This window comes from Melitaea cinxia, chromosome 10 (genome assembly GCF_905220565.1).
Source record: "Melitaea cinxia chromosome 10, ilMelCinx1.1, whole genome shotgun sequence".
Taxonomy (NCBI): domain Eukaryota; kingdom Metazoa; phylum Arthropoda; class Insecta; order Lepidoptera; family Nymphalidae; genus Melitaea; species Melitaea cinxia.
Window position 1 is genome coordinate 2,574,168 of NC_059403.1, and position 72,089 is coordinate 2,646,256.

General features: G+C 33.2%; 3 protein-coding genes and 2 long non-coding RNA genes across 5 annotated transcripts; 3 read left to right on the forward strand and 2 right to left on the reverse strand.

Moving 5' to 3' along the window:
- The first annotated feature begins 11,772 nt into the window (after positions 1 to 11,772).
- Positions 11,773 to 13,907, forward strand: LOC123657406. Its single transcript, XR_006743710.1, has 2 exons — positions 11,773 to 11,888; positions 13,604 to 13,907. It is a non-coding gene; the product is annotated as an uncharacterized LOC123657406 (long non-coding RNA).
- Positions 13,908 to 15,081: 1,174 nt separating this feature from the next.
- LOC123657164 (zinc finger protein 28-like) lies at positions 15,082 to 39,176 on the forward strand. The gene is made up of 22 exons (XM_045592741.1): positions 15,082 to 15,499; positions 15,576 to 15,809; positions 15,948 to 16,095; positions 17,270 to 17,391; positions 18,350 to 18,424; positions 20,229 to 20,381; positions 22,751 to 22,954; positions 23,703 to 23,861; positions 24,993 to 25,126; positions 26,036 to 26,133; positions 26,294 to 26,432; positions 27,613 to 27,764; positions 29,900 to 30,067; positions 30,734 to 30,961; positions 31,873 to 32,053; positions 32,490 to 32,657; positions 34,726 to 34,893; positions 35,694 to 35,861; positions 36,015 to 36,178; positions 36,596 to 36,743; positions 37,002 to 37,086; positions 37,296 to 39,176. Exons 1-22 carry the CDS (start codon positions 15,440 to 15,442, stop codon positions 37,419 to 37,421), a joined length of 3,282 nt encoding a protein of 1,093 aa, XP_045448697.1. The 5' UTR covers positions 15,082 to 15,439; the 3' UTR covers positions 37,422 to 39,176.
- LOC123657381 lies at positions 33,167 to 33,833 on the reverse strand. The gene is made up of 3 exons (XR_006743702.1): positions 33,619 to 33,833; positions 33,363 to 33,547; positions 33,167 to 33,284 (listed from the first exon to the last, which is right to left on the reverse strand). It is a non-coding gene; the product is annotated as an uncharacterized LOC123657381 (long non-coding RNA).
- Positions 39,168 to 41,431, reverse strand: LOC123657380 (charged multivesicular body protein 6-A). The gene is made up of 2 exons (XM_045592935.1): positions 40,938 to 41,431; positions 39,168 to 39,808 (listed from the first exon to the last, which is right to left on the reverse strand). The coding sequence occupies exons 1-2, from the start codon at positions 41,238 to 41,240 to the stop codon at positions 39,491 to 39,493; spliced, it is 621 nt and encodes a 206-aa protein (XP_045448891.1). The 5' UTR covers positions 41,241 to 41,431; the 3' UTR covers positions 39,168 to 39,490.
- An 8,084-nt stretch (positions 41,432 to 49,515) lies between these two features.
- LOC123656826 (luc7-like protein 3) lies at positions 49,516 to 57,651 on the forward strand. Its single transcript, XM_045592446.1, has 9 exons — positions 49,516 to 49,941; positions 50,116 to 50,311; positions 50,639 to 50,736; positions 50,946 to 51,097; positions 52,357 to 52,494; positions 54,796 to 55,032; positions 55,437 to 55,597; positions 56,054 to 56,136; positions 57,176 to 57,651. Exons 1-8 carry the CDS (start codon positions 49,837 to 49,839, stop codon positions 56,098 to 56,100), a joined length of 1,134 nt encoding a protein of 377 aa, XP_045448402.1. The 5' UTR covers positions 49,516 to 49,836; the 3' UTR covers positions 56,101 to 56,136; positions 57,176 to 57,651.
- The last annotated feature ends 14,438 nt before the right edge of the window (positions 57,652 to 72,089 follow it).

Consider the following 72,089-nt stretch of genomic DNA (forward strand, 5'->3'; position numbering starts at 1 on the left):
CTTCCGAAGACTTCGCCTTGTCGAGTAGAGAAACATTATCAACCATAATCACAACTGAATATCATTCTTATTTCTTATGTCGTAAAGTTGAATTTACAGGGTTATTGACCAATTTCAAACGAGTGACACATGTTTTATTTAACAATGTTCTCGGCCTTTTGGCTAAGATAAAAAGTGTATATCTAATTTAAAAAATCTAATATGGAAAATAAAACGGCGTAAGTAAATGAATTTAATTATATATGTAAAACAATATGCTCGGGTTGTGCTTTATATCTTGTCGCACATTAGATAATTGTAATTCTATCACGCATTGTTTGTTTTTTTTTTTTTTAATTTTTAAAATTTAGATAATTGTAATTCTATCACGCATTGTTTGTTTGTTTTTTTTTTTTTTTAATTTTTAAAATTTTTTGAATTTTTGAATTTTTTTTTGATTATTGATTTTACTTTTATTCTATTTAATTTTATTTTTAGTTATTGATTTTTTTAATATAATTTTGTTTTGTTTTTTATTCTGAATATTGTCTTGTCTTGTTGTACTAACCCAATATGGACTTATACTTTGGTCTGAAATAAAGTATTATTATTATTATTATTATTAAAATTAAAATAGGCACCCGGTTTTATTTATTTTTTATTTATCGTCTTTCTCGTCGATAATATTGAAGACGAGAAGTTTCTCTTCCTAAAACGACAAAATTCGACAAAATTACGATGTCATGTTAGCTTCCGTAGAGATAAATATCACAGATCACTAAAATTTAATGATTATCTCTTCTTGACGTAACGAGAAGAGTATCGCGTGCACGCATGTTAGCTACTGTAGACATAGAGAGATAATACGAGAAAAGGGGTAGACAAAATTTTGTCGTGGCGCGCATGCTAGGCCTGCTGAATTCCTATTCTACTCTTATTATAATAAAGATCAAAATACATTAATTTTTATTAAATTTATTTAAACAATTATTATTATTATTATTAATTTGAAACAAATTATATTAAATATCATCAAACATCTCAGCTAAATTGCATGAGTGGTGTACATGCCTACTAATTGATCGAACTCAAGGTGGACCTAAAAACAATTTTCAACGCAACGGTAAACATTTTTGGGTATATCACATCTTCCTGTTGTACTCCCCGTTGCGATTGTATTTTTAACCGACTTTCAAAAAAAAATGGCGGTTCTCATTTCGATAATATTTTTTTTCTGTATCTTACTTCAGAACTTTTGATTGGATGAATCGATTTCGATAAAAAAAAAATTAATAAAAAGGTGGTGCGTGTCATTTGGTGCCATTTAAATTTATTTAACATCTAACAACTACTTTTTGAGTTGTATCTAATAATGCGTTTTTACTTGACTATTTTTTCGTCGATCTACGTTGTATTATACTTTTTACTGGGTGTACCGATTTTAATGATATTTAATTTAATCAAAAGGTGATATTTATCATGTGGTCACGTTTAAATTTCATTGAGATCAGATTAAAACTTTTTGAGTAATCTATGATAACGCGTATTTACTTGACTATTTTTTCGTCTACCTACGTTTTATTACTTGTCGATGTAATTGAAGTCGTTTTTTTTTACTCCAGACTAATCAAGAATATATAATATGTAATATCCATATACAAATTGTATTTATACAAAAAAAAAATCGTTTTGTATGATTGTCCTTGTGGGTCTCCCCGCTGTGATCGGAGAGCGCGTTAAGCTGTCGATTCCGGTTGTAAATAATATACATACACCTGTTAGCGAACGTTACTCATAGTTGAGATGAGAGTATTTGTATAGGCCAACCCGCAGTTGTGATGTACTTAGCTCCAATCCTTCTCCTGCACGGAGAACCATGCCTATGACCAGCAGTGGGGTGTTACAGGCTAAATCGTTGTATACTAATTATAAGACTGTACATAAAAATACCACGACTAGCGTATTCGTACGAACTCTTTTATGCACATATCTTTTAGGAGATTTCTATAAAGCCCAATGTTTCTTTTATAAATACTTACTTATACGCTATAATCGTTATGAATAACACGTTATTAAATTTCGTTCCAACTCTTAAACTCATTACACTCTGTCATCCGACACTAAGTAGATATTAAGTACGGGGCCTAATTACACCATTGAGTCCACAATTTTCCATGTGGAAAGTGGACCGTTATACCCATGTATTTTATTGAACATTTTTAAACATTATTGTGTTTTCATCAACTGAATAATATTTGAAATATTGCAATAAAAGATTAATTCTTACGTTATTCAAAAAAAAATAAAAAAATAAAGACATTTCATTGTCCGTAAAAATAATAATTATTATTTTCATTGTAACACATTTGCGTTGTCGAAATAATACTATTTTACGAAATATATATTATGAAGAGTGAACCGGTGTATTTATATTATTTTATTAATGATTAAAAATATAAAAAATAACGATTTCTTAAAAATAAAATAAACACCTGATTATAGAATTTATTATTACAAATTTCAGTTGATTTTTTTTTTCAGTTTAGATTTTTGTCATTCAATTAAAATTTTCGCTGGATTAAAACAATTGAAGGCAATTGAAATCAATATTTATAGCACAGAGCATAGTAATACTTACAGAAAATTTATAGACTTTAATCGCGGTTCACCTGATTTTAGACTTGATACCGACAGCTTTCTTAGCAGAGTACCTAATAACGAGTCGGTCATCATCGAGGTAGCGAAGCATTCTAATGGTGAAAGTCATCAAAATCTATAAATTACTGGAAAAAAACCAACAATTTCATTTAAATTATTTTGATTACTAGAACTTCACGCACATAAGAACAATTATATAAATATTAATTATTTTGTTGGGTGTACTGTAATTTTACAATTATTAACAAATTTTATTTTACTCAGAAATTCTTGCTATTATCTATATATTCTTGCTAAAGAAATTTATATCGGCTGTGTGCAACATAAATTAGAAAAAAAAAACCTTAACATTGTTACTCATTAACGTGAATCAAGAGCCCGATTCTTTATTTCTTAAGCTGAGAAATATATATTTTTATTTTTTACTATTTTTCGTAATATTTAATCCTATATTTCAAAACTTATTTCGAATAGAGAATTGTTTTATTAATATTTACAATGGTCCTTATGGTGTCTGTATTGATATGATCCGTTTAAAGAAATTAAGTAATGTTTTACTACGTACGTACGGCACACGGACACGGACAGCTGGATATACTCGTCTCCTGTTCAAAATCTGAAGATAAGATTTGTTTTTAATCTACACAATACACACACTGTCGTCTGTTCCTAAAGTAAGCAACTTAATGCTTGTGTTATAGGTAACAGCCGACTGGTACAGCTACATTTTTTCCATAAACATACTTATAAATAATACATATATAAATATATAAATAAATATTTATATTACACCCAGACTTGGGGTGGGAATCGAACCCACAACCCTCGGAGCAGAAAGCAGGGTCACTACAAACTGCGCCAACGGGCTAGCTAAGATGGCGAGTAAGAGCTCTGCCGGCCTAGCATACATACAACGAGATATCTCTTGACGAGAGAGAGAGTTAATGTCTACATCGCGTATTTTCTCGATTACCCTAACATGCGCACTACGAGAGACAAAATTCTCTTCCGAAGACTTCGCCTTGTCGAGTAGAGAAACATTATCAACCATAATCACAACTGAATATCATTCTTATTTCTTATGTCGTAAAGTTGAATTTACAAGGTTATTGACCAATTTCAAACGAGTGTCACATGTTTTATTTAACAATGTTCTCGGCCTTTTGGCTAAGATAAAAAGTGTATATCTAATTTAAAAAATCTAATATGGAAAATAAAACGGCGTAAGTAAATGAATTTTATATGTGTAATGAATGAATTAATTATATATGTAAAACAATATGCTCGTGTTGTGCTTTATATCTTGTCGCACATTAGATAATTGTGATTCTATCACGCATTGTTTTTTATTTATTTTTTTTTAATTTTTAAAATTTTTTGAATTTTTGAATTTTTTTTTTTTTGATTATTGATTTTACTTTTATTCTATTTAATTTTATTTTTAGTTATTGATTTTTTTAATATAATTTTGTTTTGTTTTTTATTCTGAATGTTGTCTTGTCTTCTCCCGCTCTTCGTATACCGAAATTATATAATTATAATAGGGAAACGCCATGGTATACAAAAAATAGGCACTCGGTTTTATTTATTTTTTATTTATCGTCTTTCTCGTCGATAATATTGAAGACGAGAAGTTTCTCTTCCTAAAACGACAAAATTCGACAAAATTACGATGTCATGTTAGCTTCCGTAGAGATAAATATCACAGATCACTAAAATTTAATGATTATCTCTTCTTGACGTAACGAGAAGAGTATCGCGTGCACGCATGTTAGCTACTGTAGACATAGAGAGATAATACGAGAAAAGGGGTAGACAAAATTTTGTCGTGGCGCGCATGCTAGGCCGGCTGGGGTCTATGTTGTAGGTGTCTATAGGCTACGGTAACGGCTTACCACCGAGTGGACCATAGGGTTGATTGCCGCCCCAGTCGTATAAAAAAAAAAAACAGTAACTTAGTAAGTTTTTTCGAAGCCGCAGACAGGAGCCACAGATGAGTACGAAAAAAAATATATTCATAGAACTATTTCAAATAACGAATGTCATACTTGATTGGTACCAACAGTTGATAGTTAGTTTATACTGCCAACTTTATCGAATTTTGGATAAGCAAATAGTCAATTGAGTAGTTCTAAGTTTAGTTTGAGACTACACCGTGAACAATGATGTACCTCAAGTCTGTTACAACGGTTATAGATACTAGTTAGAATTTCAATCAAGCCGCACTTCCGCTTACTTAGCGAAGTGATATAATATACATATAGACGGAATACGACTGTTCAAGTTCAGACGTTTCTTGAAAACGAATATTTTATATTACTTTTTTAGTTTATATATTTATTTTCAGAATATTGTCACTATAAAATATAAGCAGCGATCTACTTCTGAGCTTCGGCTTCTTCAAAGAAAGAAATAGGTTGGAGCTTAATCCAACACTCACTAAATTGCAGGTCGATGTGTACAAAATTGTATCTCAAAATTTATTTATATCATGCAGGTTTTTTTAAGATATTTTCCTTTACCAGATAATTTGGGTCTCGAAATGTCAACTATACCTGTGGATTCAGACTCATGACCGTCGGATCACGTGTTCCTTCCACGATTCCACACGAACATTTCGATTTGGAGGCTATATATCATTGACCGTTTGCGAATGATAATATTTTACTTCATTTTTTTAATGATATACGAAAGAAAAAATGTCGTGATATTATGTTGAAATTTTGTCATTTTAAACAGAAACGTTTCTAGAAAACCATAGTAGGTAATTTCAAATGTTACAAAACAACAAAATTAGCACAATCAAACCGTATTGAACAATAATGAAATGCTCGGTAACGCAACAATTTATAAACAGTGCATGTTAACAACAACAAATCAAACAAGTTATGTGGACAAGTTTTCTGAAAAAAAAAAACATATAACTTGACTTTGCTTTCAGAGGACATAAAAATTATAGGAACGCAAAGTATCTAGTTTAAAATATATTTGTAACAAGTTTTTGATTATGTAAAATAATTAATTGATTTTTTTTTTTCTAGTATTGGGCTGAATGCTAATTAGAACCCGTTTACCCATCACTAAACGCAACAGTTTCGTAACGAAATTAGAGCATCGATTGTATTATCACCTTTAGTATTTGACTTGAAAAATATTTAATTAAAAGTAGTTACTTGTCTAAAATTATAATAAGATTTAAAACTCAATAGAATGACATCGAATTATTTTCAAGACTTTTCCAATACTATTCTATAGTCAAATATTACATGGTATAAATGTAATATTTGACTACCAACAAATTAGACATTTTGAAAAAATATTTTGATTTTGGTGGTATTTAACTGTTAATCAAAAACTGTTCAATTTGTACTAAGAAAAAATCCCAATAGTTACATCGAAATATTACTATTTTAGCAGCAGTTTATGTTCGTGGCTAATCTCTATTTATTTAAATGTACAACTTATTAAAAACAACCAATCTCTCGCACCATACGCCTTCTGAATCCGTTGTCAGATCAGGTGGACATATTCTGTTGTAGGTACTCTGAATGAATTCACAAGAGTTGCTTTATTTATTGTTATGTTTAGTGGTTGTTTTGGTTATAATATTTTAGTATTATATGTACTATCGCATTAGGGAATAAGCCTGTAATGGTAGTATATTTATGGAAATAAATAAATAAATAAATAATTTTTTTTTTATGAACGCACATCTAATAATTACTAGCGTACAGTAAACAGTATTGCATACTTTTTAATTATTATATTTTTTTAAGGTTTTTAGCTTTAGTTTCATTGTTGTAGTATATATTTTTATATATAGATGTAAATGTACTACTAGGAATCCCTTATGTTAATATACTTTATGTAGTCTATGTTTAACATTATCTGTTACTTTATATAACAACATAAGTAGCTATGTAAAGCAAGTTTCATATATTAATGATAAAATTGCGTTATTTTTTAACATGAAAAATGAATATGATATAAATGTCAAATAAAATAGCATACAAATAGTGAAAAACTTCTACTGTTCTGTAACGTTATTGAATCGTAAGAGTAGATTTTGCTTTAACGGACCCTTGAAGAATTGGGAGCAGATACGTTTGCCTCTCATCGCAGGCGCTTATCATTTTGGAAAAGACAACTAAATAAAAATTATTTAATTTGTAATCGTATAAAGATATCCGATCTTAAACATTCATTCAAACAGCGCAGTTTAAAAATATACGGTCAATTAAAAAGAAAAAAAAAACAACTTAATCTAAACCAACGAATTCATTATCTAATTACACAACAACAATTGCCTTGCAATGTATGTGTGCATTAGTTATTTATGTTAGATTGCCTGAAATCCACATGGCGATTTACTATGTCGAGGCAACGTGATAAGGAAGTTCGAATTTTTAATTATGTATTCCGACGTAAGCATTATTTTATAAAATGCTTTTGATTACTTGGTCCTATCTATAAGAAATAATGTTATATAAAATATAAATTTGCTAAGCGTGTCATTTAAAATTTTAAATATTTTGTGTCCAGAAAGTTTTGATATGTTAAGAGGAAACATGCTGCAAGAGAAGCTATTTCTGCTACAAGAAAAGTTAATTTTCTGTGCAATTAGTAGGTAGTATTTGATATAAAATTGGTTTATATGCGTACAAAAAAAAAAAAAATTTTGTCTAACCTCTAACAAAAAAATTACAAGCGACTATTGATGTTATTTTTTGAAATGTTTGTTGTTAGTATAGATAATGAATTTGTTTACTTGCTATGAAATAATATATTTGATATAAAAATGATTTAATTGATAAACATAATTATATTGCTTGGCTGTGATAAGTTTTTTGATATGCTATTAAAAATTTATTACATAGTTAAATCACTGTAATCAAGTTAACTAAAATTATAACAATAACAAGGAATTTGTCAAAACAAGTAGATATAGAAAAAAAACTTTAGCTATTTCAATATTGTTAAAGAAGAAAGCAATTTTGATAAAAGCGAAGAAAACGGAACCGCTGTGCGATTCAAGATAGCAAATGGGTTACCATTGTGTCTACAAACACACAAAACTTGCATTTCAAATAGGTGTAATATTAAAATGTAAACACTTTACGTAATTGTATGTTAAAACTCCAAATAGGTACACGACATTATTTGTATTACATTTTTGAGTTCGATTACTTAACCGAAAATAGACTCTCTATTACTGAATCTTCACATTTAAGTATGTATCTTTCTCAATACATATAATAAAAATGTAAATGTACTATGTTTGTGCACGCTAATCTCAAAAACGGCTTATCCGATTTAGATGCGGTTTACACTAATATATTGTGGTAAGCTTTACTGTTTGTTTCATGACAAACGTTTCATAAATAAAAAAGTTATGCCAATTTAAAGAATCACGTTGAACATGTAAATATTCAAACTACGGTGTTTATAATCCAGTATAAACCAAAAGATATATCAAAAAAAATTCTGTCCAAAGTCACTATTCCACGCGGACGAAGTTGTGGGCACAACTAATACCAAATATGTTTTAAGAGAACCTTACGCTAAAAAAGTCAAATTTTCGTAAAGAGAAGGTACAAAATCAAGTCAAAGGTTTCATTGTTTCATAAGCAATAAAAATAAATTTAAAATAAAGTTTTCCGTAATAAGACGTGATAAATGTGTGAAACTTTGTGTTTATAACCACAAGAATTTCCTTCTCGTTGACGCGCGACACAAAGTTAAACAAAGTTATAACATACTAGAGAAATTGGCAATTCACTCGTGGATGCGAGGATTTCAGACGGACAAGTCCGTACAACAAAACATTTTTATCAGCAGAAACACCGATACCGACCTGCGATTTGATGACCGTTGACAAAGCGATGTTTCTCTAAACAAACGACACCAGCTGATTAAATTACGAGTATGTCGTCGCGTGATAACAATTGCAAATATAGTATCGAACCGGTATTTTATTGTCGAATCACTTTCACGAAATTTTTGAATAGTATAGAAGATTTTGAAAGTTTATAAAGTTCACGTAAATATTTACGCGGTGTATAGAAACAGAGGCGCGCGGCCCAGCCTGCCTCTTAGTTATTACTGAGTTGGGAGTTGGAACTTGGTCGAAGCGTAGTTTGCTTCAAATCCGTACAATCTACTACGTTCGCGTGGATATGGGTGTATATTTGGATTATATTGAATGTAGCTGGACAATTTTATTTATTACACCATTTTTATTTTATAATTTAGAATTTACTTTTTTTTATTAGTAGGTAAGGATAATAGATGTTTGTAAAAGTTAAAATTATATTCGTAGTTTACAATTTGTTTTGATCTTACGATTAGAAGTAGAGAAATACTTTTAAAATTAAAGATTTTAGAATGAAAAAAAAAATTATCATTTCGGCGTTTTACATCAGTTATTCCTAAAACTTGCAGCCCAATAATATTATGTTTTATGACTATAAAAATTAAAAACTGAATTAAAAAAATTATTATATTAAAAAATATTCTAGAAATCAACCACGCGGTTTAGTTCTAGAATATTTCAAGATTCCTCGTATATTCTAGAACTAAGCCGAGTCGTTTACATTTATTATTATTTACTTTAATTAAAGTTTAGTCACGTATCAATTGTTGTAAGCATTATTTATTTATAATCTATCAAAATAACGTACCTAGTACCTACCTACGTTAATAACGTATTGTAAGGAAAAAAATAAGTCTTTTGTCAAAATTGAATAAAGGACTAAAAGTAAAATATGTAATTGAAAAGTGAGAAAAGTTCAATTAAATATTCTTTTATTAAATCAATTACGATTTAGCCTTATGTATATTTTATTAATTACATAAAGTTCACAATTTAACGATTTGCAATGGATGGATTGTCTGAGGACTTCAAAATGTGTATAAGAGTGTCATAATTATAATTTCCTCGTTGTTCAAATTACAAAAAATTACAAGAATTTTCGTACACGAGCGTCAATTTGGTATGTAAGCAAATTACAACAATGATAACAAATGACAAAATTAATAAAATAATAAAAAACACAAACAATTTATTTCAAATTATTTATACGATTACTTACAGTAAATATTAAAAATAAATAAAAATATCTACTTTTTTAATGTATAATACTTGGAATATTATTGCACTTAAACCTACATAGGTCTACAGTTTAGGTAAGTTCTTCTATATTAATGGATATATTTATTATATAAATAAATTTGCTGTATGGTTTTTTGATTACTAATAGAAAATCTTCTTATTTTCTTGTTTAAATTATTATAGCAAGAGTATAAATGTATTGACGAGCATGCGTATCAAATTTACCGACATAAGTCGATTCAATCACATTAATTTTAATGTACCTCTTACAATTACACGTCGAAATGCTGAACATTTAGAAATCTACACATTTACGTCTCATAGCCTTACCGTTATAAAAAACATTATAAACATCATCAATTTTGAACGTCCATGGAATCTTCCTTAAAAATTATACTAATCAGAATCTGAACACTTAGCATTCCATTTTGAATTTGATTTTACCTACATGAACTGCCACCTGTTTTATCTTGTCTTAACATATCTCCACCTGTAATTGATTGGTTTTATAGATACTTTGTACGGCCGTCGGCAACGATTGCATATCCAGGATATAATTCTAGACAAACGATTAACATGGTATCCCGCAAGGTGGCGTGCTGTCTCCTCTTCTTTTTTCAATTTTTATATGTAAATTTAAGAAGTTTCCACACCTCTTTTCTATCACTTTTCACGAATTCTCTGCTAAAGAGGACATTTTTTTCAGTTGTAGATCAACACCAAAATATGTCATGATTTTATGTAGGTATAGCATATTCGCGTCAAGAACCATTAACGTAATCGTTGTAACTCGGGTTAGACTTTTGACCAATTTTCCGTTTCTCTTGAATATCTATTAATTATAAAATTTAATTCCTCAATTGTTCGTTAAAATATAATTGTCCGACTTCAATTTACATAATAGTCGAAAAAATTGTCAATGATATACGGTTTATTAGGGATACTAAAATTAACAAAAGAACCTATTTACTTTTGTGTGTTACTAAAATTAGCATTAATATTACAATTTCAGTTTTAACTTAATTTTTTTTAAATATTACTGTGTATAGAGTATCTATGTCTTTTAATATTTACATGGTTTGAAAATAAAAGTTAGAATAGGCTAGTTTTTTTTATTGTTATTTTAAAATAATAGTTACAAAGAACGGTACGCATTGAACGGTTTCACAAACAATCAAAAATGCAAAGCCGCTGTGGCTACAATCCCAAGTTGCCGTTTTAGTTTTGTTACCCGACTGCAGTTATTATTCAGCGTCGATATTTTTTGTACAAAATTTCGAAATTGATAGTGATATAGTAGTTAGGAAACGGACAATCCTCATATAAAATACGCATGATTGTTGTAAGACATTATATGTTTATAAAAAGTACTTTATGTCACTCACTCGACTATACCTAGCACAGTAGCTTTCCACTCGCGTAGATTTTACACGATTTTGGTGGTTCCGTTCTAAGCAGCGTATTAAGATGAAACATGTACCAGTTTTTAAGTAATACCTGTAGAAATACAACTGCGATAACTGCATCAAATTGTATTATGTAGTTTTTGAGTGACGTGCGGACAAACGTCAGACGCATAGAAAAAATCTAAAAATAACCAGTTACAGTTTTATTATAGGTCGGTATAAATACGATTAATATGTGGTTTTCTAACTGTCTATACTCATTCGTAAATTTGTCTCATTTATATTATAATAAATTCGCATACATAGCAGCGGAATCAAACCTAATGAAATTTAATGAGCTGGACACCAACTACTACTATAAAAATTCTAAATTATTTACATCCGACTATCCACGGATGTCAGATTATGTCCAAATCAATCTTTTCGAGAAAGGAGCTTTATTAACTGATATTTTTACATTCTTTTACCAAAATACTCTATTTCAATAGTTGAAGTGGCAGTGGGCTGGTCACATGTGTCGTAGATCGATGGCCGCTCCCCCTGAGAATTGCAGGCGGAGATCCTCGCCGAAATTTACCACTTCGTGGCGATGAGGAAATTCCGGGGGGAGCCTTCGACATTGGAGGAGGTCGCACGCATGCGGAGGCAGGCGCAGGACACCCTGTTGCAGCGGTGGACGGAGGACCTGGCCCCGCCGATCCCCGGGCAGTGGAGAGGACGCGCTCAGGCCGATGGTATTGTGTTTTTATTTTATTTTTGTTTTACCGTGTTTTTCTGTTGTGTATATGGTCACATCAGGTGATAAATGTGTTAATTTTGAACTCTCACCGTTATCCCAACAGTAATAGGCGCTATACTTTAAGTGCAAATGTTTTATGCTATAAGCAGCCGTCTGTACAAGCCGTAATATAATGGGTAAATAAATAAACAAAGCTACTAATCAAGGAAAAGAATCGATGCTTAGAGCCCGCTTAGAGCTGATAAAAAAATTCTTATTCATAACTTCAGCCTATCCTAGTCCACTGCTGGACATAGGCCTCCACGTATGTTGTCACATGTATGTTGCCTATAGTCACCACGCTGAGCAGGCGAGTTGGTGACCGCAAGGCTGGCTTTATCGCACCGAAGACGCTGCTGCCTGTCTTCGATCTGTGTATTTAAAAAGCCAGCTGTAGAATGGTTATCCCGCCATCGGTCGGCATCAATAGTTCCAAGGTGATAGTAGAATTTTGTTATTCCTTAGTCACCTCTTACGACACCCACGGGAAGAGAGGGGGTGGCTAAATTCTAGACTGCTGTAGCGACACACGACACAGGGTCGACAACGTGCTTGTATAATGCTAATGAGAATTAACATTTCTAAATAAAAGTCAATGAAAGTGTAAGCATAGTAGTACGTTTTTTTACCGTGATTTTCTGTTGATGTATAATATCACATCAGATGATAAATGTGTTAATCTTGAACTTTCATCCTTATCGCAATAGTAATAGGCGCTATACTTTCAGTGCAAATGTTTTAAGCTATGAGCAGCCGTCTGTACAAGCCGTAATATAATGGGTAAATAAATAAACAACTAATTAAGGAAAAAAATCGATGTCCCGTTAGGCCTCAGTGCGCGTATTTTATTTACATTTTGAACAATTACCGGTCATTATGTTTTATTCAGAGTTCTTTTAATATAAAATATATACTAGGCACAAGCAGTCATATCAATTATTACAATATTGCTCACTAAAATGCCTACTGACTCTCTCAATGAACATTGAGCTATCATATCAAGCTTATAGGTGTGCTCTTGTCATATTCTGATCAATAAAAAGCGCGTTCTCCTTTCGGTCAGATTTAAATAAAATCACTTATCGCAATATGACCAAGACAAAAGATGAAATATAAAAGTTATCATAATCTGATTAGTATTCAATACAGAAGTAATATTTTGCATGTAGTTATCCTGATATGACCAAATGAAAGAGAATCTTTTGGAGATTATACCTACAATAATAACTCGTATTGAGCAAAAATCGCTTCAGCCTGTAATATCCCACTACTGGGCATAGGCCTCTGTCCCCATGTAGGAGAAGGATCAGAGCTTAATCCTCCACGCCGCTCCAATGCGGGTTGGCGGATATATTCCCTACTATGAGTAACGATCGCTATCAGGTGTACTTGATAACAACCGGGACCGACGGCTTAACGTGCTCTCCGAGGCACGGTGGGGAGACCCACAAGGACTGCACAAACACCCAGACCACGGCAAACACCTGTATGGCCAATACAAATGTTTGTCATGTGCGGGGATCGAACCCGCAACCGGTTACTGTGAATTGTCACAAGACGATATTTTCGCATTATCAAGCATTCTAAAGCAATCGCTTATAAAGAAGACCAAAGATCAGAATAACGATCCTTTTCTGTTGTTGTTTCCTTCCTTGTTTCTTTTCTTTTAAGTATTCACCGCGAGTGGAAGTATGTGAAATGAAGAGGAAAGCCAGAGCCAGTCGCAATAATCAGCTAGTGATGGATATTCGTAAGGCGTACAATCAGCCTTTAATAATAAGTAAAGAAAAACTTAAGGATATTCTGTCTTTATTACAGTACATTGATCCGATATACCAAGATTTCTATAAGAATGTATTAGTGATTATAATTCCGATTCAGAATAGAAATTATTCTATTAATGAGTATATTATCTTATTTGTTAATGCTGATTCGAGCGCAATGTTAATTGCCAAATAAATATATTGCATTGTCATTTTGTTGTATTACTTTCAATTTAAATAAAGTATTTTTCTCTTTCCTACTTCTTTTGAACACAATGTGACAAGTGCTACAGTTTTTTTTATATATCTTTTTTATATACTTTTTTATATATTTTTTTTATATATCGAGTGCCTTATATTAAAACAGTGCCCTCAAGATTTCTCAATAATTCAATTGCTTGTCTGTAAAGTAATGAGTTTGTAGTTATGATATTCTGATCTATGGCCACAGATATATAAAATTCAACAAATTTTTTTTTCAAATTGTGTTGCTTTTAAACTATTCGAAGGAACTTCGTTCCTAGCTGGTGTCCCATGACACCACATAATTTTTTATTCTTTTTACTAGTTACTCTCAAGATAATTTGTATTTAAAAGCTATATTTTTATTGTGAAACAACCTTGACCTTTGTGATTAATATTAAAGACTAGCTGCCCGGACAGGCTTCGTTCTGTCCAAAGTTAATACTAAATATATATATATATATATATATATATATATATATTTAAGTATTAAAACCTTCCGTGGGCCTTAAGGGACATATAAAAAAATAAGCTAGCCGAATTGCTCGAGCCGTTCTCGAGTTATGCGCTTAGCAAGATTCATTTTTATTTATATATAAATAATAAACATTTCAAAAAGTGCAAATATCCAAATTTGTATATAAGTGCACAAACATACTAAAATGGCGACGGTTAGTGTTTCCAGTGTATAAAAAAAATACTAAATAAATACAAAAAAGCTTTATTATATGCAAAAAAAAATTATATCTTTTATCGTAGCAGTAAGTTTTTTACTTTTCAAAAATACTTTCGCTTTTAAAAAAGAAATAAACATGTCATAAGATTTCGTATGTTGCCTGTACTGCTATTGTTAGAACAGTACCTATAATATACTATAGTAATTAGTATAGTATTTTATCTACGTATAGAACCATCTGTTGAAATATTTTAAAACTACACTACTGAAACACAAATTAAATACTTTATAACTCAAATAATAAATTAAAAAATTTATAGTGTATGTATATGCAATTATAATTAACAATATAATTATTTTTATTTAAATATTAAGTTTATATGTTTTGTAAGTACGTTATTAAAAATGAAAGTCATGAAGTTGACTTGATTTAGTTCTCAAAATTTAATGTTGGCGAAGCTGTGTTTGACAAACTTTCATTCCTCCTCCATCGTGAATATGTGTAAAAATGATGATAATGTGAAGTAATTACGTCTAAAATCGTTATAAATAATAATTTACTAAGTGGATAATTGATTTGTTGACATTTTTAAAAAGTTTAAACTACTATAACTTTATTTGTGACTGAAAAATTACTGTTACAAGGCTTGTTGAGAAAATGTTATTGTGTGCTAAGTTCTATAATGGCGGCCCGTCGCGTCCCCCGCGCCTCCATTTCGATGACAGTCAAATTATGACAATGCCGATACGTGAAATTATAAAAACTGTTTTGATGTTATAAATTTTAAAAGTGATCGCTATTTCTAATTTAAAAAAGGACTGAAAATGAATCCCGATCATCACAATATAAATACGGGTGGTGGCCAACCCTCAGGCAATTCGGAGGTTCACATTTTTTTTGTTTTTAGTGACATCTTAGTGAATTAAACAAGGGTTAATGCTGTATATATGATAGTTACAGGCTCAGAATCAAAGAGTGCAATCATCACAGCAACAACAGCAGGGTCAAACCAATAATTTGACTCCGACAACATCTGCTACTGACTTAAGAGTTAACTCAGCGGCGGTAAACGTTGCTTTGTCAAGCGTGGCTAAATACTGGGTGTTTACAAATTTGTTTCCTGGACCTATACCTCAAGTTTCTGTGTATGGCTTACCAACAGGTGCCAGAATTGAAAATGGAAAACCTGTTCAGGTACTAATGTTGTGTCATAGATAACTGTGTAAATACATGATTTTGTTAAATTAAAAAAGAAAAAAAAAACTAAATACTAATATTTTAGTGTAAATTAGATACAATATTTGTTTTTTTATATTAATATACATATTTCAGGATCTTGGTCAGGCACATGCAAGCCTACTCAACGGAGATCCTAATATAATATTAGGACATACAGGACAACAACAAGTTACTGTTTCAGCAGCAGGGCAACAAATACCTGTGTCTCAAATAATTGCTAATCAAGCAACACAAGGACATGGTAAATAAATTGTATTCATCTATCTTCAAACAAAAAGTCACCTAAAGTTAATAAGTTATTAAGAATCAAACATTAATTATTTTCAAATATATGCATAAAATGAATTAAATTTATTTTATATATGATAACTATGTTACCTATGTTTTTATTGAATTAATAATTTGAATAAAATCATATTTAACTGAGGTAGGGCAAAGCAGGAATAATATTGCTCAAAATCTGGAGCAGCCTGACTGGGGATGTACCTCGACTACCCACTACCAGAGATCACAGCTAAATAATACTGCTTTCAAGCAGTGTTGTGTTCCGGTGGTGAGTAAGGTGACCAGAGCTGGATGATTAGGGGTAGGGTTTGCAACATGCTATCGCTTACCATCAGATGAGCCATATGCTAGTTTGCCGATTGTTGTATATAAGAAGAAATCCTTAGAATAATTAATCAAATTTTGTTAACAATAAGTTCATTAGCATATGACAATATCAGATACTAGCTGTGCCCTGCATATCACCTGCATTATTTTGAAAAAAAAAAAAACATACAAAAATATTACATAACTTAGCCTTTTTGGTAAATGGTTAACACAAAAAAAAAAATCATTTCAAACCAATAGTTCTTGAGATCTGTTCATTTAAACAAATTAACAAATTTTTCTTAACAAAAAAATCTAAAAAGTTTTTATCACTATATCAGCCTTGAGATTTTTTCTTTGCTATTTACTGTAGTACTTGGATACTTGGATGACAAATGATTTTGAAAAATTGACTCATCAACAACAGTAATATCTTAATATATAGTGTAAACATTCTTGCACCGTGTACAAGTAGGCAGTTAAATTTACAATGAAATGTTTTAATTCATCTTGTCTATTTTAAAACAAGCGCATGTAGTTCTTATTATAGTAGTACTATAATACTGTTTTTTAATAATATTTTAATTATGTTATGTCCTTATTTATGTTACTAATTATACCCAGTTATAGACATTCCATATTTAGTTTATATTTTTTTGCAGAATTTAATTAATTTTATTTTACGTATTCTAATTTTTAAAAAGTTGCTTACTTTAGGAATAGTGTGTTTGTATATTTTTAAGAAAATCGCTCTGTATAAATCCTCTAAATATTATTAATATTTATACAAATCCAAATATCCATGAATGCACATTGTGTTGCAGAGTCGCTGGTGGCGCACGCGGACGGCGGCGCGGCGACGCAGGTAGCCAATAATCGGGTCGAGTTTGTACAACATAACATTGATATGGTAAATCACGCCGTCACTCCTACTAGCGCGAATGCTGTATGACGTTGACGCTCACATTACCAATCTCTAAGTTAGTGCTGCATGTCTTAGTCTATAAGCTACGGTAATTGCTTACCATCAGATGAGCCATACGCTTGTTTGACAAACTAGGTGTATATGAAAAAAAATTTCACCGTATAGGAAGTATATCTTGTTGGCTATTTTGCATGTGTTCTACTGGAACATTTGCTGTTTAGTTAGGTAGTTCAATGTGCATGAATATAGAAATTTGTTGCACTAAAATTTCATTTCAATTTCTATCTATTTTTATCTTTAGATTAGTAACTTTAAAGTTAGATAAGACATTTGTTGAACACTACCAACTATAGGAATTCTTTAACAATGTTGATATTAGAATTTTATGTATCTTAATGAAAAATGTGATATATTCCTTTAGGATAATATAAAAAGTTATAGTAATAAAAAATCTATGTTACATGAAAAGAGATTAATATTTTTTATAACTCAATTTTAAATAAAGATCTTTGTGTTAGTTCATAATAATAAATATGGGCTATAATTTTTATAATAAAATACTATATAACTGTGTGTGGGACCAATGAATGATAGCACATGTAAATGTGATAGTGTAAAAATTCACTTCATACTGAACAGTGAAGAAATACTTGAGATAACTTGAAGAATAGCTGATACTTGTATGTCTATTTATAAACAGACTCACAATTCAGTACTAATCAATTGTAACTAATATATTTTCAACTGTAACAATAAGAAATTGTAATTTATATATTAATAAATGGAGAGCTGATTTTTTGTTCGGTTATACAGCGAAAACTACTGAACTGATCGAATAATACTGATACCATAAGATGCAGCGTGTTTCGGAGTAGGTTTTACTATATGATGTCAGTGATTAATTATTGTGTAAAAAAATTTGGACGGACAGAGGTTGCTAGTATCAGAGTATATTGTAATAAAGTTATTCTGTCATCAGGGTCATCACTCCCAACAACATATCATGCAGCAACAGTTGATGGCTGCTGCTCGTCCAGAACATTCTAATCAGCAGGTTTGTTTAACTAACTTAAGATATGGTATTTTTGTGCTTCATTTGTTTGACAATATGGCCTCACGACTGTTATAAACATATTTGTAAATATTTGTAATAAGCAGAGCATATATAATAGCTTAGATAAATATAACAACTATGTATAAAAGTCTAAATAACAATATCTATGCAGCCTATTGAATAACATATTTTGAATACTAATTGCTTAAGGACTAACATAATAATGAGCTTTATAATGTCTTATATATTTGCCTATAACATTATGCATTGATTGTACGATTGTGTGCAATTGTTTATTGAATACTCCATTGTAAACATATGTTTCTGAATTCACGCTGCTTCATACCATTATACATCAGGTCAGTGAGGTAAGTGAATGCTTTGTATATTTAAATTTATTATATTACATTGAATGCTTCGATGTGACAGTACGCCTATTTAAAAGAAATGCTCGTACTATTTCTATTATTAGACTTGTTGAGACAGATGTTCTTTTAATTGTCATATGTTAAATTTGTTGGTATATGTTACTTTATTTTGTTAACTTTAGAAATAATAAATACCTGATAGCGATCATTACTCATAGTAAGGAACATATCGGCCAACCCGCAGTAAGCAGCGTGTTGGACTAAGCTCCAATTCTTCTTCTACATGAAGAAGAGGCCTATGCCCAACAGTGAGATGTGACAGGCTACATGCGAATGCGTATATGTCAATATAGATCAAATGAGGTCAATTCACTAGGCAACTTAAAAACATCTTTTTAAATTCACTTGGTTTGTAAAATTGGAGACTATATTTTTTTTAATGGGATAGAACAAATTGTCTGTTAATTATATCGAAAAAAAAAGGAAAATACGATAAGTCAATAAAATAAACGAACTATATGTAATAGGATATGGATAGATATGATATGCTTTAGACCAAACGACTAAAGTAAAACTTTAGCTCTTACACTAATTTACGAAACTTACTCTACCTTCTATTTTCACTATCTTATATCTCCCTCTCAACTTCCGTTCACCCGATTACTTCCCAAGTCAAGAGTGCGTAAATAAGTTTTACTTCAAAAATTGTTAAATTGAAGAAAATTATTACACAATCACCTTACACATCATAGTGCCTAGTGCGAGTTTTATTCACAGAAACATGAGAGAAACGCGTTTATAGTGAAGATTATTTTGCATGGGAATTTAAACACTGCAGCCTAGACGATAAAGAATAGTATACGATACAATCGATACAGAGTCATCTAGCGGCTAACGCGAGAACTAGGTTGAAATGCCGAATTTTCCATACAAAATAAAGTTAAAATTTACGCCCGTTATTGCGAGACGGATTAAACAAACTCGCACTAGGCACTCTGGAGTACACTACAATGAAAACTTAGCATCTATTTTAACGTAAGAAAGTGCACGTGTCAGCTTCGACACGCGAATGGAGTTTACTTTTTAAAAACTGTTACTATGATATTTAAAAATTAAAATGTTCTATGAAATTGCTCAAATTATAATTAATTAAAACAATAAAATTCTAAAATTAAAACGTAAAATTTATATTATTATTTAAATAGTAATATAATATTTTTTTATTTATTATTGGATAGCTTACAGCTTATAATAAATCTAACTAATACAGTTTACAAAGCTAAAAAGTTAAACAACCAACTACCATATATTGAAACTAAACAAAACACAATAATGCTGTATATTTCTAAAAGGAATAATAAATATAGTTTCTTAAGTAGCTCAGTAGAATCGAACTCGATGCGATTGTGTAGTATAAAGTATAATTTTTGCACCAGATCCAGCTGACGGTCAGCGAGGACGGTATCGTGACGGTGGTGGAGCCGGGCGGCAAGCTGGTGGACAAGGACGAGCTGCACGACCCGCTGAAGCTGCCCGCCGACAACACGCTCACCGTGCACCAGCTGCAGCAGATTGTGGGACACCACCAGGTTATTCATCTATACATATAATAAAATGGTAGGAAAGTCAAAACTGTACATTGAATATTTTTTTTAAAGAATACTTGGGGTATGATCTACAATCGATACTGAAGCCAAAAATATAGTTTTTAGAATTTTTGTCTGTTTGCCTGTATGTATGTCCGGGATAAACTCAAAAAGTACTGCATAGATTTATTTCAAATTTTACACGAATATTATTAAGAAGTCGGGTCAACATATAGGCTACATATTATCACGCTATCACCTATGGGGAACGAGCAGTGAACCTTTATTTCTTCAACGCGTTCTATAACAACGTGTAATCTAACGTCGCATATTGAGATGTTGTTGTTATTACGTTAATAACCATGCTATAAGCTAGCTGCATACTATAAATAAAGATATTCTGTAGTATATTTAGTATCAGCATTGCACCCGTGCGAAGCCGGGGCGGGTCGCTAGTATTTACTAACTAAATAATTGAATAGTAAATATTGTAGAACATAGCTGAAAAAACTCAATGAAACACATTTCTTTTTACTATATTAAACAAGTTATTACACTAATCACTTATACGCCACTTAACGAGTAGCAACGTTAGCCGCACAATAATAAAATAATAACTGCCTCTTCACTTACAAATTATCATATTTAGAAGACAACAATCCCGCCAATAGATCATACAGATGGTGACTGACCAATCAGAACATTAGTATTACAATGTCACCATCTTTATGCTATTCCAGTACATCAACAACTGATAATAACGTAAGAACACTACAATCTTATAAAATTACAATCAAAACAATATAATTGAATTGAATAATAATGATAACATTATTTATTGGGTAACTACCCTACATAACAGATAATAAAGATGGTGACTGACTAATCGTAAATGAATATAAACCATTTGCAAGATGGTGTCGGTATCTTTGTACTGTTCCTTTTTACAAATTTATCAATTATTACAAATTAAAATGCTAATAATATCTACGTATAACGTCTGTTCCGAAGGTAAGCAACTTAATGCTTGTGTTATACGGTAACAGCTGACTGATGGTATATTATTTTTTTCTCGAAAACTACATAGAAATAATACACCCAGACTCAGGCAGTAATGAAACCCCCGGAGCAGAAAAATAGGGCTAATACAAACTGCACCAATGGACTAGTCTATAACGCAGCAGAGAAATAACTACAAATAAGAGTAAATGGAAATGAAAATATTTATTTCGCCAGAGAAGAGCCATGCTAGTAAAACAACTAACAATTACAAAATTGCTACACTAACATTAGATACATTACGAACTTAGGTAATACCCAGTGTTATGCAATAACTATAATCTTAACTAAATAACAATATTTATTGTTTTACTCTAATCGCTAGTGTCTCGTTAGACATCGCCTTTCTATTAATGTCATCGTCTGATTAAATATTACAACAAATTACTTAACCCAATGTCTTTAGTCTAATAGGAAAGAGGGTTGTATACGTTAATTATGGTATTTTTTTTTTTACTTTACATCGAACGATCGTTCGAATCGATTGTTCTTTTGATTATCATTATTTATTTATTTTTTTACTATACCGAACAGACCTAAATTTGTGATATAATTCTTAAAGCTTTAGCAAATATTTTTTAATAAACCAATAATAAATAATAGTAAAATGTTTAAGAAATACTAATGTTTTAACAGAAGACTATTTTTTCCGTGTTATTTATATACAATAAAAAAAAATATATATATCCTGTTATAAATTGCTATTTTAGAATCCTTTTTTTACTTTTTACTTGTCACTAGACGGGGTTCTCAGTCTGGTATTCTCTACAAGTCTTCATTTCATTAACGGGTTGTAGAAAAGCAGAAAAAACTTAGTCCACCATATTGGATTTGGAATGACGTCACTTCGACCTATTTTCGAGTTATTCTCAGCAATCCCTTTCATTTGATACCCATATTGTAGGTCCATCCCTTTCATTTGATACCCATATTGTAGGTGTGCACTAAAAATAGCTAGGCTGCCATCTTGGGTGTTTCGTCAAGTTGAATTTAGAATGACGTCATACAACTAATGAATTGCACGATTCCACCGTAACAAACATTGCATGTTTATTTTTTTTTTTTTTATATTTTATATTTATCAAGAAGTTGTTAGTTCTCGGGGTTCTCCCCACCGTGTCTCGGAGAGAGCACGTTAAGCCGTCGGTCTCGGTCGTTATCATGTATACCTGATAGCGTTCGTTACTCATAGTAAGAATATATCTCCTACATGGGGAAAGAGGCCTATGCCCAGCTGTGGGATATTACAGGCCGAAGCGTTATGAAACGAAAGCTTATAAAAAAGTGTATGAACCGCGACGTCGACGTGGCAGGTGATAGACAGCGTGGTCCGCATCGAGCAGGCGACGGGCGAGCCGGCCAACATCCTCGTGACGCAGAACGCGGACGGCACCACGTCCATCGAGACCAGCGCCGCCGAGCCGCTCGTCAAGGACGAGAAGGCCGGCGCCAAGCTCGAGGCGGCGCACTTCGCGCTGCCCGCCGACATCAAGGACATCAAGGGCATCGACTTGAAGGTCATTCTCATCTGTATTTCATTCAAAATTGTCGTCTCCTTCGATATTTACACTGGTTCATCGAAAGGTTTTGGTGAGATTTCTTGAAATTTTAGACGCGTCTATTACTCACGCGAGGTTCGAAAGGGTTTGGGAAAAAATCACGAAATATCAAAAGGAAGAAGGAGAAAGATATAACGATATATCAAGTGTATTTATTTTTCTTTCCTTAAGACTTCTAAAGCAAAAAAAACAACTAACGAACACCCTGCAACCTTGTTGTTTGTCTGTATATGTATATCACAATGCTTAATTTCCCAAAATTTAATCATATAAACTTCAATATACTTTGCACAAGAAAATACACGTAGTTTTTGAATAATTAGTCTAAAATCTCACCAGATATCACCAGTGGAGGGGGGGAATAGGCGACCCCTTGAAAATTTTTAGCTTTCTCAACTACTATTAAATTTTTCAATGATAAGGGACATCCCGTAAATATGAAAGTATGTGTATAGTTTTTATAAAAATGAAAAAAAAAATATATAGTACATAAAACGACATTCAAACATTTTTTACGGTAACGATTGAAACAGGCCATGCCTTTATATCGCTAGACTTTTTAATAACAAATTCGTAACAATTGTAAACTATATAGGTATATATTTATTATATGACTGTAGAACTAGAAATTACAGCAATTCGTATTGCGAACTCTTATACTGTTTCGAAAATTTACTACACATTTTTTTCTGTTTTTCTTATTTAGAGTGCAATGGGGATGGAGGGCGCGGTTGTCAAGATATCGACTGGAACAGAACACGATCTTCACGCTATGTATAAAGTCAATGTAGAAGACCTTTCGCAACTGCTTGCTTATCATGAAGTCTTTGGAAAACTCAATTCTGAGGGCCAGCCACAAGCAAAGGTAATTTTTCCTTACTGTTTAAATACGAATAGGAAGTGTCATCAAAAAATACTGAAAACGACAGATCAATGCTAAATTAATTTTCCTATACAAAATGTTCCTAGCTGTAAAACTTTTGATGTCTTTTGTCAAAAAAATTGTCACTTGTTTATCAAATATTTATATAGGTGTGTTCAGAGGGTCTTTTGTCCATATTTTTTTTATAAATATATGTAGGTGATATGAAGTTCACCGGATCATCTATTTAATAATAATTCGATAAATTAGGGACTGCGATAGGCTAAAATAGAAGTAGTGTTTAGTAGTGATAAATTAAATAGAACATTAATTTGACAAATTATTATTAATTGTATGATATAACTTCAATTACAATATCACGGTAATCATTCCTAAGAATTTAACTTCATTTGTGTGTCGGAGCCGACACACTATTTATGTTATAGTCAATTTAATTACTTTTCTACAAAGATGTAGTTTCTTGTATTAAAAGTGATAGTCACAACAACAATAATAATACACTTTTTTGTACACCAAAACAGAAACAATACATAGCAGATTGATAAAAAAAAAGTATCGTAAGGTACAAAGGGCGGCCTTATCGCTGAAGAGCGATCTCTTCCAGGCAACTTAGACGCAGAGGAGACAGTGTTGTGTCGGTGTAGGTGTGCGGATTGTAAATATATATATTCATTATTGCACTTAAAAAAAAAGAAAAAAGTAAAATCATATTTACAAAGAAAGTTGGCAAGGGCGAAATTATCTCAGAAGAGATCTCTATCAGTCTACTCATGGTGGTAAGAATTGCTGTTATCGCGGGGCACAGAAGTGCAAGAGTGATTAATAATAATGATTATAAATCTATAAACATACTTGAACATACTTGACTACATACACACTTATATGTACATGTACATACATACATAAAATAGATACATACATAAAATATATCATACATAAATAAATACATACATTGATAGTATATCTATTACGAGAGGTTCCTGATTAAAAGTATAAATTGATGTGCTTTCTTGGATCACTTTTGGTAAACGATTCCAAAGCGTTGCCAAGTATAGTAGAGGAATTGAATAAGAAGTTGGTGTTATGTGTGTACGATACGACGGCCGTCGGCAGGTGGTCGGCGAGGCGGAGGAGGCGGGCGCCGGGCCCAGCGCCGCGCTGGCGGACGCCGAGGCGTCGCCCGGCCACCACGCCTGCGACATCTGCGGGAAGATATTCCAGTTCCGCTACCAGCTCATCGTTCACAGGTACCCATACACTTGCTGACTCTACGCTCGCCTATTACTGCTTCACTTGCATTCATTTCGGTGATTTTTATATTTAGTTCATGGTAATTATGTACAATCGAGGAGTGTAATTTAACCCTAACCTATCTAACTTAAGAAGTACAATGTTTAACGACAGTTTCGTTTAACAAAAAAAAAAATAACCCTAATCTATCTAACTTAAAAAGTACAACATTTAACGACAGTTTCGTTTACAAAAAAAAAAAAAAAAAAAATAACCCTAACCTATCCATACACTCCTCGATTGTACATAATATCCTAGTTTATTTATGACGATGTGAGGATACTTTTTGAGCTATCACTAATGATTCGTATTTACTTGACTATTTTTTTGTCTACCTATGTTGTATTAATGTCGATGCAATTAAAGTCGGTTTTTGTCTTTTACGAGCAGACACAATTATACTACTACAATCTTTTGCACAACAAAATGATAACAAATTTATTTTCATTTAATAGTAAACATTTGCAATAATTTATATTCACAGTTACTATTATTATATATTGCTTACCTGTTTTACAAAAACTATGTTTCTTTGATTAACTTATTATTAGTTATAAAAATATAAAAAGTATATAGAATAAACTCGGACAACTTTGATCCATAACAACTACTAGTAGAAAAACAGAAAACAATGAATAACTTATCTATTTTAGTAGTCGGTTTACTTGGTTATTTTTTCGAGTTGTGATGACATTTAGAAAAGCTTTACAAAATATTAATTTTATGAACCAATATATTAAAAACCATCGTAACATTCTAGACTCAATTATTAAAATCAATATATAACTATAGTCTGTGTGTGTGTGTGTGTGTATGTGTGTGAAGAATAAGTAAGTGTATCAATAATATATGGTTTTATTGTCCAGGCGCTATCACGGTGAAAGTAAACCATTTACGTGTCAAGTGTGTGGTTCTGCATTCGCTAATCCTGTGGAACTATCAAAACACGGCAAATGTCACCTTGGTAAGCATAAATATTTTTGTTTAACTGAAAAAAAAAATAAACTGAACTGTTATTTATTGTCTATAGAATAAAAAGAGAATAGTTAAACAAGTAAAAATTTAATACAAGAAATGTACTTTAAAAACTTATTATTTATATGGATGTACTTATTTGTCAACAGCCGGCGACCCTGCCGAGCGCCAAGCGAAACGGTTAGCACATGACAAACCATACGCTTGCTCTACTTGCCATAAAACATTTTCTCGGAAGGAACATCTAGACAATCACGTCAGGAGCCACACTGGAGAAACGCCATACAAGTATTTACCATATTACTTCATTGTTGTTTTCTTTGCTTCATTTAAAGTATTAAAATTCGTGGAAAAAACTACGACAGTCTTATGATCGATAATTTTGTCAATAAGTGCAATGCAAAACTTTAGCCTGATTTCTATATCCGAATAACGATCCATTTCGCTAAACAATTCAATCATAAGCAAAATTATTGAATAAATGAAATCTTAACATGATTTTTATCTTGAAAAATGAATGCGGTGGGAAACAGACTTTCAGGTGAGACTTTGTGTAGATATAATATTTCAAATAGGATGCATTGCTGTAATTTACAGCCTGTAAACCCTTTCAGATATGTATGTCGTATCACCAGCAGTTTTTGGGAAAACCTGTATAATTTCAATTACCGTTATGTTAAAAAAAAATGACTGCGACATCAACAGTAAAGTGGTCCTGAATCTAGGTTAAATATTCGTATTTATATATGTATTATTTCCATGTATATTTATTAAAAAATATATATATTTAGCTATATCAGCCGGCTGCTAACTATAACACTAGCGTTAATTACCTTAGGAACAGAAAATGTTATAAGATAGTGAATGTTATAAGATAGTGATACGACTTTTTCGAATTTGAGGACACAGTCCTCCCGTGACTATAGTTGCTGTAAATTATCCGAAAACGTCGGGCATGTAAAAACCTAATGAACTGCGATAAAATCCGAAAAAGTCGTTTAATTATAATGAGTAAAATTCGCGTAAACATGAGAAAACAATATGCTATTAGATATGAATAGATAGATACATGATATAATTATGTATTTATGTATGTATATGTGTAGGTATGTATGTGGGTATGTACGCATGTATATGTGCATGTAACTGTGTATGTATTTAAGTATATATGTATTTTATATCACTAATTTTGAATGTATATATAGCAAAATAAGTATATGGCTTTTTTTTATTATTTTTTAACTTTTTGTTCAGTTTTTTTTTCACTTTATCACAAATGCGCTTATGAGTCCCGCGATAACATCTCTCACCACCATGGGCAGACTGGTAGAGATAACTTACAGAGATAAGTTCGCCCTTGCCAGCATTTTTTGTAAAAATGATTTGTAATTATGATTTTTTTTAAAGTGCAATATAGAATATATATATACATACATATATATATATTAAACGAGGTCGTGTGTGACAGATGCCAGTACTGCGCGAAGACGTTCACGCGCAAGGAGCACATGGTGAACCACGTGCGCAAGCACACGGGCGAGACGCCGCACCGCTGCGAGATCTGCAAGAAGAGCTTCACGCGCAAGGAGCACTTCATGAACCACGTCATGTGGCACACCGGTACGCCTGCGCGCCTCTATCTCATCTGGTGTATATGTCGAAGACCGGGCCAGGGGGCAATGCTCCCCAGTTTTGCTTAGCGTGGTCGTAGTCGTCACGGTCCGACTACTTGGGGGTTGGTCCGGAAAATGAGTTCGCGAATAGGGGGGAGGTCTTTGCTTGGCGCGACGAGATATGACAAGAGAAAGGTTTTATTTTATATATGCTCAAAATAAATTATTATTCTATAATAAATAATTTATGAAGGAATGCCTTAGCTTTTCTGACGTAATATCTGTTAGGGGGTCACAGAAAATGTGACTTACAGACACGCGTTGGCGACGAGGTGGCTGTTGCGCTGGCGGTTGTGGGTTCGATCCCCGCACATGACAAACATTTGTATTGGCCATACAGATGTTTACCGTGGTCTAGGTGTTGGTGCAGTCCTTGTGGGACTACCCACCGTGTCTCGGAGAGCACGCTAAGCCGTCGGTCCCGGTTGTTATCATGTACACCTGGTAGCGATCGTTACTCATATAGTAGTGAATAAATCCGCCAACCCGCAATGGAAAATATGACTTGGCGTGACAAAGGGGTAGTACGCCAAAATACCGCGTCACGTATTTTATAGACGGCCCCTTGACAACGCTCATTGAATTCATTAATTTGCACAATATATACAACAACTTTTCATTTAGTGCTATGGAGTTATTGCTATATTTATAAAGAATCAGAATGTAGTTTTTTTTTTGCGCCTTAATTTTGCACTTCAAACGACTATCAAACACTTACGATAGTTTGCATCCATCTTTAGCGAAAGGTTAATTTTAGTTTTGTTTTTAATTCAATTCGATTATCGGTCCTGAAATTAGTGTTGTTTACACAAATTATAAAAACACATTTTAGAATGTAGGATGGAGATTAAAAACCCATGAAAATTAATTCTTGTTCTATTAAAATAAATAATTTTGCTAACATTTTAGTTACCAAGATATCAATCGATGCAAATAAATAAAATTGGAGTGTCTGTTTGTAATATTAAAATAATCGCTTTTTACTAAATGCATATGGATGTATACACGGTACATATACCAAAATAACATTTTTTACAATTTTTGTCCGTCTGTCTGTTTGTTCCGGCTAATCTGTGAAACGGATGGACCGATTTAGACGGGACTTTCACTAGCTGATGTATTAAGGAGTAACTTAGGCTACTTTTTAATTTCGACATTTATTTATTTTACAACTCTGCGAACTAAACAATAACTTTTTTGTTAAATTTCACACGGACGAAGTCGCGGGCACAGCTAGTATAAATATAAATAAAATTTGCCTAATGGTCTGGGAGTCAGGTACAAATTTGGTCAATTATTTCCTCCCATTCGAAACTGCGTAAAATGCATTAGGGATTTATATTACTGGTACCTCGAAAGATATAACAAAAACTTTTAATATGTAATATTTGGTTTAGGTTTTATGACAGTAAAATTATTTTCCAAATTAATAGTTTTCCGTTTATTAGCTTTAAAATCTTAATTTCATTGACTTGTTTAACTAATTTAGTAATTTATGCATGATTTTAATGAATATGCAATTGCTATTTATTTATATACATAGAGATACATAAATATAACTTCCCTATTCTGGTCAGCTGTTATTTTATTTCTAAGGTTCTTTAATTTTAAATGTGTTGTGTTATTTGAAATTAAAACAAAATTATGCAGCCCTTCCCCTCAATAGCATGTGAAATATGTCTTTCTTACATTTTTCCTTCAATTTTATTTTTTGTAGTTCTTATTATTTCCAATAAATGTTCTAGTGTAGTACTACATTGACTGGTTTAGCATCCATTTATCCTTTTCATTTTCAAATATCCAAAATCGATGTACGTAGATATGTATATAGTCGGGATTATCCATGCCTGCACCAAAGCCAAAAGGTTAGTACTAGTGGTGCAGAAAGTAAGAGAACAATTTAATGATTCAACTAAATTCGAAAAACCGGTCTTTCAAAAATCATTTCATTTCCGTTACTAACATATAATTATCCTATTACATAAATAAATATATATCGATGAAGTAATCTGCAAGTGTTACCATCGTAACATAGTTGCATCATTGATTGTTAACATATTATTTTCTGCCCCACAAAAATAGGTGAAACGCCGCACCATTGTCAAATATGCGGCAAGAAGTATACTAGGAAGGAGCATTTAGTGAACCATATGAGATCACACACAAATGACACTCCGTTCAGGTGTGAACTGTGCGGCAAGTCCTTCACGAGAAAGGAACACTTCACCAATCACATACTGTGGCATACGGGTCAGTATTTTATTGATGCTGCTTAAGTTTCGAAATTTCAGTATAATATTCACATCATCCTTTCCGCGCTTGTCCTATGTGTGTGTTGAGCTGGTATTAATAAGTTACTGTGTGAGAAGGCGTAACAGCGCTTTTTTATATGGTATAAGTAAAATAAATCAGTCAAATTGTTATGTTTTAACATATTTTATATATTTGCTGCAATTGCAGAACAAAACAACGATATCATTAGAATTAAATTGATTAATTTACAAAAACACATACACAGTACCGCGCTCTAAGGCGAATTAAGATTTATCTAACAATTTTTGTTTCGTTTTTCTTATAATTACAATCGATTTTCCGCGTCGATTAAAGATCTTAATATTTTTCATGATTCAGGGACAAGTTTGAAAAAAAAATCTTACCGCATATTTCTGCACATAAATATAATGTTTAATTTGACATTTATGCTACAATATTTTTCTTTTGTTATACTTCTACTATATTTTAATAATCTGCTTCAACTCCAAAACTGTTATTTAATGTCTTCAAATGCTAGTAATATACGCACCCGTAACTGGCATGCATACCGGACTATGTACATGAACACGTATGTAATGTTTAGTATGTTATGCTGTTGTGTGTCAGTAAATAAATAAATAAATAATTACAATTTATTTGCAGGTGAGACACCGCACCGCTGCGACTTTTGTTCGAAGACGTTCACCCGCAAGGAACACTTACTGAACCACGTGCGGCAACACACCGGCGAGTCCCCTCACAGGTGTAACTTCTGCGCGAAATCCTTTACGCGTCGCGAACATCTCGTCAACCACGTCCGCCAGCACACGGGCGAAACACCGTTCCAGTGCGGATATTGTCCCAAGGCTTTCACAAGGAAAGATCATCTTGGTGTGTATATTTCGAACACAAAGTTTCGTGTATGATTTTATTGATCTCATTGTTTCCTCATCATATGTCTATAATCTTTTTTTATTGTACGGCTATGACTTCGAGCGGTATTTTGTATTGTAGAACTGTTTTAACATGATCTGTCCTCTGTCTTATTATTCACATTCTAATGAAAGACTTTGTACATAATTGTGTTTGCTTGCAAACGAAAAAAAAAAAACCGACTTCAATTACATCGACGAGTAATACAACGTAGATCGACGAAAAAATAGTCAAGTAACTACGCGTTATCAAAGATTACTCAAAAAGTAGTTATCAGATCTCAATAAAATTTATATGTGACCACATGACAAACATAAACTTTCGATTAAATTAAAGATTATTAAAATCGGTACACCCAGTAAAAAGTTATTGCGGATTTTCGAGAGTTTCCCTCGATTTCTCTGGGATCTAATCATCAGATCCTAGTTTCCTTATCATCGTACCAAACTAGGTATATCCCCTTTCCAACAAAAAAAGAATTATCAAAATCGGTACATCCAGTAGAAAGTTATGCGGTATAATACAACGTAGGTCGACGAAAAAAGCGTCAAGTAAAAACGCATTATTAGATATAACTCGAAAAGTAGTTGTTAGATCTCAAATAAATTTAAATGGGACCAATTGGCACACACCACCTTTCGATTAAAAAAAATTTGTCGAAATCGGTCCACACGGGCAAAAGTTCTGATGTAACATACATAAAAAAAAACAGTTGAATTGAGAACCTCCTCCTTTTTTGGAAGTCGGTTAAAAAAAGAGAACACAAGTTTGAAAATAAATTAAATTAACTATAATTTATAAGGAGAACGAAACGGACATAGATTTCCTTTTTAAATTGTACAATTTGTGGCTAAAAATATTATTTTCAGTGAACCATGTCCGTCAGCACACGGGAGAGTCGCCCCACAAGTGCACGTACTGCACGAAGTCGTTCACTCGCAAGGAACATTTGACCAATCACGTGCGACAGCACACTGGGGAGTCCCCGCACCGCTGCAACTACTGCGCCAAGTCATTCACTAGAAAAGAGCATCTTACTAACCATATAAGGTGAGAATAGTTAGACCCACTTTATATTTCTTATTTCCACAGATATATCCAGCGAATTGTTTGCAAGGTATTATTTATAGTACTCATATAAGATTTTCGTTTTGTAAGTGCATGCAACGTTTGTCGTAGGTGTAGTAGACATACCTTGAATAACAATGCTGTGCTACAGGTATTGAAACTTATTATTAGCATGATAACGAGCGTAATTTTAAAATCAAGGTAAGATTTACATATTTCCAATACAGTAGTTACGTTTGAAATAACTCATCTGTACGAATTCATAACGGCATTCGTGGGCAGTTCTCTCGCCTTTGCAGTAGCACAGCATTGTGCATTCCGATTTGGGCTCTAAGAGCTAAATTCATATTCCCTCCCCTAAATAGGCTTATATTGGATTAACATAAATAATCAAATCGGAATGTACTCTGTTGTGCAGACAGCATACAGGGGAGAGTCCTCACAAGTGCACGTATTGTTCTCGCGGCTTCACGCGAAAGGAACATCTCAACCAACACATCCTACAACACACCGGAGACATGCCACATACTTGTTTATACTGTTCCAAGGGTTTCTCAAGGAAAGAACATCTTATCACTCATGTGCGGTACGTACACATGTATAGGATATTAAATCAGTATCTATTTTTCCATAGTAACTGTTTATATTTACTAAGAATTCAAGTTTTTCTGCAACATTTTATTTCATATTCATATAGATTCATAATATAACATTAACATAGAGCTATTTTTTCATATTTGTTTATCAATTATTGATCTATGTAGTAGTACTTAATATGTTTAATTGCATGCATTTGATTGCCGATTTGCTTTATTCCTTATAGCCTGTAATTAATTTTCTATGTAAAAATATATAAGTATTCTGTATGATAACATACCCATAAACATAATGATAGGTGGGGAAAGGGTGGAGCGTGTGGTCAACGTTAAGAGTCTGGGCCTGGTGCTCGATGGCGACCTCCGCTTTGAGAAACATATTATGGAGTGCGCCCGTAACTGCTTTTATAGATTGAAGCTTCTATATAACATTAGACCCTATATCAGCGAGAGACTAAGACTAACCTTGTGCGAGTCACTCATACTATCTAAGTTAAACTATTGTGATACCGTCTATGGTCCATGCTTGCTTGTTAGAACTTCAAAACTCATACAGCGAGTGCAAAATGCTTGTGCACGGTATTGCTTTGGTTTGTCCTCGCGAGCTCATGTCACACCTGTATTAAATAATAGGAACATACTGAACATGGAGTCTCGCCGGAGGATGCACTTGTCTACAATGATGTTCGACTTACTGAGCACTGGCACACCGCAATATCTATTTGGCAAATTGGCGTGGACTAAGGTGCATGGAGGGTACCCCAGGCGTGCTTGTACTAGTGTTTTCGAGACGCCGGCGCACAGAACTGCTGCCTTTCGTGGATCGTTCAGGTTTGCGGCCTCCCGGTGCTGGAACGATTTACCGCCCCCAATGCGCGATCTAAAATCCAGAGTCACATTTAAACGTCTTATAAAGATACAGTTATTAACTTGGCAAAAAACCTAACTTACCTACGGGTCTACGCGACTTGCTGGGGCGGACTTTGTCTCGGTTTCCGGGGGGTTTGCACTCCTTGACTGGTCCCTACTACGCTCTATAACCACTGCCACGTCATGACATATAATTCTATTGTCCACGTCACGACCACGTTGCAAAAATACAACAATTTTTTGTACAAAATATGTCGTCGTAACTCTTATTTGATGACAGTGACGTGACATTTTCTCGCGTTAGCGGATTTTGTCGCTCTGGACGTGTGCGTTTTTGGTGATAGCCTTGACAGAAGCTTGCACTCCGTATACGTTTTCTTATTTATGTATTTATTTATTTATTTATTTTATTGATTTAATGTTATTATTTATTTTATGTATTCATATATATCTCTTTAATTATTTACTATAAGTATATTATTGACATTGACTTTGACTGTTAAATATGAGTGAGCATCTTTTGTGTGAGTCTAGTCAGGCTGTATGACTGTTATATTATTATATATTTCTTTTCTTTTTTTCTGGAATATTTTTATTGTTACTTCTGTTATTTTTTTCTCATTATTAAGTTTTTTTTTTTTTTTACGTGTCTATATTTCGTTGATTTTTATTTTATATTCTCTTTTTATTAAGCACATTATGTTCTTGTGGCGTTTGGCGTCTGAAGTCGCCGATGCAGGCTCTGACGGAAGAGCAGCGCCTTAGCAGTAACAATTTGCTGCTAAGCAATGCTGAGGCAGAGACCTGGTTGGCCTTCTAACTCAATTGTAATATTAAAAATTTTAAATGATAATGGCCAATAAAGAACTTTTCTTTCTTTCTTTCTTTTTCTTTCTATTCCATATACAAAGGATGTCAATTGAATCCTAATACTTGGGCTCCACATTCACCTCTGGTATGTTGTTAGCAACAGAATTGTCCTTTAGGAATAGATATTGAAAAACACTCGACATTCTTACATAAAATCTCTCAAATGAACCATCCACAATCTAAAAATTCTTTACATCTAATTTACCACTGTGATGTTGTTATGACAGATAATAATTATATAAAAATAAGTTAAAGTTAAGACGGGACTGCCTACTTCTATATTTTGAATTGAGTTTTAAATTTCATTTTTTTTTTCAGACAACACACTGGAGAGACGCCCTTTAAATGCACCTACTGTCCAAAATCATTCTCCCGCAAAGAGCATCTAACAAACCATGTGCACCTTCATACGGGCGAAACGCCGCATAAGTGTCCTTTCTGTACTAAGACCTTTTCGAGGAAAGAACATTTGACCAATCATGTTAGGTGAGTGACTTTTTGTTGTACAATTAGGGCGGTAAACAAACGTACGGCCTACCTAATAGCAACCGGTTTCTGTAACCTATAGATACAATACTAGAAGCATCACAAGTGCGTTGTCGAACTTATCGCCGAACCTCTCGAGGAGCTCTGCCCACCTAACTCATCGCAGGAACACAGGACTACTTCAGAACAGTATCATTTAGCTGTGATCTTCTGTAAGGTTGAGGTCTACTACCCTACATGAACACCTTTAGCTTTTGAGCAGCATATTTCTTGCTGTTTTATAACTCTACATACTTTTTCCCTATTTTTTTCTTTGTAAATTTTTGTTTAAATACTTAGGTGATAAAGTATGTACAATTTAATGAGGGCAAATTACTGCTTGGCCATGTATTTTTAAAGCCTTATAAAGGCGAAATTTTTTACATATTTTTTTACGCGTATAATTTTTAGTTATATATTTAGTTTTCTAAAGAAATTACATTTATTCATATTTAAATAACAAAAATTGTGATGTAATGTATGATTACATAATATACACAGTTGTGCGTCCAAGCTTGCATGATCTAAAACATTAAACTAACTATGGATAGAAGGCATATAAAAAACATACTAATAAAACATATTTTTATTTTTTTATTTTTGGCAAACATTTTATAGTTCACTTCAGCCTATCACAGTCCACTGCTGATATTTGTTAGACCACACAAATATTTGAAGTGGCCTGATTGATGCTTGTTGCAAGAGTAATCCTAGTGAGGTTTGAGTGTGAAGCGTTTATTGATTTATTATTAATTTTACAGAATTCACACCGGTGAGTCGCCACATAAATGCGAATTTTGCCACAAAACATTCACTCGCAAAGAGCATCTTACGAATCATCTCAAGCAACACACCGGCGACACACCACACACTTGCAAAGTGTGTTCTAAGCCATTCAACAAGAAGGAACACCTTGTAGCCCATATGAGGTAGACTATTACAAGTTTTGTTGACTTTGTAACGTTTCTTATTAAGAAATTTTGTATTATTTTCAAAAAATTAAATATTTTTATTTCAAGAGTATAAGATAAATTTTAATTCAGAATGTTATTTGTAGTTTTCATTGAAATTTCTTGTATCAGATCACATAGTTGTGGCGAGCGGCCTTTTAGCTGCGACGAATGCGGCAAGTCGTTCCCATTAAAAGGAAATTTAATTTTCCATGAGCGATCACATAATAAGGGCGCAAATGCTACAAATAAGTCGTTCCGGTGTGAGGTCTGCTCTAAGGAATTTATGTGTAAAGGTAAGGTTTCATTGAAAAAAAAAAGTGATGAATTGATGATTATTTTATGCTATATTAGTTTCTTTATTATATTTTATGTCTTATTCATACGTTATCTAATATTTTGTCATTCATTATCTTGCGTTTTTGATGAAAGCTAACTGATGTATATATTAATATTTATTTTGTAAATAAACTTACCTATTATTATAAAACAATAAGATAATGTCACAAATATTATTAGATACTTATGTTAGGCCAAAGCATGAGGACAATAAGATATTGTTTTAATGTTTAATTATTGTAATAATTTTTAAAAAGTCCTTTCGCGCTCCTCTAAACTTGTCTGGATAAAATCTTAACAAAGTAACAAAAAAATAATAATAGTAATAATAATAAATAAATTTGATGCTTATATATGAATACTTATTGTTTTAGGTCATCTAGTATCGCACAGACGAACCCATACCGATGCCGTCGAAAATGCAGCTAGTACAGAAACGGCGAACGAAGGTGAAGATTGCGGGGACTACATCAAGTGTGAAAAAGACACGACCGAGAGGCCCGAGAGAAAGCACGACACAAGGTTAGTTTAAATTTTTTTTTAATGGAAATTTGTAATAATAATAAATTATTTACAATATCTTAACCTATCCGCCAAACTATTACAAAAATATTCATTTGTGTTTGCTATAATTATACTATAAAATATTATCAGTATTTTATTATTAGTATTCATAGGATTCGGAAAGCAAAATCAATAGGCTGGTTAAAATACTCAATACAAGATTTTTCTAAGCAACTAAATTTGTAGATTATCTCCAGATTGTAATTTTGTTTTCAGAGCATCATCAGAGAGTAGAGCTTCTGAAACAAATGCAGCACAAACTCAAACACCTTGCTCCACAGTCATGCAAATATCTACCCAGGTAAATTTTAACTAATAATTTATATTTATTATAAATGGCATAGTCTAATAAGCTCTATGCTAACTAAAAAATTAAGTTTGTTTCTAAGTTGTAAAATTTATTTATCTTGGTAGATCCTTGTTTAGTAATGCGTATAGAGCTAAGGTATGTCCCTCGATATTGCTTGCATTAAAACCCATATACAACTACTTTAAAAATTTCTCTTGCAGCAAGTTCGAACTGGAACAGCTACTAGTTCAGCAAGTGTGCCTGCTGGCACTTTCACACACACAGCAAGCACCCAACACCATACTGGTACAACCATAGCTCATCACCCAGTCACCGTGAACTACTAGCATCAACCAACAACCTCGGATTCAGAGGTCTCTGATCCGTTAATCCTGTTCATTGAGAGCTGATATTCCTCATAACAGGCATAAATCAGAAAATAATAAAATGTTTACAGTTGTTTCAATTAAATTTGTTCTATTCTTTGTGTATCTTCTAAGATTTATAAACCACCATAAGTGAAATTAAGTACAAATTTTTACAATGAAAGCTAATTGATGTTTAAATTTTCACTTGTATATAAATCTGTGAATAATCCTCGTAAGTACAAAAATCCTTAATAATTATGGATATTGGTATTGTATGATAATATGATATTAGTATTCAATATTAATTTGCTATTTCAAGTATTGAGGCTTAATTTTTTTTAATATAATGTCACTACATCATATTATATTTCCTAGCACAAAGAATAGTACAAAATAATAAATCTGCTTATAACATTTTTATAAATAGAAGTGAGATGAAACAAAAGATATTTTTCAGAAATTATCTGTAATGTTGTAGATGTGTGAGATCTGTGATTACAATCACAGATACATATTTAAAACTTGTATTATATGTGTAAATTAGTGTAAAAATAAAATAAGTCGCTAATGAAATTGAATAAATAGTACGCTGCAATACAATAAATATACTTAATACAAACATTGCAGTTAATCACTTCATGACCATTAATTTATGTTAGTCTGATAAATAGTATGACATAATCATTATGTGATTTTAACTAGTGATGTTGGTTCTATCGTTTTATATTTTTTCTAAGAAACCAATTGCAAGACAAATCTAGTTATTTTCATTAGTTTTAATATAATTGAAATAAATAACCGTGGTATTCATGTGTACAAAGGTTACCACAAAAAAAAAATGTTTTCCTTATAATAATGTGAAGGTAAAACTTATCCAAAGGTGTAAATTCAAATTGGTGTCATATAATTTATTAAAAATATTCATAATACATTCCTGAATAACTGTCAATCTTGTAAAAAAATATACGTGGTTGGTGTCGTTTTTCATTTGAGTGTGTGTCAAATCAACAAAATGCAAAAACCCTAGTTGAATGATGATAAAATATTTGATGAGAAGGTAAAGGTAGAAGGTTCTATTAGTTCTAGGACCTTTTCTTTTTATTATTTACAATCTATATGGACTAGAAAGCAAAAATTTAATTCTCAGAAAGATCTTGCTTTCTCTAAAGAAAAATTAATTTATTTAATTAAGATTTATATATTTAACTTTACTACTCTTAATGGTTCTATTTTATAGTTATTCTTTGCCATTTATGTACAGTACAAGTGTGATAAATCTATTGTATGTTAAGGGTAAAGATTGTATAGATGTTACATGGTGGAATTAAGCGTAGTTCAGTCGGCCCACCAGTATGAGAAGTGGTGTTATAATCACTTACATGATTACTGTAACACAGCTTATTACTAAAATTAGTGTGTATTTATGTGTAAATAGTTAACACATATGTCATTACTTGTTAGGGTATGATAAGGCTATATCATTTATGTTATCTTGCTGAATTATCGAAATATAATATGTATATGATATTGGGATTTCAACGATTTTAAATCGTTTGCTATATAAGGGTTTTTTTTATTGTGTGAATCAGAAAGTTAAATCGTATTCTATGGTAGTCTCTTTGATGTCACATTTATGTTTTAAAATCTAACCTTTTTAGGTACAGTAGTATATGTATCGAAATCATAAATTATGTTCAGTAATTTGATATGAATGAGATTAAAATATGAAAGGAATATCTGTTTTTTTATTCAAACATTTTAACAACCTATTGATATAAATGCAATAATACAAAATACATTTTTATTTATTACTAAAGTATGGTTTAAACTTTTAATTAATAATATTTATATTTATATAAAGCTGATATCTGAAAATGATTAGACAACAAGTATTAATAGACTAGTAATTGGTATATAATTAAAAAGTATCCAGATTTTTTAGGAAAAAATTAACTTGTTTGTGGAAAGGTTTCAAATAATATTGCTGTAATAACATTTTAAACACAAATAAAATATACTTATTGATTTATAAACTATATAAACAAATATTAAGCTTCCACGGCTATCTTTTTAGAGCTAGATTTTGTCCTTTGAGGTCTTTCTGGTTCTTTCTCTTCGACAAGATCTGGCAGTTTATCCGTAGGCACATTGGGCAACTTTCCTTCCACATCAAGAATGGCTTCCAGCTCAGCTTCCACAGCTTCATTATCCTCTTCAGACAGCTGGCCAGATATAAGCTCATCTATCTCTCTTTGCTTTTCTATACCTTCTTTTGTTTCATCCAAAATCTTTTCAATTTCATCAATGTTAAGAATATCATGAACTTTCTTTAACGCAGCATTTCCAGTCTTCAAGCCATCAATTACCTAAAGTTAAATAAAATTATAGAATAGCTAATCATATACTTAATACTAAAACACCCCAGCAGACTAGCCTGTTCTTGGTGCAGTTTGTAGTGGCCCTGCTTTCTGTGCCGTAGGTTGCGGGTTCGATTCCCGCCTGAGTCTAGGTGTAATATTTATATATTAACTTGTTTGTGGAAAGGTACTTTATTGCAACAAAAGTCGGAGATCCAGGATTTAGGGGGCATTTTTGATTCAAAATTGTCGTTTATACCTCACATGAATTACATAATTAGTAAAGCTTCTAAAATGTTAGGCTTTGTCATTCGTAATAGTAAACTATTTTGCAAGCCAACCACAAAAATTGCTATCTATAACACTTATGTACGGAGTCACATGGAATACTGTTCTGTAGTTTGGTCACCGCATTATAATGTACACCAAATCAGAATAGAGCGAATTCAGAAATGGTTTCTAAAACACATTGCTTTTTCGGGTGGATTACATAAGCACCTTCATTCATATGTCGATAGATTAAAACATTTCAAAATGGACAGCCTATCGATGCGCAGAAAGCTGCACGACATAATATTTCTTTACAAAATACTAAGAAATAAACTTAATTGTCCTGCCCTCTTGAATTGGTTTCAATTACATGTTCCACGTCGTCTGCCTCAATGCGGGCTTATAAATTCGGGTTTGTTGCATCAGCCGTTTGCCAGATCGAAGATATATGATAGATGTGAGAGTGTGTGAGATGTAGTGTAGATGTGAGAGTGTGTGAGATGTAGTGTATATGTGAGAAAGTGGATGTTTTTAATGATAAATTACCTGCCTTCAAAAAAGTTGTTTTGGGATTGCTGAGGGATTAATTACTTATAAATGATTTTTGTGTTTGCTGTTTATGTTTGTTTTTTAACTTGCTAAATCTATTTTTAATTATACTCATCTGTATTTCAATTTGTTGATATAATATTTTAATAATACTACTATTACATTTTTTTTGTGCAATTTGTGACAACTTAAAATGTTGCGCATTTAAGCTTAATTGTAATACCTATAGTTTTTATGTGAAAATTATAATGTAGCAACTACTGTTTGTCCAAATGAAATAAATAAATAAAAACAAACAATAGCAAAACTGTAACATCACCTGTACTTCAATTTGGGTAAATTCTAAATCGTGAGTTAGCTGCTCTAGTTTTTCCAATTGGATATCAGCATTTTGTAAAAGATTTTCTTGATATTTTTTCTTTCTAAGAAGTAGCTTTGCTCTGTCGCGCTTATCTTCGGCCAATAGTTTTTTAGCTAATTGCCGATCTCTCTCTAAATTTAATTCTATTTTCTTTTGATATTGTTTCAGCTTATCTCTTTGTTGCTTTAATTGTAAGATGGCTTTATCTTGTTCTGTTATTCTACTAACAGGTTTTTTACTTTTACCAAACAATGCACCCATTGTATTTACACTACTTAGTACAATTTTTAACTACTAAATTAGCAATTTAAAGCACGATATTTAAAAACATTATTAGTGGATATAATTTTAAAAGTTATTATGAAATTATGAATAATTACATTACAAAATAATGATCTTTGTTAATGAACATCTGACTGTTTATTACTTTGATGTGTCAGTGCCATTTAGTGATAGATACAAATCAGTTTGAATCGAGTTGGAATAAATCCAGTTAAATCGATATAATATCTATAATATAAAAATGAGTCGCTGAATGTGTTGCTAAGCGCAAAACTCGAGAACGGTTGAACCGATTTCGCTAATTCTTTTTTTAAAATATTCCTTGAAGTACGAGGATGGTTCTACTGTTAGGCGATACGAAGTTCGCCGGGTCAGCTAGTTGATTATAAATTTGCATAGTAAATTTGCGATACAAAATTACTAAGAAAATGTAGGTAACAGCGATAAAAAAGTTTTTTTATCGCTATTGTTATTAGATTACTGTTGTTGTGTGTGTGTGCCTGCCTAGCTGTCAATAGTGTTAGTCTTTACGAAGTCACTACGCGAGTTTCATCAAAAATTGATTTAATTAATCCCCATAATTTATAATATAATAACTAATAAATTATCCAAGTGAACACATATTATTATTATTTTCTTATATTTTCTTCACCCAATTTTTTTATATTTAAATAAATAAATAAATAAAAATCATATATTTATATAATCTCTAGTACAAAGCATCACCGAGTCTTCCAAGTAAGTAGTCAGAGACACTTGTATTGGGAATGGCTGGCTACCTCCCTTACGGATGATTAAGACTATAGTACACTTAACATTTTAAACTTTAAAATTAAAACTAGTGTAAGTGTTCTGTGTGTGTGTGTGTGGTTTTATGTGTTGTGTGTGTGTTTGTAAATGTGTATGTGTCTTTGCGTGTGTATGTGTGTGTGTATTTAAGTGTGTGTGTATTTAAGTGTGTTGTGTCTGTGTGTGTGTGTGTGTGTGTGTGTGTGTGTGTGTGTATGTGGATAAACAGTCATGTGATTGCGTGAGAATTTATCCATGATTTTTAAGTAAAGCTTAAGTAGGGGATCATTGTACGTCGTACGAGTTGTGACCAATAGCAGCGGTAATGAAACGTTTATTATGAACTTATTTTAGCTATAAGGTTTTCAAACTCAACAGAAGTGAGATTTCAACCATCTTATTATTCTTCTTTTGCATTTATAACTTTGCATAGGGTATATATTAAGTTTTTTGTTGACTCTGTTATACACGTAAGTGGACTGGGAAATATATTGTCTTCTAGTAAAGGCTGTACGAATTTTGCATGAGGGAACTATTATATGTATATCCTTTCTTCTTCGACTGGTTAGTTTGACATAAGTTAGAGATTTGTGGCACTGCAAAACGAGATTAAGAATATAGAGTTTTTTCACTGATAGAAGACCACTAATTCTATACAGGGGATTCAGTTGGAAATCTTAAAGGCTTTGAGTACATAACTTTAATAAGAGATCTCTGCGCTCTCTCCAGGTCAAGAAAATAAGTTTTGTTGGCACCTCCCCAAATCGAGATGCAGTAGGTGGGTATTGATTGTGCCAGGGCTATGTAAATTTTATTCTTAAGTTTATTGGACATAACTTGTTGCAAGGACGTGCAAACCCATGTGAGTTTCCTGGTTCGATTAATTAGCAAATTCAAGTGGGAGTACCAGCTAAGCCGTTGGTCTAGTATGATACCTAGGTATTTCATTTCCTTAACTTTCTCAATGAGTGGACAGTTACAAATCGAAGCACCGGGTACTGGACAGCAGTGTATTTTGATTTTATATTTGCAATCTGGTTGCGACGAAGAATAAGGAGCGAAACAGATATAATGTGTTTTCTGAATATTAAGCAATTAAATATTTTCTTCGCGATAACTTTAGAAATCTCGTCATGCATTGCCAGACACTTATGACAGTTGCTACCTCCTGCCGGACACCCCTAAAATTTAATAAATTATAAGTAAAAATTGAGCTTTATACTTTAACGAATTTAAAGTACTATTTTATACACCTTTACTAACTGTTACCTGCAAAAGTAACCACAACCCAAACTCTATAGTCGCTGGTCGTTCTTACTTGTATAGGTAGGTACATACACAGAAAATTTTTCAGCTTCTATAAAATAACGAAGATCTCAGTGTGACTAGATTTCATTTAACGAATCTACTACCTGTGGAGGTTAAAAACTACTAAATTCTAGGAAAAGAGAATGAGAAAATACTAAAAATATATTACATTTTTTTCGCTGTTGTGTTACAACTCACTCACTCACTCACTCACTTCAGCCTATCGCAGTCCACTGCTGGACATAGGCCTCCCCAAGTTCGCGCCACACATCCCGGTCTTCCGCAATCCTCATCCAGCCGACACCGGCAATCTTACGTATATCGTCGGTCCAACGGGCCGGAGGACGTCCCACACTGCGTTTGCCAAGACGCGGTCTCCACTCTAGGACCCGTCTACTCCAACGGCCATCGGTCCTGCGACAAAAATGACCAGCCCACTGCCACTTCAACTTGCTAATTCTGTAGGCTACGTCGGTTACTTTCGTTCTCTCGCGGATAGTCTCATTTCTAATCCTATCTTTAAGAGAAACCCCGAGCATAGCCCGTTCCATTGCACGTTGAGCGACCCTAAACTTGTGGACCAGTCCCTTCGTCAGTGTCCACGTCTCGGCTGCGTATGTTAACACAGGCAGGACGCATTGTTCGAAGACTTTTGTTTTCAAGTATTGCAGAATCTTCGAAGTGAAGACTCGACGAAGCCTGCCAAACGCCGCCCAGCCCAACCGAATCCTCCTATCGGCCTCCCTCTCGAAGTTGTTGCGGCCCAGTTGGATAGTATGGCCTAGGTAAATATAATCCTGAACAACTTCGAGAAGGGTACCATCGACCGATACCGGTATCGGTATGACTTGGTTGTTAAACATGACTTTCGTCTTATTCAAGTTCATACAGAGACCGACACGTCGGGAGGACTCGTTTAGGCCGGCCAGCATTTGGCCTAACTCATCCAGCGTCTCCGCAAAGATGACAATATCGTCGGCGAAACGAAGGTGAGAGATGAATTCACCGTTGACGTTGATGCCTCGTTCCCCCAATCTAAGGTCTTAAAAACATCCTCTAGCGCAGTGGTAAACAGTTTCGGTGATATTACATCCCCCTGTCTTACCCCACGCCGGAGGGAAATAGGTCTTGTTCTTTGGTCATTGACATGAACGTTCATCGTCGCCGCCACGTACATAGATTTCAGTACATCGATATATCGCCAGTCGATATGACATCTCTGCAGAGAGTCCAGGACAACCCAGGTCTCGACAGAGTCGAAGGCTTTCTCGTAGTCCACAAATGCCATACACAGCGGTTGATTATATTCTTCCGTCTTTTGAATAACCTGCCGAACAGTATGGATGTGGTCCACGGTGCTGTAGCCATTTCGAAACCCAGCCTGCTCCGGTGGTTGGAATTTGTCGAATCTTCTAGCGAGACGATTCGTAACAACCCTCGAAAACAGCTTATAGACGTGGCTCAGAAGTGAGATCGGTCTGTAATTCTTTAACAGAGACTTATCGCCTCTCTTAAAGAACAGCACCACCACACTCCTGGACCACGCCTCCGGCGTGGTACCTCGGTGGATGACGGCGTTAAATAGTCTTGCCAAGGCTTTCAGGACTGGTCGCCCTGCGGCTTTAAGGAGTTCAGTGGTAACTCCGTCATCCCCCGGGGCCCTGCCGTTTTTAAGCTGCCCGAGCGCTGCACCAATCTCATCCTCTTCGAAGTCCGGGATACACTCCGAATAATGGCGCAACAATGGTGCCCGTGGATCTTCGGTGTCCCAAGTCGCAGGCTTGCGTGCGCTCAATGAGTACAGCTGTCCATAAAATTTCTCAACCTCTCCTCGGATCTGAAGGCGAGAGCAGACGGTTCTGCCATCCGCTGTTTTTAGCTTCGCAAGAAGACTTCTCCCCAATGGTCTTTGGAAAACTTTGGACCCCCTATTCTGCTCAATCAGAGTAGCAATCTCTCTCGTATTTGAGCAGCGGAGGTCTCGGCGTACAAGCTTCCGTATCCTCTTGGAAAGAGCCCTCTGTTCTGGCAAAGCAGCCGGCAACTCGCGCCGCTGCCGCATCAGATCCAAGGCTTCGGGAGAAAGTTTGTTCTGCTTCATTGGTTTTGTTGGTGGAAAGTGCCTGCGACCCAGTGTACACACCGTCTTCACCACGTTGTCGGTTATCTCGTCCACGTCGCTAGTAGTTTCCAGCGAATCGAATCGGTTTTGGAGTTCCAACTGAAACTGCTCGGAGCCACATAGTATTTGGGGCAGCGTAGGTCGGAGAGTAGATTTCATCAAGCGGGTCCGCTCCTTTCGGAGACATATATTCAGAGTGCCCCGTGCTAGCCAGTGGTCGTTGCCGGTGTTAAACCTGTTAACCACCGAGACATCTCTGAATATATGCCTTTTATCCGCTATGATGAAATCTATCTCGTTCCTCGTCACAGTATCGGGGCTTTGCCATGTCCACCTCCTTTGGGGCTTCTTCTCAAAAAATGAGTTCATCAAGAAGAGCCCCTCCGATTCGAGGAAGTTGACAAGCGTCTGCCCCCTGTGATTCCTGTGCCCAAATCCGTGTGGTCCGATGCTCGATCCGTCGCGGCCTTTTACTCCCACTTTAGCGTTGAAGTCTCCCATAACAACGCTGTAGAAGGTCGAAGTAGTGCCATGTATGGCCCTTGTAATATCTTCATACAAGGCTTCGACTTCATCGTCAGAGTGTGCCGAGGTCGGCGCATATACCTGTATCACTTTCAGGGAGTACCTGTCGATGAGCTTAAGTACAAGGTACGCTACCCAGGTCGACACACTACTGACTTCCACAACGTTGTTAGTGAGAGTCTTGTGGACCAGAAAACCGACGCCACCTTAGGAAAGCCCATCACCTTCACGGAAGTAGAACAAGTGCCCGGAGTCCAGGATCATCGTGTCCTCTCCCTCTCTTCGGATTTCAGACAACCCCAGTATGCTCCACTTAATGTGGCTAAGTTCTACCTCAAGTTCGGTGAGGTGATAGTCCAACCGTAGCGTGCGTCCATTATACGTAGCCAGGAATATTTTTCTATGGCAGCCTCCCTTACCCCGGTGATTCTTGGCACCCTCTACCCCACCGTTACCACGGCCGCTGCCGTAGCCGGGAATAGTGGGGCTGCCGGTAACTGAGGGCCTTATTTTTAAGTTCGAACTCATGGGGGTTTTTGCCCATAGTCACCACGCTGGGCAGGCGGGTTGGTGACCGCAGGGCTGACTTTGTCGCACCGAAGACGCTGCTGGCCGTCCTCGGTCTGTGCATTTGAGAAGCCAGCAGTTGGATGGTTATCCCACCATCGGTCGGCTTTTCAAGTTCCAAGATGGTAGTGGAACTGTGTTATCCCTTAGTCGCCTCTTACGACACCCACGGGAAGAGAGGGGGTGGCTAAATTCTTTAGTGCCGTAGCAACACAGCACAGTGTGCTACGGCACTAAAGAATTAGCCACCCAAGAAGCATAATTGTTCTCTTAATTATAACGATAAAACAATAAAGAAAACACGATTAATTAGATAAATCAATGTTTGTTACTGAAAATTAAAATCTACAGAAATACACGGTGATTTTATAACCGTTTTGGAAACGAAATATTTTACTTTGGAATCATCTATAGTACATATAAAAATGGATAAATCAATTGTAATGTTGACTAAAAAAAAGTTTCAATTTTAATATTCATTTTTATTCATCGACTTGGAAAGTAGTAAGGCACTGATCATTCATTCATTATTTTATATGAATGAAACACGTCCGTGCGCGTTTCGGTTGATAAAAGTATACCTATAGGCGCGAGCTAGCGAGTACTTACGTAGATAGACTCGTTTGTCCTTCATACTTTACACGGGCTTAGGACCGTCAGACCGAAATACCTATTTTATTTAAACTTCTTTTCGATTATTAACCACGATTGTTCTTTTCACAACAAATCAATTTATAAACGGACTGTAGGTATAAACATCAGGCGTATTTAAAAAATCGGAGTTTTCTACAGAATAATTAACTTACATACCTATTAACAGTTTATTTACACTATTTACACTTCTCTGTATCGAAGCAACTGCTCAAAATGGAGTCCGCTGCGTTCAATACACAAACGTACGCGTTTAATACAATTGTCTTTTAATTTTCTTAATGTGTCTTGATCACTTTTCACTTTATCAAAAGCGTCCACTATCGCAATGCGTAAATCATCACAGCTTTCATATTGACTGACGTGTATAACTTTTTATTTCCGATCACAAGAAAAAATCCAGGGGCGTTAAGTCAGGACTTCCAGGTGGCCAAGACACAGGCCCTCCTCGACCTATCCACCTATCACTAAACTCACTGTCCAGGTACATCGTCTACTAACTCAGATATTACTCTACTTAACATCTCTAAGTACGAATTGCCGGTTAGATGACCTTCAATAAAAATAGGCCCTATTAGTTGGTCGTTAATAATACCGGCCTACACGTTCACACTGAAACAAACCTGGTGATGGTTTTCTCGTATCAAGTGGGGGTTAATTAGAGCCCAGTAATGCTCATTGTGCACATTGTATAGTCCCACTCGAGTAAACAGTGACTCGTCCGTCCAGAGTATGTTGTCGTTTGTATTATTTAACAACCACTGGCAAAAGGCGATTCTTTCCGGTGCGTTGTTTATTACGTGAGCCTTACGAAAATGATACGGGTGTAATCCTTGTGTACGTAATATCTTCCATACGAAGTTTTGGCTAACATCGAATTCTCTTGCTGCCATCCTTATCCTCCGCCAGGGATCGCGCTCGAAGTACTCAAGAACATCTTCAAACTCCGGCGAATAATAATTTAAACGTCCTTGACCTTGTTTACGCATGTACCGCTATGGTATTACTGACCGACTGAAAGCCAGGGACGCGGGACGCCGACGATTACAAGGACAAGTGAGCAACGCCGTCATTGGTCGACTCCGGCGCAACTCGGTAGCTTTGTTTTTATTGGCTAATACGATTTTGTGACTCGCTATTAAAACGTATAGTATTTCTATTTTTAGAATGTACCTACCGTGTAGCGCTACTACTGGTTCTCACTTTTTATCTGTAAACGATATGAATATCGACTTTGATGAAAAAAAAAATACATATATTATTAAATTAACGTTATATATAGGTTCTGTTATTGATAAATAATTCAAAATTTTCGTTTCCAAAACGCTTTCAAAATCACCCGGTATAGGTATTTTTAAATTGTGACCGAGTTATGGTTCTTCTTCTCTATGTTTGGTAACATTGTCATAAAGCTGTTTCGAGTCCACTAATTTGATTTGAAAACCCTATTTCTTAGCATCTTTAACCTAATTCACTTTTTATTGAAATTTTGAGTTTCACTCGGAACTGATAACTGTGGGAAGCCCCTACATTCCAAGGACAATAATATTCAATCCTATGAAATACAGCTTAAATTGGCTTGTTAATTAAGAGCCATGCCTCCAGGAATTTATGTACAATTAAATTTAGGTAATAAAAATGTTACAAACCTTAAAACTTATTGAATATTTGAATTTATATTTGAAAGAATGTGTCAACATTAATATTTTAATTATAACAGTTTTGGTGGTTGGTAATTTAATTTGAAGTATGGCAACTATCTCTGTGTGCGCCGGTCAAGGCGATTATCCATTTTTGTATAGCGCCAAAAGTGAAAATAAAAACGCAATTAATCCAACATTATAACCTTTTATTTCACTCCATCCACTGATAATATACCTGTACAAAACTCGTATAATTTAAGGTTCATGTGCTAAAATAGAGTAAATCGGAAGATTATACACTAAAATTATTTTATCGGTATTTATTCACCAAAATCGGGAGAATTTTTTTTCAATACACGTGGGAGTCCCTCTTCGGCTTTCCTTCTCGAATAACTAATATTAAAAAGAGATAGTTACAATCCAATCGATAAAAAGGAGAATACCCCGGATTTTTTCGAGAGTTTTGCCATATGAAGGAAAAAAGACACCAGAATAGTTGAAAAGCGTGAATTCTACATAGTGTTACCGGTACCTCGAAATCTACCAAAAAAGTAGAAATCTACTAAATCTGGTCACGCTGCTAGGCATCGTGGGCTCTTGCTCTATTACTAACCATAGAGCAACCATAGATAAAGTAAAAAAACCTTTTTTTACTTGATCTATGAGAGCAACACGGAGGTTCACTCGTGAGCTCGAATCGATTGTAGACTTAGTTGTTTTGTGTGTAGGAATCGGGATTTATTAGATCAGATTATATTCTGTACGTTTATACTCTCTCTACTCTTTGGTACTATAACCTTTTTGAAGTTTGATGTTCTGTTGTTCGTGTGTCGTGATATAGAAAACTTGATAACGTTCTTTTTTTCGAGTTAAGTTACTCGTTTAACTAAAGTAATGTAAAATTACAAATATCTGATATATGTGAAGAAAAAAAGTTTACCTTTTATCGCTTAAGTTTTTAAAAATCACAATGGCAGTGCTAGCAGCGGCACAATTGCTTGACGAGTTGATGGGAAGACATCGAAATACTAATCCGAATGAGAAAATAAAAAAACCTAATTGGGAAGATCCAGAAGTTAGTGTATTATAATAATTTTTAATGAACTTAAAAATAATATTCAATATTCTGTAACACGTAAACTTATAAAGCCACGGGGCTTCGTCGGCATTTTCTATGACATTTTTCGTGTCATACTACCTAATAGGATTTTTTATTTATTGATATGCTTTAATTACTTTTTTTTTACAGTACTGTAAATATTATATGGTTAAGTTCTGTCCTCACGATTTGTTTGTGAACACGCGAGCTGATCTAGGAGCTTGTCCGAAAGTACATGATGACGAAGTTAAGGAACTTTTTGATAAGGCTGAGGCTTCATACAAAAAGGCTCAATACGTTGAAGAATTCCTGCGATTTTGCCGTCACATGATTAGTGATGTTGAAAGTATGTTTAGAAGTTATATTTTTAACTCCATACATAATTTAGGGCCTATTTCACCTCAATTAGTAAACTACAACTATTAGATTAAAATTTGCGAATAGTAATGTATCATAAAGTAGTATCATAGTGGAATTTGATGGTAAAAAAGAATAATATATCAAAAAATTTAATCTTTTAGATACCGTTATCTACAAAATAGCATTATTTACGACTGGAAAAACGGGACCTTACTACATTTAAGATTTTGACCTGATTATTAAAATAACATTAAAGCATTGTTAATTGTATTATATGTAATCAGAAATATTAACTTAATTGTATTTATTTTAGGAAAAATTCAAAAAGGTAAACAAAGATTAGAACTTATGAATTCCAAACCAGAGGGTCCACCTATGACTCAGGCTCAAACAGAGAAGAATGTGGAGCAGGTAATATCTCTAAAACATATAGGCTTTATTTTAACATAAAAAATAACAATAAATTAGTACTTGTGCCTATACTGCTGTACTGAGGTAAAAGGCACTATATGAACTTTTTGCCTATTACCAAAGTGTATTGCAGTAAAGTATTGTTTTTTTTTGTGTGTTTTGTGTAGTTGCTGGAGATGTAACATTGAAAATAATGTAAAATATTACAGGTAAAATTACTATCGGAAAAGATTAGTGCTTTAGTGAGAGAGGCTGAAGAGGCAGGTACGTGTGGCAATGTGGAACAAGCCCAGGGTCTCATGAAACTGTGTGACAGACTCAAGGAAGAAAAAGATCAACTTCTTAAGCAACAAGAAAATAGGTAATATTTTTATTTCTTTTATTTTTATTTTAGATTTTTTCTTAGTTATCATGTTGCCTTCATTCTTTTATTGTGTAGAATTGTTAAGATATTCTGTTATTATGTTTGGTATTCTAGCTATTTATATTCAAATTGTTTATTGTTAATATTGTATTTTTGTTACAAATACACTAGGTAGGTAGGTCTTGGGCCTAGTCGGTCACTACTGAGAGTGCTCAATTTAGTTCATAATCCAATGGCGAACTAGTTCGCTCTATTAGTTCAATAGTTCTTTTGAATTTTGAGGTTATGCTAAAAAAGTGTAAATACAAAAGTTGTAGATCTTTTTACTACCTACAACTTTGCTATTGAGCTTTTTTCCATAGGACTTGTAGTTTAGCCAGAAATCGAGATAAACTGTTTTTTTACCCTTAATCCCTACCACTTCCCGAAATCAGATCGCCTGTAATTTATTTTTCCTTTTATTTTCGTTGTATTCTCTTCCTTTCCCAATGAGTTTCATCCTACTATAATATTTTTCGTTTTTTACCATTTTTAGAGGCTAAAAGCACTGGTCTTTGTACGACTTTAGTGTGTATTATCGGTTAGTTTTATAACATCCTAATAGATGGTGGTTTGGCATCTAAGTTGCACAGATATCCAGTAGTTGGCGCTGTATTTCTATTTCTAGACTATATATGGCGCATTTGAATATATAATTCACATGTATTTTAATAAATTGTAATTACTGAGCCACAGCAACGAGTGGCTGGGTCAGCTAGTTAAATATAAATGATAATGTCATCAATCATTTGTTATTTAGAATAAAATATTGTAATAATTCATTTAATAAATTATAGTTTGTTATTATCAATAAGGATTTCAAGAAATCATTTAATGAGACTCTGGTTATAAACTCTTAAAAATGCATTACTTCAAAATTAAAACCAGAAAAGTCTTCTTCAGATCTTGTCTAAAAAGCAGTTATTTGTTAAGGGCTTTAGAGATAGAAATTTGGAGAGCGGATCCTTTTTCTGATATAAATGCATTCAAGATATGATATGTCAGAACTTGTTACCTATTTATTAAAATTTTTACATACAATATAGTTTTAATTAACCATATCTAAACACATTTTAGCATTTGCTATTTATTGAGGGTGTGAAAATATCAAGCTAAGTGATATCACATTGGTCGGCTTTTAATTGCACAAATATCATAGTATTTCTATGTTTATCGAAATAAAAGGCATTGAGCTTACAACTTATTGTATATTTCAGCCACTGGTCAATGACGGCTGAGTTAGCAGCAGCTCAGGAGAAGCAGATGGAAGTGTGTCCCGTGTGTGGAGCGTTTCTTATTGTTGGCGATGCACAGCAGAGAATAGATGACCACTTGTCAGGAAAACAGCATGTCGGGTGAGCCTTACCGTAGTTTTTATTAATGTAATTTGTTTATTTTTTTTTTATTCTACAAAGGATGCAGAAGGCATTTGGTCCACCTGATGGAAAACGTAGACTATGGATGTCTGCAATACCTGGAGTATTGCATGTGCACTGCTAACATTAGTCCTCACCTACTTATATGTGGCTAATTTACTCACCACAGGAACACAATACTAATTGCTTGCAGTATTATTTATTTATTTTATTTATTACTTTGTTACATAGACATAGTAAAACACATTCAAACAGTATAAAAAAACATAGCTTTACAAAAACAAAAAACAAAAAAGATTAATATAACTATGCAAATAGAAATATCTCATAAATATAGCAGAATTTGACGGTAAAAAAGAATAATGAATCAAAAACTTTTTACTGTCGGATACTTTCATTCGTCAAATACCTTTATTCTCAACTGATAAAACAGCCCCGTAGTCACGTAGCATATCCTACTATCTTATTTTTCAATTCAATTTTAACTGTGAGGTATTATATTATAAGCAAGCTACTTGTGATTTATTGTATTATTATTAATATTCTCAACAAACAATGTCATCTTTCCTGTTTTTAATATTAGTATAGTTTCTCAATTATCTAACACGACATTAAAATTAGAAACAAATTTACAATAAAATTAAGTAAACAAAATCCTTGCATCATTTTATAAATATTCTTATTTCTTAAGAGGATCTCCCTTCTCAATGTCCTTGAGCATTTAGACTTTGCATCACCCTACACACCCGCACTTCACCTGATCAGTGTTACGCATAGGTTATTAAACTCGGCCATCTACCGGCTCTAGCTTGTACTACTAGGACATGCGATTGATCCGTTTCCTAGACCAAGAGCTTGCGTATAAGTTGTGATCATCCATAATTATTATTTATTTCTTCTTCTTGTCGTGTCGATCATTTAGGCTCTAAAATTATATTAATTACTAGTTGTTACTTGTTGTTCAGTTCGCAGTTATAAAATAAATAAATTTCTAAAATAAAAGCCTAGCCTAAGCCGTAGTAGCCTAAGTTACTCCTTACTATATCAGCTATCTGCCAGTGAAAGTCCCGTTAGAATCGGTCCAGCCGTTTCAGAGATTAGCAGGAACAAACAGACAGACAGACAAAAATTGTCAAAATGCTATTTTAGTATATGTATAGTGTATACATCCATATGCATTTAGTAAAAAGCGGTTATTTTAATATTACAAACAGACACTCCAATTTTATTTGTATAGATATACTAAATTTATGTTTTATTCTATTATCGGCTCGGTGAAGATCGACCTTAGGTTCGGATCTTAGACCACAAACTAAGAAGCTTTACATTCGTACACAGCTCAAAATGAATAATTAAAATTATTTTTTTATTTGAAGTAAATACAATTGCAAAATTCAAGTGTCTGTCTGTTACATTTTTATGCATATCTTGGATTAAAAAAGTAAATAAATTTGCGCGTAAGCAAGAGCAGCGAGCGATGGCGAGCAACACAAGTTCACCGTACAAAGGCCTCTGGCCGTCTGCCGCGGGCCGCCCGTCGCCCGGCAACTAACCAGAAATTATATTTTTACGATTTCCTAATAAAATACTGCACTCAATAAAAAAACCCTTCTGTAGAATTATTAAGTACAAGATTCTTAATTAACAAAAAAAAAAAAGAAATTCACTATTGTAAGTAGTGAAATTAGAAATCCTATACGATTTTTGTACGCGAAAGGAGGTCCAGGTGAACAATTATTTCTCTTTATTTAGAGAGTTTTATACAATTGTCTTAAGTCACAACGTAACTTTAACGTATACTTTATAGCACAGAAAACGACCGAATTTTTCGGGGATCCCCTTAAGAATGCGCTTTTCATAATCTATTGTTTTTGCTTTCATAATGGATAGATTGGTTGACCTTCATAATTAAAAACAGCTTTATTCAAATAGGCCCCAAGAGCACTTTCGAATCGTCATTTTACAAATAAAAACTTTAAAAATAAATGATTATTTTTGTAAAAGTAAAGCTACAACTTAGCTTAGTTATGTGTTATAAATCACAATAATATAGATAGTTAATCTGTTGTAGGCATCAAGCATATGCAAAACACTGTAAAAAAACGATGATTCTCATAATATTATATTTCGGATATAAGAAAAAAAAAATTGTAATAGATAATAATCGCTCGCATGTAACCTATTTGCAAGTGTCCATAGTGGTTTCACCCACTTGTTTTTGTGTTTATTTTTGTGTTTATTTGTATATCTACTAATAATCTACTGCTATAACAATTTTAGATACTTCAAACTTCGTCAAGCGTATGAAGAAATGAATGAAGCCCGTGAGAAGGAACAGCAAGAGAAAGAAAGGCGACGTCGGGAAGAAAGAGACAGGGAGCGTAGCATCCGTGGAGGGGGCTTGGGCTCCGATAGACGTGATCGAGAGAGAATGGAGAGAGATCGTGAGCGTGACAGAGACAAGGATCGTGACAAGGACAAGGAGAAAGAGAAAGACAAGGATAGAGACCGCCATAGGTAGTAATTAATTATAAGTTTAGGGATTCTATAATTCTTAATTTTTTTTCCATTTATTGTTTTAGAACTTTAATCGAAGTGTCAACCATGTGTGATAAATATAATATCTATGTACAAGTATACATAGAAATACTGCCACAATTTTTTTCAAGTTTTTTTTTTTTTAAATAGAAATGTCACGTTTTAATTGAACAACATAATCTTATGTCATAATAACTTACTGTGATTTTGTTGGTGACTTATCACTTGATACAGAATTCTCATCCTAGAGGCAAGTAACAGTGATGCTTTATCGAGAAATATTAATTATAGGTACTACGACTTAGAAACGTAGCTGTAAATTTGTAATCTCTGAACATTTATACTGTAAATATGAATGTGTAGTTTAAATATATTGTTTCTAGGTCTAACCGCGAGGAGCGGGGTGGTCGTGATCGTGATCGTGACAGGGAGCGCGAGCGTGACCGGGACAAGGACAGGGAGAGGGAGCGTGACAAGGAGAGGGAGCGTGATCGTGACAAGGACCGCGACCGTGAGCGAGACAGGAAGCACCGCAGGGAGCATCGTGAGTTTCTTGTTCTAGACTGCTACTGTAACATATTGAATGTTCTGTATTTTCCAGCAGTGATGGTGATCCAGTGTGGGGATATATTAATACAAGTAAAGAAATATATAAATATGTAACAGTTTTTAATAAATGCATGCTTGTAATGATGATCAACATCAGATAATAAATATTTAAAGTTTATTTAAGGTAATAGCCGAATTTTTTTAGTGTTATATCTGCGAGTTTTATGTGCTAAAATTAGTAAAGGTTCAATATATTGAACGATATGTATATAAGTTCAACATTTGGATCATTTAGTTGATAAGGGCATGCTACCTCTGTTGTATGTATGTAACATTTTAAAATAAAAGTATTGGTACTCAGTTACTAATGTTAAGAGCAATAGTTAGTAGTTTGTAGACTTACGTCTTCTATAATTGAAGTCATGATGTAAAGTATACATTTATTTTATAGGTAACTCTCACGAGCGTCCGCGTCGGCGTTCTCGTGAGCGTCACTAGCGAATGACTGAGGTATCACAAAAGCGCCTCGAAACGGTAAGCATATAAAATTGCAGTCATCATTTTCGTTTCCACAAATAACGCTCCTATATGGCATACAAGTCACTACTGAAGCCAATACGTTGACCAGACTATGACATACTAACATACATGAACACGCCTCCCGAATTTTGATACAATATATAAGTATTAAATTAAACATTATTTTACAGCTTTAGTAACATACCAAAATAAAACTTCAGTTTATGGCATACTATGGGGAGTAATGCCCTGTTGCTCTTCTCGATTGTCGATAGTTGTCGTCACACCGACGGATTTGGCAGGTATTTGATAAGTATTATGAATAGCTGGAAGCCAAACACGTGGGCAAGGCTTTTGGTCAATCGCGTTCATTCATTTCATTTACAATGGCGACATAGTAAAGAAAATTGCGATTGACCAACGTGATTAGAGATCAGCTGTCTGCATTGACGCCTTGTTGAGGTATTTTTAATGTATGTTTCGTCGTCGTGAATTCCAAGTTACTGCGGTCGAGTGCTGGTGCGGTTCGCGTATGACTTGCCAGGTATTTGTTAGGTTTTTCGGTTTTGGGAATTAGGTTCAATATATGGATAAAGTGCAGCAAACTTGACGTAGGGCAACACTGCATCTCCACAACATTGTCGATTCAGTTACGCCGTCGTTTTATACGCTTTCTATTAATTACGATGAAGGGACAAGTGAAGGGAGCATCTTCCATATGCTTCTCGTTTCACAAAACGGATGCTGTAATAACGTCATCTTCTGTGCATTTCCAGGTACCCTTATATGGCAACAAGAGATATTTAATCTTTCAAATCTTTTGATGATTGCAAATTAAAACGTGTATATTATCAACTTGATGCCATATTAACAATGTTATCTTATACCCTTCATCCCAAATGAAGTAAACTGACAATGAGTGATAGACTTTAAAATTGTTAAATTTATATACATATATATAAAAAAAAGAAAATATCGCAGCCTTCATTGGACAGTATATTTCATGTTAAATATTGTCATATTCTCGTTACTAGCATATCGATGGACTTTTCAGTTGGCAAACAACATAGACGAAGATCGACATCGGCCTGCCGTCCCGACTGCAGAAAAATAGGTACTTTTGAAATTAAAGACACCAGCCAGCCAGTGAAGAGACGAAGGATTCCGACCGCGACCGTCACTGTGGACATCGGTTTCGAGGTGACATAGAATAAATAGTCTCCTGTTAAAAATAACAATTTTCTTATTAATTCCGCAATGGTTTATTCGAATGCATGTATCGTCTTGCGTTTATAAATAAACTTGTAATTATTTCGAGTTAGATAATAAGTACGCGTAAAATGTAGCTACGTCGGCAAATGTTTTCTTCGTAGGAAGGTTTTTTCTGTAAACCAGATACCACGGAGTACTTCAGGTATTTATTGAACTTTTATTTTGTTTTAATTGTGATTAATTTGTTTCGTATGACTTAAAATGTGTGAACCAATAGGATTGTCCATATTAATATAATAAAACGATAGCATAGCAAAATTGTTTTTTATTTAAATAACCTTAGTGTAAGTGAAAATTAATGTTCTTAAAAGTACATGAGATTTATTATGTCTTTAACTGGTTAAAAAAACTGAAAATATAATTTAACGGAATATTGGACACAAATACAAAAATATCAAATCGCTTACAAATTATTTGAACAATACATACAATTTAATCTAATTAAATTGTTTAGTAGTAAGTACATACGTCAAAGAAAGGTACTCGCCTACAAAATATTAAACATTTCGACATCATCTTTACTAGTAAGAAAGGGAACGAGTTTTTTTGAAACTAAGGATTTTTCTTTATAAAGCCGTTTGCTCTTTTTTATGAAAGTATATTTGCTTTAATAATAAGGACCTGGGTGACCGAGCTTAGCTCGGTATTTTTAGTAAATCGTCTTTTTTGAAAATCATATTTAAATACGAATTACGTATTGATAAAATATGAATTATATTTTTCGATTTTATTTTTTTTAGAAAAAAAAAGAAAAAAAACGCTAATCGATCTTGAATACGTGAGGATTCGAACCATGATCTTTTCGGCCGAGCGCGAACGGCCGATTTCCCCTGAGTTATTACAACTTTATTGACATATGCGAAATTTACCTTCTTATTCTAACGATATTGTAGCCATTTTTTCATTGCCTAAAAACAGGGATAAAACTACATTTTCTAAAAATGAATCCTAGCTAGATTTATTTATCTCCCCCGTAATCCCCTGTATACTAAATTTCATGAAAATCGTTGGAGCCGTTTCCGAGATTCAGATTATATATATATATATATACAAGAATTGCTCGTTTAATAGTATAAGATAATAATAATGACATTTATTTCGAGATTAGCCCATTTAGTGTTAGCAACAATATTTTTTATAACCTAGTGTTAGTACAATAACAGACAATAAATTTAAGGTAGTTCCATTTTTATATTTATAATTTTTTTTTTTTTGTCAAATCACACGAAGTTTTTCCAATGTCGCAGCATTGGACTCTCCCATCTATCTACAAACACTTTCAGAATACTATTGTGGCTTAAATCTAACCTGAAAAACTACAAAAAAACCGAATGAAACCGTTGTCGGCGGGTCTAATGACTATTCATAAATTGAAAAAAAGTATTGTCGAATTGATTTAATTTTTTAAAAAGTAATGCTTCGCTATGTACTGATAGTATTCTTTCGATATTGAAATAAATCGCTAGATAAATGTTACGAGTGCCGTGTAAGAGGCGAGTTGATACTAAGGGCCTGTTTCACCAATTGTGGACAAAGTTTATCCTGCAAATAAGTTTAACTGAGGCAGGGCACAGCAGGAAATTTTCTGCACAAATTTTGGAGCAACCCGACTTGGGAAGACCTTACAGAAGATCACAGCTTAATAATACTGCTTTCGAGCAGTGTTGTGTTCCTGTTGGTGAGTAAGGTGACCAGAGCTCCTGGAGGGAATTGGGGATATTGTTGGCACCGCGCTTGAGATGCATCTGGTTTTTTAGGCGTCTATAAGATACGGTAATCGCTTACCATCAGGTGAGCCGTACGCTTGTTTGCCGACCTAGTTGTATATATAAAAAAAAAAAAAACGTGTAGACCTTAACAGCCGGAGGTAGAATAGACCATTAGGGCCTGTTTTAGATGAATTAATAAACTACAACTTTCAGGTTAATGTTTTAATAATGGCGGAGTAACCATCCAACTGCTGGCTTTGAAATACACAAGGCGAAGACGGGAAGCAGCGTCTTCGGTGCGACAAAGCCAGCCCTGCGGTCATCAATCCGCCTGCCTAGCGTGGTGACTATGGGCAAAACATGAGTTTACACCATTTTTGGCATGAACTTGTGGAGGCCTATGTCCAGCTGTGGACTGTATTAGGCTGAAGTGGTGAACAATTATGTTAAAGATCAATCATTGGGTATTGTAAATCGACAAAGAAAAAATCTAAAAAAAATGCTTGTAATTGTATACCAATACGTAACAAGACAAAATAATTTAATCATATTTAAAAGACAATAATACTGCGAACTAACATTATAGGTTAACCAACGTCATGAGTATCATAAAATACAGTGGCTTATTTCATATTCCATCATTGTTTTCCAAAATATGAATAGAACACAAATATTATGAACTCTAAAGAAGCAAGGCGCAGTCAGTAATAATTTAAAATAAATAAAAACGGTACCGAATTTTTTACGGTATTTCAAGTTCTTCCCTGGACCCATTCGTTCAGGTTCAGTTCCATTTATTATTTATAATCTGTGCTTAAAACTATAACATTTGACAATTTAAGATTGAGTTTATTGGTTATACTCGGTTTATAAACATTTAATCAAACGAGATATTTATTTCTTTTAAAATCAATACAGTACTAACTTCCGATAATCCAGTAGTGTAAATTATATTCTGATTAATAAGGTGCTTTATTTATACTAAGGTAATATATAAAGTTTCATTTACAAATCGTCAAATAGAGAAAAAAATATTTCAAAGCTTACATAAAATTTCTTTAGTATTTTAATATTTATAGCTGAATAATGGTTTCCGAAAGTGAGTCGTTGTCACCTCAAGAAGCAAGAGCCCAATTAAGAGAATCTTTTCTAAGAGCTATAGATGAGTTAAAAGGTGAAATATGATATTATGTATTTAGCTGTTTTCCCTAATTTCTGATACCTATATTTATGTGTTAAGTTCATCCCGTTTTTTTTAAACATCTAATACTATATGCAAATATAAACAGGGTACAATTTGCAGTTTTATACAGTAATCTTTTCACAATGATTGAGAGTGCACATTTTACTGAAATAAAAAAAAAAATGATGCTTGTTTTGTTTTAAATATATAACCTTTGTTGTATGCATTTGATTTTGTTTGGTTTTGCTCCTAATTGAAAATGATAAACTTTAATTTTATCTTTTTTTTTCATTAGGACTACAATATTAAGACTTCTTTGGATAATAATCAATGTTTTCAAAGTTCCAATGCATAAAATATATTAAGATATTGATTATCAATTTTTCACAATAATTAATGAATTAATTTTTCAATAGTTCAAAAATATTACAGGTGAGTCATGTCAAATTCTCACATATGAATGTACAAAACTTGACTGCACATTCTCAAGATGGAAACCGGATGGTTCAGAAATGTTAGTCCATGATTTGAATACTCCAGCGAATATAAAAATGTCATCAGCAATCATTAGAACTCCTGATGTCATAACAATGAAATTTGAAAAAGCTCTCGAGTTACCCTTTCAATGAAGTACCAACTTTGTATATAGAAAAAAAAAAAAAAATTAATTAAGTTATCATAACATGATATTGTGAAAGTATTTTACATTTCTTTATCTGATTTTTTGGGAACTATAAATAAGAGAATAAATTTTGTACTATTTAAATTGTAAGATTTTGTATTAATCAATAGACTTATATTATGCATGCAATTGAATTAAATGTTGCAATACTTTTCTGAGCAATTGTTACAGTGTTGTGTAACTGACCCATAAAATAATTAAAATTGTAAATAAAAATATATTAAAACCTTATTTTTTTATTTATTCGGAAATCAAATATTTTAAGTTATTTAAAATCGCAAAATAAAAATTAATGTGAACGACACACAACCGATGACGCTCGATACGACTATCCCCGCGCTGGTCCCCTAGCTGTCACCCACTGTTACTATACATAATCAGTTGTTACAATGTTATAGGTACATAATATATTCAGGAATTAACAGAAATATTATTTATGTAGTTATCTACATAATAAAATATATTAAAATACTTAAAGTAGTGTGTATTGTGTATAATATAATAATTGTGTTTGCAGGCAAACGAAGAAAAACTGACTTCAATTAGGTAAATCGACAAGTAATACAACGTAGGTAGAAAAAATAGTCAAGTCAAAGATTATTCCAAAAGTTGTAATCAGATCTCGATGAAATTTTAATGTGACCACAGGCTTTCGATTAAATTAAATCTCATCAAAATCGGTACTACACCCAGTAAAAAGTTATGCGGATTTTCGAGAGTTTCCCTCGATTCCTCTGGGATCCCATCATCAGATCATATCTATATCTATCATTACATAGTATAAAACAAAGTCGCTTGTTTCGCTACGTCCCTATGTATGCTTAAATCTTTAAAACTGCGCAACGGATTTTGATGCGGTTTTTTTAATAGATAGAGTGATTGAAGAGGAAGGTTTATATGTATAATAACATCCATTAAATAGTGGAGAAATACTGTTATTTTTGAAGTTTCTAATGTGATGTCGTAAATAATTACATTTTTTCCGCTTACATTGCAAACGCAGCCTGAACCCTACGAGATTTATCAAAATAATGTACTAAGTATTGTATACATTGAAGAGGTGTACAGAAAACTCCGCTATGGTATATGTCTGTCTACCTCTTATGGATATCCCACAATAACATTTTTTTTTCATTTACTTTTTACGACAAATAATGGCTAATTTTCAAAGCGATTTTAACCAATACATCATTAATTCTGATCTAATTAAATACCTTAAACATTGTTGATTTAATATAGATCTATATAGCATATGATTTAAATTAATATTTTCGAAGATATTACAGATTTAAAAATTGCGGTACGTAGCGTTTGCGGCGGTTCCGGCCGGCTTTTACTCTAAAGTTAATGCGTGCGGATCACGGGCAGTAATGAATAAATCAAACCTACTAGATCGATTTTAATTATTTTTTCAGTGAATGACATAGGCTATAATTATATTTTATACCCGTGCGAAGCCGGAGCGGGTCGCTAGTATATATATATATATGTATATACGGTCGAATTGAGTAACCTCCTCCTTTTTTTGAAGTCGGTTAAAAACTTGGAGTAGTGTGTATATTTAAATCTAATTCACATAATTGATACGACCTTATATCACCCCTGCAAAGACGGGGTGGTTCATTAGAACAGATGATAACGTGAAGTTAACAGAAAACCCACTTGAACTAGCATCTATCAAACCTTTTGCTATGTAAATAAGAATAGGCCGCGATTCGTAGGCCACGGACCTGTTGCTGAATCGATTCGAAAGCTTTGTGGCGGCCGTGGCGCACGCTCCACCGATCGCTTTATATCCAAGTTTGTCATCGATTTGAGTGATTGGCTTCGTGTCGAGGAATTTGTACCTATCGTGAGTTTTATAAATGCGACAACCGTATTTTAAGCTATTGCATTAAATTTAACAATTAATGATTCATTTATTATGTCGAAGCTAAGATATACTCGGGATAATAGGTTTTAGAAATGCCTGCTCAAAAAGCACTTAATTCCTTAATTAACAAAACTCCGGCCAAGTGCGAGTCGTATTCGCACACCGCGGGTTCCGTACAAACAAAATTGTTAAAAATATTTTTATTATAGGTATGATGTAACCGAAATTCATACTTTTTGCAATTTTTCCTTTATCTGTGCTATTAGACGTTGCTTTTTACCAAATTCTGAGTTCACCAGAAGTAATACCATGCAGGTTTTTATTCCCTTGCGGGTGTCGAAAATTTGAACCAAAAACGCCTGAATATTTTGGTTGCGTTGGCTTGAGAGTTTGATTTATTCACAGCTCCAAAGGACAGAAGACTTCAGTATTTAATATGAATTTCAGCTTTGTATCTACTACTACGCGTTCCTGAGAAACAGGGTCTTGACAGACAGACGGTCAACAAAGTGATCCTATAAGGGTTCCGTTTTTTTGTGAGGCACGGAACCCTAATAATTAAAAATGGCTCTTAATTATTTTAGGATCCTTGGTCGGTCACTTCAGAAATAACAAATGTCAAAGTCTTTAGTATTATATTTAAATAACGTCAAACCTAGAATGTACAGAAACCTTTGAACGTATGGCTCTATCAAATTAGATTCAAAGGTCATGAACGAAGTTGTAGGTGCAGATCATTTGATATAAAGTCATATCACGTTGTCTATCTCTGTACTTATAAATAAAAATGAATTGCAGAAATGTTTGTAAACGCATAACATTCGAACGACTGCACAAATATAATTATTTACTCGCATACGAAAAAAAAACCGACTTCAATTACTTACATCGACAAGTAATACTCGTACAACGTAGGTATAGTAGGTACAGTAAATACGCGTCATTAAAGATTAATTAAAATTAGAGCTCACTTAAATTTAAATGGACCACAAGATAATTATTAGCGTTCGACAAAAACGCCAATATAAATGTTTGTCATGAGAGGGATCGAACCCGCGACCGCTACCGTAACAACCAGTGCTGTGACCGTTGCGCCAACGCATCGTCGAAATAAGAACTCCAGTTTCGATTAAACGTTCTTTGAAAAGTCAAATTTAAATTGTATTGTAAAACAATTAGACCAGTGCAGGTAGCTTATAAAACCCGCTTAAAAAAATAATTAAATAAATTGTAGGATGAACACTCAAACACAAAAAACTCAAACCATTATTTACCACAGTAATGTATATTTTTTAAACTATCAGAAAGTAGAGATTTCAAAGAATAAAAAGTCCACCAACTTTTTAAAAAACTTTGATATATTGACGTGCGATTTTGCGATTGAAAATGAGGGTGCTTTTTCGATATTGAGGTGAAAATAAAGTGAAAAATATCCCGACTTTAAATCTCCCGTAATTTTATTTCCTTTTATTTTCGTTGTATTCTTTTTCTTTTACAATAGGTTTCATCCTACTATCATTTTTTTCACTTTTTACCATTTTCAAAGACTAAAAGCACTGTTCTAAATATACTAATCAACAATTTTACAATGAAGTGTCTAAAGCTAATTGGGATGGGCTAATTAATCAAACAATGGATGTAAACCAAATTGTTGAAATTTTTTATTCTATTGTGTATGGGGTGATTCAATGATTTTGTTCCTAAAAATTGCTTACTACTAATTTATCAGCACCATGGCATAATAAAACCTTTAAAAAAATAATACGTGAAAAGATCAAGATTAGAAAACGATATAAAAAATATAAGAATTCGCTAGATGAAATACAATTAGCACTTTTGAGTAAACGCTGCAAGGAATCGGCAAAGTCATTGTACAAAAATTATATAAATTTATTAGAATCTAATGTTAAAAGAAACCCCAAATTATTTTGGTCTTTTACGAACTCAAAAAAGTAGAGACTTGTAATCTTTTTGCGTCTCAGTTTGATGCTACTACAATGTGAGCCGCAATAGTAGTGGTGGTAACAGCTTCGACACAGAGTCTGATTATTAGAAAAATGTTAATAACTATAGCCTAGAGTTAAATGTCCCCTTTATTACCCAACATAGTATATTAAGGAAAATAGAGTCATTAGATCGAAAAAAGGGCCCAGGGCCTGAAGGCATTCCAACAATATTTGTTGCAGCCTGTGCTAATGAGTTAATTTCTCCTCTTTTTCTGATATTTAATTGGTCCCTTCAAACAAGCGTTTTCCTATTAAATGGAAATCGGCGAATATAGTGCCTATTTACAAGTCTGACAAGGTAGAAGTTGTTTGAAACTACAGACCTATCTCAATTCTATCAGTGTTTCCCAAAATTTTTGAGGCACTTGTGTACCCTTTCATATGTAATCATTTCGATGTCATCTTTCCGATCATCAGCATGGCTTCGTAAAATCAAGGTCAACGTGCACAAATCTAGCTCTATACACTGACTCCCTTGTTGAGGCAATGGACAGAAATATGGAAATTGATGTCCTAAATACTGATTTCAGTACGGCATTTGACAGAATTTCGTATGACATACTTATACGAAAATTATCTGCCTATGGAATTGGTGGATCGCTTCTTTCTTGGATCAAGTCGTATTCACAACATCGTAGCTTTTATGTTGTTGTCAATGGCTACCACTCATCTTCCGACGAGATAGTTTCAGGAGTACCACAGGGTTCTCATCTTGGTCCGCTCCTGTTTGACATCTTTGTTAATGACATTCCAGGTTGCTTCTTTCACTCCATCCCATTTATGTATGCCGACGATCTGAAGATCCTTAAAACTGTTGACTTCATCGATGACGTGAAATTGTTACAAAGTGACATAGACCGTTTGGTCGTGTGGTGCCAGCTTAATAATATGGAAATAAACACTAAAAAGTGTTATCATATGAGGTTCACAAGGAGAATTAATGCAGTCGGATCGGAGTATTATATTGGGGGGAATATGATACAAAAGACAGATATTATTATGGACTTGGGTGTTTTGTTTGACAGGAAGTTATCCTTCACGGATCACATTGAGCATATCTCCAAAAAAGCTAATCGCATGTTAGCTTTTTTGATTCGTAATGTAAGAGTATTCAAAAATAATAGTACACGAATTATTTTTTACAATAGTTTAGTTCGAAGTTTAACTGAGTACTGTAGTGTAGGTTGGAGGCCTCATTTTGCAGTTCATACTTTGAAATTGGAGCGCATACAAAAGCGATTTGTCTCATACTTGGCATTTTGGAACAAAGTTTCAAGAGAAACGCTGTCCTATAAAAAACGATTAATTTTTTTTTAAATTGATCTCATTGGAAAACCGCAGAATTTTGCTTGATTGTTCTTTTCTTTTCAAAATTTTACAAAATGCCATAAATTGTCCACACTTGCTTGAGAGGTTCCAATTCCGTGTGCCGAGAATTTATCCTCGAACTCCTATTACTCCGCTGTGCCCGCCCTTTCGCAAAACAACTCTGGGTGCAAACTCATTGGTACCGAGGTTGTCCAGACTCCTTAACGGAACTAACATTGACGTCTTTGCTGACTCATTTACCAAGCTCAGACGGGAATTCTGCGAGACATGAACGAATTGTTTGTAAGATCGCTACTTCTTATGTATAATTGGTGACTGTTGATTTTTATACATTTTAAATATGTTTTTTTTTTTATATTTGAATGTAACGCTTCTTTTTGCATGTTGTGTTCCCCTTAAGAAATTGTAACACTTAGCTGTAAAGTATTTATTAAGATTAAGTTTACGTTATTGTGTAAAAAGTGTTACTTAACAATTACTGGTGATCCTAAATAATTAAATAAAGAGGTATACCTATTTAATAGTCTAGTCAACAAGTGCCTTTTCAACAGTCTCCGAAAATTATGATTGAGCTGTCAGTCGATTCGGAATGGCTTCGTGATGATGTTTGAATAAAAAAAGAAGTTTCGGGGTTTAGTTTTTTGCAAATATCTCAAAAACTAATAAAGATTTTTCAAATTTAGAAAAAGTTTCTAACTCCCGGAAATGTAAGGTAAATAAATATACGCGAGCGCAAGCGAAGTAGGTTTGATTAATTAAAACAACGATGAACTGCCTATTAATAAATTGTTATTGTACCTTTAAATTTTGGTATAATTATTGAAATATAAAGACCATGAAAAGTTATTCTGGAATCGATTCCAACAGGCTTTAATGTACTTACGAACAAAATTAATTAGAAGGGATTTTTGGTAATTATTTTGCTCTGCTACTATCGATTATATTGTGTCCAAATTAATTTCCTTGCTGATATAAAATTGATCAGCCTTTTTATTGAAAATTTAATATTACTATGTATACATTATTTTATAACGACTAGCGTGTTTTTCGTAGTATCGTAATCATCACGTATTCGTGTTCTTTCGTGGAAGTTTATAAATAATCGCTTCAGGCTGTAATATCCCACTACTGGGCATAATAGTAGTGGGGAACCCACCTCGAGTGAGAAAGAGATGAATGACAGAAAGAATAAGTATGCGGCATGAAAGTACGAGAGGCATGAAAGCGAGAACTGGTATGAAAGAGTAAATAGCAAACAACGTGCTCTGACCACTATATCGGAGGTATACAAAAAAAATAAAAAAATAAAAAACTACAGAGCATAGGCCCATGTAGGAGAAGGATAGTAAATTATACAGAAAAAAATGTTTAAAATTAAATTAAATAGGTACTGTTATTAGTTACGAAGTACAATTTTTTTATTTTTTAAGACAAGCAACGATAACGACAACCTAATTATATCATTTGACAGCTTAAATAGTATCAAATTAATTTAAACTAAAACATTGGTTGCCTGTAAATCGGATTGCGGACAATAGTTTAACGTGAGAACGTCATAACAAAACATCTCGGACGCATAGACCAATCGACTGGAAGAGAGATAGATGCGGCGCAAGCGTACGATGAGCGTAACGGGACAACGAGTCATCCTTTTTCGTGCATGCAGCCGGCGTTTTATCAGACGTTGTCGCGTCAAGAAATATTGAAGCAAAAGATTTCAAAAACTTCTAAAACGTACAAAATAATAGTAATAGTAACATTAAACGCAGATTGTCTGGTATTTAATTAATTGTATACTTTTGTTGAGACACGTTTCTATAGTCTCGTTTTATTTTCAACAACTTTTACTTCGTCGAGCATCTTCGTATAGCCCAATGTGTGACTACCTAATCCATTACCGGGTAGGTTCAGTGTATACCTAACTTGTATTAGTTAAATAAAAGATAGTGTAGAAAATATTATGTTGTTAATTTTATGTGTTAATAAACATGGTTCTAGTGTGAACTGAAAGGTACGCATGTGAGATCTAATCGTGTTATGGAGTTTTGGCACAAGATAAAAAAAAAAATAGTACAATTAAACAACCGTTACTTTCTTATTCAAATTCGCGACGAGCGTTTATTATCTGAACTTTTTGAAGTGAAACTTTTTTAGGCGCATGAGGGTAAAATTTATACGGATAAAACGGCAACCTATTTGTCGATGGCGCTGGAACGGAAATCTAAAGATTTAGATTTGTATAAATATAAACGAGACTTAAAAATTAGTTTGCCAAAGAAGTTTAACTTCTGACATGTGTACTTTGTGCAAACGTACTTTTTATAGACTAGACGATGAAGTCATCTATACTAATATTACAAATCTAAAGATTTGTTTATTTGTAGAACGCGCTAATCTAAGAAACTGCTGGTTTATATTGAAAATTTTTTTTTGGGTTGAATAGTCCATTTACTGAGGAATATAAAATTTTAGTACATTTTATCTCAAATTTACGCGGTCGAAACCAAACCGTGGGGCACGGTTAGTTATATTTAAAAAAATTAACGCTGGTAGTCTAGCGATAGTATTATATTATCACATTGTCGCAAAATTTTGCTATTCCTACAAGAAATTAACATCAGTATGATGTTAAGGTATAGATAATAAGAAATATTTTATTAATTTCGAGAAATAAATATGAAACGGAAATGATTTAAATGAACTAAAAAATGTATAGTTACATAATGTGAATTGCCTGTAAATAAAATTCAATTATACTTCAGAGAAATTTAACATAAAACTTCCAGTCATAATTCTAGGTCAAAATCTAAGTTCTTCATCGATTGAATTCGCAGGCTTACTTAAATCACGGCGAGGTTCTTTTTCGAGTCACTTGTGGTTTGAACAAAGGACGGGATCAGCGTTTAGCTACGAGGTCGGTCAACGTAAGCTTCTTAATCGTTAAGCCTCCTTTGATCTTTAGAATTTCGACATAAAATTTCGCTGAAATTATATATTATTATAATAGTTATACAAATATAATAATCAACTGAATGAAAAATATGGCATATGAAGTATGAATAAAAAGTATTTTTATGCCTATTAGGTTTTTACACCACAATTAGTTAGGGTGAGTTGTAATATTGAAATACCGTATATATATTATATAATAAACAAACAAGCGTATGATGAAGACATTTCTTTATTAACATTCCTTGCTTGAGAGATCAGTCAGACAGGAGAGAGAGAAAGATGAGAAAAGATGAGATGAGAGCTAGTATGACATATTTGTTAACATAGTCTTTAATTTTTTTTTACTTCAAGACCTTGAAAATAATAATAAAAGAAAAATACTTGATCTACTTAAAAAAAAATCGTTCACATAATTTTAACGTTTCAAGATTTTTTAGCAATTAAAAAAAATACAGTCGAATTGAGAACTTCCTCCTTTTTTGAAGTCAGTTAAAAAGGGGTTTATGCAATTCACTCTAGATTTAAAGTAATGATGAACCAAACTAACTACAACTAAAACTAAAAAAATTAAAAAACTACACAAGAAAAATACTTGTGTTTCAAAAAAAAAACTGCATAAATGTATTTTTTGCGACATTTCAAATTTGAGGATGTAGGGACCAAACGGGTAAGTTTGGATTCAGTGCATTGAAATACATAACCTTAGATGGGTCTGGTCAAAGTTACAAAGCACTGTTTTTGTGGGGCGTGTTATTTATTTGCTTTTCAAAGAACGACAGACGCAATACCTTACAATTAAATTTAACGAAGATTAACTAAATTCACCAAAATATTTAAACGATCTAATTTGTTCGTGATTAATATTTTCATCGCAAATTTTGAACAATTTAATTTAGACGTTACAACTGTTTCATTAAATTCCTCAACATAGTTGTTATTTTGTAAAAGCAAATACTCGCAAGAAAAATCAACATTCCAATAATATTTACTAAAACGTAACTTTCAATTGCAACAATTGAATATTTCACCGTTAAAAGTTTAGGGCTAGTCAAACTTTGCCAGACTCAGTGTACGTTATGTGAAAACGTTCAACAGGTATGAAGCAAAACTGAGCTTTGTTATTTCAGGTTTACACTAAATAAACACAGTCAGTAATATGTCAGTTTATGATTTATATTTGTAGCCTATGTAAACATTAACGTTATTATTATGCTAGTGATAATTTAGATTATAACTATATATATTATAATTTAAATATATTTATATTATAAAAATTAAAATAAATTTATTATTATTAAAAATTTATTATTAACTTTATTATTATAAAGCGATTCAGATAATAGTATTTATACAAGTAATAAGCGGATAGGTTGTTGGACCTATATCCAGCAGTGGACTGTAATAGGCTGAACTGACTGAACTGACATCACCACTTCAAAAACTTTATTTGTCTACGAATACCATTATTTCTGTTTCGATCTCCATGGTTAGCTGTGAGATTTGGTTAGACACCTCTTCTCAGATTCGCATGTCGTCAGTATTAACAAACATTGGCCAAAGAATTTTGAGTTGAGTTACTGATGTATTATGAATGAAAAGACGTATTTTTTTGGGATATCTTCTTATTCATTGACAGTTTTATTGAAATTGCCTCTGTAAATTCCCTTCTAAATATTTTTTCAATAAAGTTATTGTTTATTATGTTCACAAGTAATTAATATATGCGCCCAATAATAATTTCTGATGGATGGATTCTAATTATCAACGTAGTTGGTGCGAAGAGTGGTAGGTGACCTAGTTTTATTTTAGTAACATATTCCATTTCCATTAGCTAATCATTGCGCTATAAGACTATTTGTAGATTTAATACGAACCAACGCTTATGAGGGTAGGATTGAAAAGATGAAAGGGGCCACGCAAATATTAGTTCCCGTTTCTAACTTCTGGGGCGTTCGCAAACAACGGTAAGGGTCAGATCAGTACACAAAGGACTTAGCATTAAATAGTAATACGATAGTATAAAATATCTGCTATTCATATTTTAGAAACCCCTCGAATATAACAATGAAAATAATAATTTTGAGGATTTTTTATTTTCGTGTGTATGATGTTTAATTAAAATTTTTCTTTTCTGTGTTTAAATATTCTATTTCAGGGCATTATTTACCATTACTTAAGTCTTTTCTTGGGATACCTCTTTTAAAAGACGAAAGTACATCAGATTGCGTCCCGGAGCCACCATTAGTCTCGATAAATTGACAGCTTAGACCTTTATTTACGAAAAATATTGGTACATCTTTTGTTCCAAGAAAAAATAAAAGTTATTAGGGACGTTAATAAAACATTGGATATCAAATTTAGTAAATGAAGACTAATTCTAAGTTTGTTGATAATTATGTTAAGTAATTTATAAACTTAAATGTCTAATAGTATATGAATAATTTTATCATACAAATATATTTCTTTTTAAATCACAGACATTAATATATTGTAAAAAGACTAATGAATGCGGATCTTAGGCTTTATATAGATCTTTAGCTTTATTAGTTTAGGTTTGTTTAGAATATATTGAAATATAAATTGAGTTTAATTTTTATGGAGAAAACAAAGAAAACAGAATACATTCTATAATCAAAATGGTAGCATAACCGTTAAAGGTTAGTGCGAGCACAGATTGCGATCTAGTACGGCGTGCCAACCAATCACCCAAGCGCAACTTAATAAAATCGTTATAAACTGAAATTCGAGTAACGTCATTAAAAAGCACCCAATTAATCATTAATTAAATTTAATAAACTTTAAGTTGTAATAATGTGTTAAAAAAATCAGCATTTTATTAAAATGTTACTTAATTAATAAAGATTTATTTGAATTTTATTCCGTTTAATGTAGCCTAAGCAAGGAAGTTATATGTGGGTATAAATTCTTGAACCTTAGTCGTTTCACAGTTTACGAAAATTTA

Coding starts and splice junctions, on each gene's coding strand:
- LOC123657164 (XM_045592741.1), top strand. CDS start 15,440: ATGAATCCCGATCATCACAATATAAATACGGGTGGTGGCCAACCCTCA. Junction 17,392..18,349: donor CTCCTACTAGCGCGAATGCT/GTATGACGTTGA, acceptor TTCTGTCATCAG/GGTCATCACTCCCAACAACA. Junction 20,382..22,750: donor AGATTGTGGGACACCACCAG/GTTATTCATCTA, acceptor TCGACGTGGCAG/GTGATAGACAGCGTGGTCCG.
- LOC123657380 (XM_045592935.1), bottom strand. CDS start 41,240: ATGGGTGCATTGTTTGGTAAAAGTAAAAAACCTGTTAGTAGAATAACA. Junction 39,809..40,937: donor TTACCCAAATTGAAGTACAG/GTGATGTTACAG, acceptor ATTTAACTTTAG/GTAATTGATGGCTTGAAGAC.
- LOC123656826 (XM_045592446.1), top strand. CDS start 49,837: ATGGCAGTGCTAGCAGCGGCACAATTGCTTGACGAGTTGATGGGAAGA. Junction 55,033..55,436: donor AAGGATAGAGACCGCCATAG/GTAGTAATTAAT, acceptor TATTGTTTCTAG/GTCTAACCGCGAGGAGCGGG. Junction 55,598..56,053: donor GAAGCACCGCAGGGAGCATC/GTGAGTTTCTTG, acceptor TTTATTTTATAG/GTAACTCTCACGAGCGTCCG.